The 71,222-nt window shown below is 44.3% G+C and overlaps 3 protein-coding genes across 4 annotated transcripts in view; 1 reads left to right on the forward strand and 2 right to left on the reverse strand.

Moving 5' to 3' along the window:
• The window catches only part of LOC131922225 (rho GTPase-activating protein 20-like), a 36,353-nt gene extending 19,722 nt beyond the window's left edge, over positions 1-16,631 (forward strand). Inside the window, exons 8-14 of the mRNA XM_059276994.1 lie at positions 2,640-2,840; positions 5,586-5,758; positions 7,609-7,770; positions 12,551-12,660; positions 13,544-13,733; positions 15,128-15,374; positions 16,080-16,631. Of these exons, the coding sequence (XP_059132977.1) occupies positions 2,640-2,840; positions 5,586-5,758; positions 7,609-7,770; positions 12,551-12,660; positions 13,544-13,733; positions 15,128-15,374; positions 16,080-16,201 (1,205 nt within the window). The 3' untranslated portion in view covers positions 16,202-16,631. The remainder of the gene's footprint in view (positions 1-2,639; positions 2,841-5,585; positions 5,759-7,608; positions 7,771-12,550; positions 12,661-13,543; positions 13,734-15,127; positions 15,375-16,079) is intronic.
• A 12,278-nt stretch (positions 16,632-28,909) lies between these two features.
• Parl (presenilin associated rhomboid like) lies at positions 28,910-58,312 on the reverse strand. Of its 2 annotated transcripts, XM_059277075.1 has the most exons (10): positions 58,130-58,312; positions 51,652-51,847; positions 51,119-51,259; positions 46,228-46,276; positions 39,816-39,911; positions 38,531-38,680; positions 37,431-37,501; positions 33,508-33,609; positions 33,290-33,387; positions 28,910-29,172 (listed from the first exon to the last, which is right to left on the reverse strand). In XM_059277075.1, the coding sequence occupies exons 1-10, from the start codon at positions 58,246-58,248 to the stop codon at positions 29,061-29,063; spliced, it is 1,134 nt and encodes a 377-aa protein (XP_059133058.1). In that variant the 5' UTR covers positions 58,249-58,312; the 3' UTR covers positions 28,910-29,060. The 2 variants fall into 2 exon arrangements, with proteins under 2 accessions (XP_059133058.1, XP_059133059.1); XM_059277076.1 differs by lacking the exons at positions 51,119-51,259; positions 51,652-51,847; positions 58,130-58,312 and having other exon boundaries at positions 46,172-46,273.
• A 6,033-nt stretch (positions 58,313-64,345) lies between these two features.
• LOC131922486 (cytochrome P450 2J5-like) overlaps positions 64,346-71,222 on the reverse strand; it is a 15,191-nt gene continuing 8,314 nt past the window's right edge. Inside the window, exons 3-9 of the mRNA XM_059277292.1 lie at positions 71,147-71,222; positions 70,187-70,347; positions 69,528-69,701; positions 68,992-69,133; positions 68,231-68,418; positions 65,613-65,754; positions 64,346-65,514 (exon numbers count right to left, since the gene is read on the reverse strand). The exon at positions 71,147-71,222 is cut by the window's right edge and continues 74 nt beyond it. Coding sequence (XP_059133275.1) covers positions 65,303-65,514; positions 65,613-65,754; positions 68,231-68,418; positions 68,992-69,133; positions 69,528-69,701; positions 70,187-70,347; positions 71,147-71,222 — 1,095 coding nt within the window. The 3' untranslated portion in view covers positions 64,346-65,302. The remainder of the gene's footprint in view (positions 65,515-65,612; positions 65,755-68,230; positions 68,419-68,991; positions 69,134-69,527; positions 69,702-70,186; positions 70,348-71,146) is intronic.

Below are 71,222 nucleotides of genomic sequence, written 5' to 3' on the forward strand. Positions count from 1 at the left end.
AGAATTTTATATGAGTAATGGATTTATGTCATTTTCAGTCCCTCTCTCTGGCTCCTCAGACTTCTGCCATGTCCACTTCATTCCCCATCAGAAACTCTAACTTTTCTTCTTTAATTATTCTCGCTATATGTATAAGCATACAAACCTCTTTAAGCCTATTTAGTGTTGCTCACATGTGTGTCCAGTCCACTTGAGATGGGATGGCCTCTCAGGAGCTCATCCCTGAAGAACACCGAGTCTCTCTCCCTCTGCAAGCATTCATTGCCTACGGCTCTTCCTCTTAAGTGTGAGGCCTGGATATTCCCCCACACATTGGCCTGTCAGGTGGTCTTTTCATTCTTTCAAGTCCCATTTCGGTGATCAAGTTGTTGAGATCTTGTGGGTTCAGCTCCCCTCACATACAGAAGACACAATCTCCCATCACCATCCTGCTCCTTGACTCTTAGAGTCTTTCCTTCTCCTCCAAGGAAGTTTGCTGAGCTTTAGGTGGAGAAGTCGCACTGCGCATGTACCAGGTGGGGTGGGCACTCCACAGTCGTGCCTTCTCTGACCAGTTGTGGATGTCTGTGTATGATAAATCTCTTCATGTACAACGTCTGGTTACTTACAGAGAAAATGTGAAGTTTTTGCATTACAATAAAAAAAAAGCACTCAGAGATTTTCTGTTCTTCTGGATGGAAAAACAAAAAAAGAAACTGTTAAGAAATTCACTTTCCACAATTAGTGTTCATGTTCTCATTATTGTTACATTTGCTTCTCAGAAGCTAAAATCCAGCCATGGCCGTGAGTCTGTGATGGATCTTCATTGTACATCTGTTCCTATCAGGGCTTTTGCTCATCACAAAAATGAAATGAGATAATATTCACACCCTTCAAGTATTTTCCGAATGAGAAACATGTCCTTTATTTTACTGTATTTTGCAAAATATGTTCTTGGTCAAATGTTGTAAAATAACTATCAGAATAATTTAGCTACAACAAAGACTGGCTTATGAATTAACTTCACTGTGATTGACTTTACTTCAAGACACTGGAACGGTGGTAGGTGCAGTGAGGGCGTCTGTGGGAATCTGTCTTCTCTTAGGTTCGCGTTGCTTGATTTGATCTCAACCTGAGATAAAACATAATTACAACATTTCTACCTTCCCTTCCCCACCTCCAAACCCTCCCGTACACCACTCCTTGTTCTTTTATATTCATGGCTTCATTTTTGTTGTTCTATTGTTAATTGTTGTTACTTGTGGGTAGATAGATAGATAGATAGATAGATAGATAGATAGATAGATAGATAGATAGATAGATCCTGCTTCTATTTTGTCCCTGAAACACATCTTTGCAGACATTGTAATACAATTTAGAAAGTTGTTATATGAAGTGATACTAGATAATAGGATAAATAGAAAATAAGTGTTTGTTGTCCCTCTTAGATACAAGCGGTACCCGGGACAACACGAAGGCAGACTGCACCGCTCAGTTCATAGCATTTTTGGATTTTGTTTTGGACAAGATGTTGCTCTGTTTTTTAGGGTGGCCTTCACACTTTTCCACTCTCTACCTCAGGATCCTGTGTTCTGGAAGTACAGGCATTAGCCAACAACTTGGCTGTTGTTGGTCTTTGTACTGTTGACACAATTGTAAGTCTAGTCAAAGGAGAATATGTGCAGAGAAAGCAAACACAGACGACAATCATATTGATTAAATAGTATGCATTAATTTGTTAAGATCTTAACTTGATATTAAATCTTGTAGCAGCTTCATACACCACAGCTATCCAGAGATATTCTAAGAACTTTTTATTCACGGTGGCTCCTTAGCAGCCATTTTTAGCTACATTTCCCAAACACCCTCAGTTCTCCAGTATGCATCAACGTCGGATTGACCTGGAGCCCAGGCTTCTGTCACTATGTTCATTCTACGGCTTCCTGTGCCCTAAACACTGAGTGCTGCTGCACTATTTGGCTAAATGCAGCATTGCATCTGTGCCAGATGGAAGGAAATGCAAGCGCTCACTGTGACAGCAGGGATGAAGGAGAAATGGGTGAAAGAGAGTTTCACTCAATTCCTAAAAAAAGGCAATCTCTATTTTTAGTACAGCATCTTGGAGAACTCTTTGTACAGGGAGGAATAACAAGTGAAAATGAACAAGCCAAATACTGTAAAGTGGGGTGTGGGAAAAATATTAGCCAATACAAAACCAACATGTTTCCTCTTTTTGTGAGTAATCACTGAGATGGGAAGGAGGAGTGTTTAAAAGGATTAGCACAGAGGGAGGAGATGTAAGTGATGCTCCTTAGGAGTAAAATTCCAGTGGATGTCGGGAAACTAGAACACCATAAAGAGTTTAAAGGATGATCATACAAAAACCCTGCTGTATGGTGCTCTAATGGTCTGTGCACTCCAAGCAAGCCAACGTGTTCAGATTTTTTTCCTCTATGTTTTAAAGCTCTGTGTTTAGACACCTGCTTCCCTAGAGTCTCCTCAGTGAGGGCAGCAGATTCATTAGGAACAACAGCCTTCTTACTCCAGGAGCCTGGGGAGAACTGTAGCTCACCCCCAGTGTGTGCACACACTCACAAGCAGATAGGTGTGATTACTCAGCACGGTTTGCATCATCTAAGTTGAGAATTTTCTCTGTATAGGACATGAGAATCCATATGCTATCAAGATGAGTGAACTTGGAAATGATGCATTTATGGCCCTGGGTCCAAGCAAATACACCGCTTATCTCAACATCCAAAAGGTGGTGCAGGAGCTGCAGGCCCATCACGTGCCAGGAAGATTCATCCTAAAGCCCAAGGAGACACCCAGAGGCCATCAGCAGAGCAGTGCGTCTCTTCCCTGTAAGTGTTCAGGTTCTCTGGCTTTTAAATCCTTCTGTTGCCTTTTTCCTGCAATTATTACAACGAACCCCAACTGACATTACTTTTCCAATAAAAGATGGTAACAGTTTGGGAAATATTTTCACAAGAACAGAAATTCTCCTTAATATATTTTTGTCGTGACCATTATGTGTAAAGCAATGCTAATTTAGATTTTTCATTCTTCATCTCTCAGTTTGCACAGTAGGAAATCAATAAATTTTTCTAGGATTATTTAATCACCCAATGTTTCCAGACGCAGTAGCACATGTTTCATTGGTCACAGGGATCTTAATGATCACCTCACCTAAAACCTGTTCTGTCAGCCTGACGACTGGAGGTGTATTTCAGGAAGCACCAGTTGAGTGTTGTTCCTGTCTTTCTTAGTTGAGGACTAAGTATTTGGGTTAAAATCAAGGGACAGAGCCTTCCTCTGAACACAATTAAAGCTAAGGATTAAAATACACTTAGGTAGATTAAAAATAATAAAATCAGGTTAAGAAGAAAGATGAACATTGCTTAAAAGTATTCAAACTGTCCTTGCCCATATCTAGTTATCAAACATCTGTACCTGTCAGCATGGAGGAAATTCTCTAGGATGTGAGGGTGGCTGTGTTTTCTCCTTTCACGTTGGTGGGATGTGAAGGCCAGTAGAATGATAGCCTGGCTTCAGGCCTATGCACCTTCTAGAGGCTGCTGTCCCAAATGGAGAATAGCAAAGTGTTCTGTTCTATCCAGTTTCCCTAAACCCATCTATGTTAGGGTTGACATTATTAGGGCTGACACAGAGTTCTGTGATGAACATTATTATTACAAAGAGTTCTGTGTCCATGCATTGAGCTGAGCAGTGCTTTTGGTGAACTGTATAAATAGTATACCATTTTATTAATTCTTTGGTATTTTCATATAGTGTGTTTTATCACATTTAAACTATTCCAAGATCAACTCCTCCTCTATCAACACACTCAACTGTTTTCCTCTTCTTTCCCCCCTTAAAACAGTGGTTCTCAACCTGCCTAATGCTATGACCCTTTAATACATACAGTTCCTCATGTTGTTGTGAGTCCAACCATAAAGTTATTTAGTTGCTATTTCATAACTGTAAATTTGCTACTGTTATGAATCATAATATAAACATCTGAAATGTGACCCCAAGGGCGTCTTGACCCAAAGATTGAGAACCACTGCCTTAAAACATAACAATATCAAATCCAATCTGTGTTGTCCATGTGCCCTTTGGTAGGGGTCATCCCCTGGGGTATGCTCTACCTCTACTATAGGCCACACCCTTAAGGAAAATAGAATCTCAACATTGTAGCAGCTGTCAATTGCCTACACTGCCTCAGGTAGGCATGGGCCTCTCTACATACCTCCCTCTTTGATGGGAAAGGTCCTTGGACGTACTATAACAGCTGTTCAGAGTTCACAGCTGCAACTGATGTACTGAGTATTGAAAAGATTTTGTTGACTCCATAACAAAACTGTTAATGGCTTTGACCATCTTTCTGCCCTCTTTTTGTGCTGATACTTGAGCTTTGATAGGAGGGAATATAATATAGACACCATATTTAGGGATCTGCCTTCCAAAGAGACTTATTTTCAGCACATTGGCCAGTTGTGGAAATCTGTGTTGATCACCATCACTTCTCTGACAGGGGTTGTGTGGTGCACTGATCTACGAGTATAAAATCACACAATTAGGAGTCACTGTAATACTGTTCACATTTAGCATCTTAATACTACTAGTATTTCCACTATGGCCTCTGATCCATGTACCAAAACTGGTGCCAGGTACGGGGTCCATCTTGCCCACTGAATCTGAAATCCACTCAGAACGTGGTTGGCGGGTCCCATGCCAGTTGTACCACTGTTGCCCCGCTGGCTGTATCTATCTGCCAGGCATCACGCTACTGTAGTTCCCAGGGTTACAGCTGGGTATTTCTGTTGAGTACTTCCCTCTTCCAGTACTGTGCCTATATAGCACAGTAGAGATCAGATAAAGCATCAGGTCAGTTTCAAATTGATGTATTTGTTTCTGGGAGCCCATCAATAGAGTCTATGTATTTCCATAGCACATCATCAAAGCATGTTTAGGATTAATTATCCTTCCTCGTCTGCACTCTTCTATCCTGCATTCCCATTCTTACTCTATTCAAGCTTTGTGTTACATTATTACCTTTTCTCCATGTGTTCAATATCCCCAGTTTCAAAATTCCCTGTCATGGTCCTTACTTGCTTCTTGACTTCTGTATCAATTCCAAATAATCTACAATTTTTTTTTTTTTTTGGTTTTTTCAAGACAGGGTTTCTCTGTGTAGTTTTGGTGCCTGTCCTGGATCTCACTCTGTAGACCAGGCTGGCCTCGAACTCACAGAGATCCCCCTGGCTCTGCCCCCCAAGTGCTGGAATTAAAGGTGTGCGCCACCACGGCCCGGCGATCTACAGTTTTGAGTAGCCAACTTACTGTGAGGTTCCAGAGCCAGGATCAGCTACACTCCTGTGTAGTGCCATGTACAGGGAGCTGAGTTTATTTAAAGAGTAAACTCCCCAAAAGCCAAGTGAACAGGTAAATAAAGGTATTTGGTGGAATTCCAACTGTCTTCTACATGACATGTCTGTTCAGGTTTAACTCCTTAACATATGTAACCTGTTTATGCACGTGTTATGGTGCATAAATAGTCTGAGAGACCATCAGACTATTGAAGTGATGATCTCCATTCTCCTCAGACTCAGAGAAAAGAGTTAGAAGACGCTCTCTCCTAAGTCGGATATTTCAATGGGGCACGCCCACCTGCTGTGACCATGTGCTTCCCAAGACTCCAGCCTCAACTACTGGTGGCCTCTTCTGTAATTCTCTCGGGGCTATTTGCAAGGATGGTAATCTGCCGTCTTCAATTCTGGTGAGCATTATTTTTTTCTTGTGGCCATCTGAGCAGGAACGTCTATGGATGGTAAAACATCCTCTTTAGGTCATTTCTCTAAGTGGAGGATTATTAGACAAACCATTACTTAGCTGAGGGAGCTACTCTACATCTTTTTAGGAAAAACATCCCAATATTGTTCTGATGAAACACAGAAAGCAAACAGAAAAACACATTCTAGCTCCTTCCACTGCTCAGCAATGATCACCCTGACTTTCTGTAGGCCTATAATGTGCTCTACAGATGCAATGTTCTCCAACAACTCTGCCCCACATCCAGTTTCTTCCTTCAGCTCCACACTGGCCCCAGATATAATTTCATGGCCATTTCATCACAGTCTCATCATTCTGATAATCTATATACCTGGCATGTTTTGATTTACATTTCAAGTGCTTAAATATTAAAAAAAAAAAAAAAACTTTCCCTTTTCGAAGTATCGATCCTATAATCCTGACAAACGATGTCAAAGAATGACTCAGATTTTGGCCTGTGTCATTACAAGTAAGTGACCAAACTGTCAGTAGAAACACCGAGTGTCCAACATCTTCACCGTGGTGATGCTTGCACTGCATACGGAACCAGTCTATCAATCAGATCAGGTTCACTTTGATGGTGTTTGCACTGCATACGAAACCAGTCTATCAGATCAGGTTCACTGTGGTGATGTTTGCACTGCATATGGAACCAGTCTATCAGATCAGGTTCACTGTGGTGATATTTGCACTGCATACGGAACCAGTCTATCAGATCGGGTTCACTGTGGTGATGTTTGCACTGCATACGGAACCAGTCTATCAGATCAGGTTCAGGAATGACAGAAGAGTAAATCTTAAATAAGTCATAAAAGCTGGCAGTAGCCACGACTCTCATACCCGGCCTCTGCCAATTCAATAACTAAAAGCCCCAGTTGGATTGTATATGGTACCCGAGCTTCCATGGTAAATCACAGGCAGGTGAGGTTGTGGGTCCCTTGGCTTCATCCTATACTGAAAACTGAAAATACGAAGACAGAGCAGAAGGAAATGAAAGGCCGATTCAAAAGAATACAATTAGAAAAGGGACCGTGTAAATAACGATTTAAGCCTCATTATAGAGAGCCAGGGACATAATGGAAGTGGGAATAGGGTCCTAATCAGAGAAGAATCCAATAGGAAACGGGATGACATACTGGGGAAAGGCATTCACAGGGAGGACAAGAGAGTGCCAGGGACAGTGTCCAGGCCTAGAGACAGATTGATTTTAGAGCATCAATCACCGTAGAGGAAAGTCTTCTTCAAACCTGTTCCCAGTTCTCAGCATGAAATGATAGAGTGGTTTGGGGAGTAGAACACGTGTAGAATCCTCAGATTCAGTCAACCTGTGTTCCCTTCACACAGCTCTCTAAGCACTTGTACCTGTCTTAGTCACCGGTCTATTACTGGGGAGGGTCACCATGCTCACGACAACCCTTATAAAGGAAAACTCTTAACTGGGTTGCCTTACACTACAGAGGTTTAGTCCTTTATCATCATGGGTGCGTGCAGGCAGACATGATGCTGAAGAAGGAGCTGAGATCCTTCATCTAGATCCACAGGCAGCAGGAAGAGAGAGAGACTGGGCCTGACATGGGCTTTTGATACCTCCAATCCCAACCCCAGTGACACATTATTTCCAACAAGCCACACCTCCTAAGCCTTTCAAATAGTGCCACTCCTGGTGAGTAAGCATTGGAACCATGGGGACCATTCTCTTTCAAATCCCACACCCCGTTGCTCTGGTTCTGAGGAAGACTCACACTGAGCTCTGCAAGTGTGGCTTTATAATGGCAGGTGTTTGTCTTTTCCCCTCAGGATATGCTGTCCCTTCTGAATGAAAACGGACCTGATGTGGAAGGAATATTTAGAAAGTCAGCCAATGCAGCCTCCTGCCAAACACTGAAGGAGAAGCTGGATTTGGGAAAGGATGTAAATCTAAGGGAGGAATCCACCCTCGTTGTGGCGTCTGTTTTAAAGGTAGAGGATGTTCTGGCATCATCCACGATCATCATTTCTCTGAAGCTGCGCGTGAACCATTTAATTACGATTACCCGAGAGTGATAACAGGATGGCATTGTTTACTTTTGCATTGCTGGGATGAGGCACCAGGACCAAGGCAAATTACAAAAGAAAGAGTTTACTTTGGCTCACAGTTCAGAGGGGTGAGTGTCCATCACAGAAGGGAGGAACGGCCGCTGGAGCAGGAAGCTTGGAAACAACATCTGTAGCCTCAACCTCGAAGCAGAGTCAGGACACTGGAAGTCGGGGGAGGCTGTGGACTTTCAGTGACATATCCCTCCAGCAAGGTTGCACCCCCTCTACAAACAGTGCCACTAACTAGGAACAAGTGTTCAAGTGCCTGAGCCTACATATTAATTCAAAGCACCACATTTGGCCATCTAGGCGCCACGGCCTTTGTCCACACGGTAATGCAAACAGTCCAACAGCCTTGTCACCACCATCATTTACAGTTTATTCCTTCAAAAGTCAGAGATTCTCTTAAGACTCGGACATCTTTTAATTTTAGACTCCTTTAAAATCAAGAGACAAATCACATGCATCAAACATGCAATGTCACAGAATACCATTCCAACAGGGAGCGTGAGGACGTAGTGAGAAAGTACTGGACTAAAGAAAGACCAAACTCTGGCAGGGAAAGAGAGAAGTCCGGTAGCACTGTGTCGCCTCATGTCTGGTACTCCAGCTTCACTGGGCTGAGGCAGCTCCACCCTCCAGCTTTTCTGCCTGAAACCTGCCTCTGTCTCTCCTGTGACCCCACTCCCCGTACGTAGCTCTCCTTGGCAGAGGTCACCTGGCTCTACATCCCCAGCTGAGATCTCCACTCAACACAGGTTTCACTTCCACAGCCTCCGCAAGTCCCCTCCCCTCCCCTCCCCTCCCTCCCCTCCCCTCCCCTCTCCTCTCTCTCCCCTCTCTCTCCCCTCTCCTCCTCTCTCCTCTCCTCTCCTCTCCCCTCCCCTCTCCTCCCTCCCCTCCCCTTCCCTCCCCTCCTCTCTCCTCTCCCCTCCCCTCTCCTCCCCTCCCCTCCCCTCCCCTCCCCTCTCTCTCCCCTCTCTCTCCCCTCTTCTCTCTCCTCTCCTCTCCTCTCCCCTCCCCTCTCCTCCCCTCCTCCTCCCCTCCCTCCCCTCCCCTCCCCTCCCTTCCTCCCCTCCCCTTCCCTCCCCTCCCCTCCCTCTCTCTCCCCTCTCTCTCCCCTCTCCTCTCTCCTCTCCTCTCCTCTCCCCTCCCCTCTCCTCCCCTCCCCTCTCCTCCCCTCCCCTCCCCTCCCCTCCCCTCCCCTTCCCTCCCCTCCCCTCCCCTCTCCTCTCCTCTCCTCTCTCCTCTCCCCTCTCTTCTCTCTCACAGCCCCTTGCCCTCTCAGGACCTTCACACAGGAACTCCTCTGCCACACACAATGGCATCAGCTGTCTGAAATATCATGGGCAGATAATATTTCAGACACAAGTCCTCACTGTTGAATCCTTCACGCCCCTAAAGGTAGCGCCACCTGGTGGTCATTGCCATGGCCTGCTGCCAGTTTGGGACGGACGGACTCAACAAGGCCCTTGAACCCCAGCAGCAGGGGAGCTTTTTTTTCAGATCCTGGAAGGGGATCCTGGAAGGGGGATGCTGGAAGGGGGGGGATGCTGGAGGCACAGTGGGGGGCCCTAGCTGTTACAGAACTTTCCCTATTGTCCCATGCCAAGCAGGAGGCCTCTCCTTAACAGGGGAATATCCCTGACCATTGGGGCTATGACAAGTAAGCTCCCCACCCGCTTTTCTCTCCAGCCGTGTGTTTCATACCATCTTCTCCTGCTTTCTCTTCATCATTACAGACCCCCTTAAGCATTATTACCAAAAACCACGTTGCAGATTCAGTAATATTCTGTCTGTCATATTTCCTCCACCAAAAAAAAAAAAAAAAAAAAATGGGTGCGTTAATTTTTAATTGCCCTCAGGCAAGTTAGGAGGACAAGGACAGAAGGCAGCCAGATTCTTCTACAGAATGTCACACGCATGTCCTCTAACCCAGTAGCTGTTATTTTTCCCACTGGTACCTTGAGTGAGGCCTTCATCATCCTTATCCTCTCGTAGTTCCAAGCATCTAGCAGAATCACCCCTTAGGTTCAGCTAGCGTTCTGTGGCTTTTGTAGCTTAAGGTCCAAAGACTTCCATATTCTTCTGAAAAACAACATAATCAGGTTTGAGAGCAACACCCCACTGTCTGGTACCTACTACCCAGTTAGTTACTTTTTGTCAATGAGATAAACATCATGTACAGTTTATTCTGGCTTCAGTTCCAGAGGATAAGGGTCCATCCTGGCAGGGGGACATGGCTGGTGACAGGAGCAGGAAGCAGAGACAGGGACGTGGAGTGGGGCAATGCCATGGACCCTCAGAGTGACCCCAGGCATATTTGCTCCAGGAATAGCCACACCACCTTCCCAGACAGTGCCAGCACCGAGGACCAAGTGTTCAAAGGTCTAAGCCTCTGAGTGCACCACAGGTACAGCACGTAAACTGAGAGGTGACATTATAGGAGTCACCCACCGAGGCTCAGAGCACCATATGCCAGACCTCTTTTACTTTGCAATCTCATAGCACCCTTTCAATTTCACTCTGGAACAACTCAGTCATAATAATACCAAAATTTGTAACAGTAAGTATTTTGTAAAGTATAGACTTATTTTGCTGAATTCCTAACAAACTAGGCATTCTGACTTTGAGTTCAACACTGTCTTTCTCATGAAGACAAAATTTCCAACACTATAAAATTTAAATTTAGAAAATAGCTACAATCAATGAAATCTGCTCGAGGGAGCATGAAGAGTTTGCTGCTTTGCATCCTTTCCATCCCATCTCGAACACTTTTACTTTAAACTGGCCCTCCTTCTCGGCACGACCCTGTTCTCTGTCACCTTCACAGCCTCTGGAGTCCTGTGCTGCTGTCTGACATTCCAAACGCACCCACAGGGTCCTGACACACAAGGAGGATCTTCATTTTCAAACCTGTTTTTAATGAGTCCAAATTCTAACCTGCATGAAATAGGCAATAGATTTAGGAATTCTGACATTTTAATTGATTTCTACAAAACAAAAAATAACGATTTTAAAAAGATAAACTGAAATCACAGATTTCTATGTAAAATTAGAGAAGGGGAAATTTTAGAGCAGAAAAGGAATCAACCCATCCTGGTGATTTTTAACAACTCCAACATATGTGATAATGTGGTAATGACTTCAAAAAGATCTATGAAATTAAGGATCTCGGTTACATATCATTTAGCTTCATGATGTATACTGGATGTTCAGAAATGGATAGCCACAGAAAAGTATCCTATGTTAGGTATTCAAAGAAGTGGGATGCTGCTCTCTTTGAGGTACACACAGGAACTTGATTTATTTTATAGCAAGACTTCAGTTGCCTACCATCATGTTTTCTAACCAAGGCCTTCATAACAGCATGCCCAATGCTAAAGAATTTGCATAAATTACAAATGAGTATTCAGTCAGGAGCACACTGAACTTGCCACCGAGATGTTTATAAGCAGTGGCCCAATGGTACATTCCATGGAATAATTTTCTTGGATCAAGTTATAAATCATTTCCTGTCTCATCAGTGGACTCTGGTGTCATTGCCCTAAGAAGCCAGAGAAGGGATCTATGATTTCAGAGCATTTATGTGTGTCACATGATGCAAAATTACAACTGATGCCTCCAAAACTCTCAGAAGGTGCCATGGCTACAGTGTAGTCTGGCTCCAGACACTGGGACCTCCGATGCGAAAAAAAGTGGTATAACCATAACTTCCACAGTGGGTTTTGTGTGCCCATGTCATATTAATTGTAAATGAAGTCTGGTTGTGTTCATTTAACCTTCCATCTTTACATACCATCAGCTCAAAATTACTATTACGAATGAGCATTTACTAAATTACATAATCATGGCAATTAACGCGAGGGCATTGCTTGAGCTACTAAGTACTAAGTATTTTGGCAATATTTAGAAGGACCAGCATAAACAGGGTATCTGTAACAAAGCTAACAACCCACCAGGAAATCATCTTGTCATTGAAGATACAAATTAAGGTTAAAGCTTCTCTCATTATTTTCCTTTTTTTTTTTTTTTCCTCTGTGGAAGTCAGGCTGGCTTCTAAGTTGAGCTCATCCTGCCTCAGCTTCCTGAGTTCTGGAATTACAGGTGCATGCTGCCAAGCTTGCCCCAGCTACATAGATCTTAGGAGACAGATTTGCTAATTTATGATGTAATCATCACTTTTACAAAGTGACACTTTTCCTCTCTCTCAATGAAGCAGCCCTCACTCCATGTGTGTTCAAGACAGTGTTCAGAGCGCTTGCTCCAGAACCTTTCTGACTAGGGGTGAAAACAGCATTCAAAAGGAATAAACAGAGTGTACGTGTTTCTTTCATTGAAAATAATCGATTTTGAACTAGTACACCAGCATGTCTCACTTTGTACTTGACTGTGTGAACATCAGGAAGTCTGACCTGAGAAGAGCTCCATCTTCATCCCCACCCCCACCAGACTCCGCCCTTAGCGCTCCAGTTTCAGTCCAGTAAATCCAAACCCCCTCTGCTGTGCCACTCAGCAGGTTACAAAGTTCTGTGTGGGGTGCAGGCTTGGGGAGCTTTGGAGGGATTGAGGTCTAAGCTGAATTCTTCAACTGAGGATTTTATCAGTAATTTTCCAGTATACATTTTCTATAAGATTAATAGTTATTATTATTCTCTGTAAGGATTTCCTGCGAAATATCCCAGGAGGTGTATTCCCATCCAGCCTCTATGATAAATGGCTGGCTGTCACTGATCAAGAGAATGAGAAGGAAAGAATCTCCACCATCCAGAGGTAACGATGCACTACTTGATTTGGAACAACAAAAATGCAGACAATATATTCTGATGAATGTGACTAAAATCATGCCAAGCACCAAAGGATTCTTTAGTCCACACACACAGAGCATCCTTTTAAAGGAGAGCTATGTCGAAGAACGTCACGGTAGTGATGCCTGTAATCTCACGATGTGACAGGCTAGGGTGGAGATCATCGTCGGTAGTGGGCCACAGTCAGGTTACTCAGTGATTCTAGGACAGCTGTGGCTACAGTGTAGGACAGTCTCAGAAAACAAAGGCAATATCTTACTACTACGGTGTATTATTTTTCTCCTAATACAATTATTAGGGAATGTATAGCAATACACAAACACTGAACACATGACACAGATAGAGGAAATTCACTGCCTTATGGGACATTTTGGTCATCCAGTCTATCAGTGAGATGGTTTCAACAGTCTTAAATGGTTAACTAACAGAGAAGTCCATATCCAGACACGAATTGAATTCTATGAAACATTTCTGTGTCCATGAATTCCTCGAATGAACTCTCAGATACCAGGTAGGCTCTGGGTTCTAATACCCACACAGAAATGCTTGTTACCTTAAAAATAAGGGTTTATTAAATTTTCATTCTTTCATTTATTAGTGTTTGTTTTAGTAAGTTTTGTGGTGTTGTGAGTTTTCAATATGTTTATATAAATTATATATTAATAAATTTTGCTCAAATTATACTGCAGAACCTTGGGTAAAACAATTAAAGCAATGTTTTTAGAACACATTATTCTCTTTTAACCTCAATTAACTATATATGATATACAACTTTTTCTTTCCCTTTCTCCATGTTTAGAACTTCATAAGTAAAATTTCCTGTTTCAAAAGAATTTATCTCTGTTCAGTCTTTTAGAGCAACTGCCAACACCGAACCTCATCCTCTTGAGACAGCTGTTTCAGGTCTTACACAGCATTGAGAGACATTCATCAACTAACTATATGACATCTTATAACTTATCCGTGTGTATAGCACCAAGTATTGTGAGCCTGCCTAGCTCCCACAAGTTGGGACTAGGAAATGAAGTCTCAAAACAGGTAATGAGATGTATGTTTCTATGCTTTGGTTTGGTACAACGTTCTGCCCAGGTGTCATGCAAGGAGGTTTCTCTCATCCAGTTATTTCCATTTGGAGAAATAGTTGAGTAACCATTTCTGATTCAGGCACCTTCCTCATTCTACAACACAATGGATGAAGAAACTACTATGTCTAGCGATGAAATACTCATCTTCACCTGTTCCTGGAATTTCTAACTTGTCATTGATTGGTCCCATTTCTTTTCAACCTATGAGAAGCACATTTTAATAGAGTGCCTGGTAAAACAAAATTGTTTATTTTTGTGAGGAATCAGGGAAAGAATAAAGAAAGGCTAGAAGCCTATCACCTCCCACAGAGGCACCTTAAACATCATATTATCCACCACTAGTCCTTGCCTCTATAAGCAGACCTCCAAATTAATCCTGGGGAACAAGTCTTCAACATATGAGCCTCCTGGGGAATATCAAATACTAAACTAGGGCACATTTCATCTTTGATAATGGAAGCCAAGTAAAAATTCTAGAATTTCCTAATGGAAGTAAAAAATGGCTAATAAATCAATACAAGCTCCACTGAATAGGCAGGCTGCGGGACATCATGCACGGAGGCAATGATCTTGACTCCCAGGCATGCTCTCTCCAGATGCCTTCTTCCTACACAGAAGACCCAGAGGAGCTCAGCTGCCCACAGTTTAGATGCTTTGTGTAAAACCTGAAGTTCTTTTATTTTTATTTTTTTATTTTGGTGGTTTGTAAATCTGAATGACAAACTCTGTCTCTTAACCCCATACATTTAATGTATGTTTATTAGTTCCTTTTCTCACTGTAATGATAAAAACATCTGGCAAAGACAACTCCAGGAATGAGATTGTTTTAGCTCACAGTTTGAAGTGATGCAGTCCATCACATGTGAAGCACAGAGTCGGGGACGTGAACTATCTGTGCAGTTGCAGTCAGGAAGTAGAGAGCAAAGGAAACAGTGCTCACCTGGCTTCTTCATTCATTCCCCTTCTATTCATTCTGACTTCACGTTCAAAGGTTGTACATCCTCATTCAGGATTCGTCTTCTGTCCTTAATTACTCCTCTGTAGACACACCCTCACAGACATTCCTGGAGCTGTGCCTTCTGGGTGATTGCAAAGCCATTCAAGTTTAATGAACCTTAGTCATCATATTGAAGACCTTGAACAGTAACCGATGGTACTTCCTTGACTGTATTTTAAGATCTGTTCCTGAATATTATTGTAACTTTCACAGTTCTTTAAAAAAAAAAATTATAGCAATTTTTATCAGAAGTTTGTATTTCAAATTTTCCTAGCTCTGTCTTCTATGCCAAATGCAATTCATAACTATATCAAATGACAACATGTCATTTTTGTCCTCTGTTGTTACAGATTTCTCTTGTGCAGTTTTTTATTGAGAATTTTCAAAAGATATTTGAAGACAACACCAGTACACTTTCAGGTGAAAGCTCAGTGATAACTAGTAACAGGGAGGAGATTTCGGATACCTTCAATTACTTCATTGATTTAAGTGCTGCCCAGGATGAGGAGAAAAGCTGTGTTAATGAAAGGACCCATTCCAAGGGTGATGCTGTGCCACAACATCTGTCTGCTGCTCCTCACGAGGGAGGTTTCCCAGGTGAGAGAAGGTTTTTTACACTCTGAGAAGGAAAAGCAGGGTAAGAGAATATCCACATATTCAGATAGTTGCTAATTCAATCCGAGCAACATCAGGGCATACTATGTCATTACAGGATTGACAAATTCCTCAAATAAAACTGTATGTGGAAGCTCATACTTGTACCTGATTGATATGCCCAAAAAAACCCATGTGGGGTGCCCATTTTACACATGCTGTACTTATCTTCACTCTTCCGACTGGTCCATGAGACCACATAGATTGCTAGTGCTCTTTGAAATAATTTGAAAGAGCCATGATCTTTGGGGAAAAATTACTTCAGTTAACACCAAACAAACGTTCTAGAGAACAAAGCGTTGTGTCGCACCTTATGACCTGTGTTGTTAATTGTCAAAGTATTCTCTCAGCCCTTCTGATTCTATCTCAAATACAGAAAAATACGGTTATCAGGAAGATTAAATATAATTTATTGCATTAAGTTTGTTCACTATTGTCTGGAAGCCAGCAAAGTTTCCCCTGAATCAGCAGTTAGCCTCCTGCAAGGGCAGCTTTTAAAGTGGCTAGCGGCATTTCACTGTCCAGAGTGGAGATGAAAGTCAGATTTGGGACAATATTTACAAAACTCATTACAATCAGAATGGAGGTTAGTCTAGTGTCAGGAAGGATGTGTATACCAAGATGACATGTCTATGTTTCATTCAACAGTGAGCATGGAACAACCTCTGGATCCTAGACTATTAAATGTCACAGTGTTCTACAGAAGGAACAACTGCAGCATGACATCTGTGGCCCCATCTGGATCCGCCCACCTGGACACCTGCCTGTGATGTCCTCACTGGAGACTACAGTCTCCTCCGCCACACTTCGCTTATTTCTTTAGTGCTACATTATTGTACTCTGAATTATTTTTTACCAACACTTCCAAGATTTGTTAGAACATGATTTAAATCCTGTTCCGTCCAGAAATAACTGATTCTTCAACAAAAGAATGGACAGACACCAAAAACTAAGCAGCTGAAAGATGCTCTTAAACTTCTTGGACCTGAGACCTGAATCAGCACCACTCGGGTACCAGCTCATTTCACGTGACTGTTCCTTTTCCTCCTTCATTGTTCATATAGACAAGACTTTTCTTGAAATCTCCCTGATTATATATTACTATGTTTATTGTATCATATGGATTCTATTTAGCATTTGTATTTGTTTTGTTGTATTAAATATATTCTTTATTGTTATAGTAAATATTCTAGAATCTGATTGCTTAGACAATGTTTTGTTCATGACTTCCATGAACTCTTTAGAAGAGGCTCAAAAGGGTCTTATGTCTGTTCTCAGCTGTAATGAAGACTGCAGTCATCTGGGACCTTAACTGTGAGGTTCCTGTACATTCTGTCATCTGGAGCTGGCTTGTTACCTGGCCTTTGTCTATGACAATTTAGTCCAGACTTTAGATGTTGCAGAGCAAGAGTGAACCAGCAAAGGAGGTCACTGATTTTCAAGACACCACTCCCTTCAAGTTTATTAATATCTCATTGGTCAAGGTCAAGTTTACTAATATCTCACTAGACAAGGTCTATGATGAGAGAGTTAAGCCCAAAGTCCATGATGGTGCTCATGAGAGGCAGTAGAAGGCCAGCTACCAGGAATGAGAAATGAGGCCTTTATTGTCATGGGAGGCTCTTATTTGCAACATGTCCAACTGCTGAATCAAACTCAATGTAACTTCACTACAACACAACATCATTTCTTCAGCTTTAGGCATTCAATGAATGCATTGGAAACACATTCCAAAGGAACTGAGGCACATCTTACCCTTGGGGATTAAGTTAAACAAAAGCTTAAACAAAATTGGTGTGCTGTACTCTCCTGTGTTTAACAATCAAAATACAAAATTGTGTATAAATCTTGTTATTAGGTCATCAGCAGAAACAGCAGATCTTGCTGACATATGCATAATGAAACCTGAGAATGCTCAAATCATGAAATATGTGCTATGCATGTATAAAACACAAAAGAAGAAAGTGTAGTGTCATATTGTGTACCCTAATAAACTTGCCTAAGATTAGAGGACAGAGCCAGCCACTAGACTGGACACAGAGGTCAGGCAGTGGTGGCACACACCTTTAATCCTATCACTCAGGAGGCAGAGATCCATCTGGATCTCTGTGAGTTCAAGGCCACACTGGGCTACATGAGATTGATCCAGTATAGAAGAGAAACAGAGCCAGGCAGTGGTGGCACACACCTTAATTCCAGCACTTGAGATCTCATGTCTTTGCTTGGGAAGCATACACGCCTTTAATCCCAGGAAGTAATATGGCAGGGCAGAGAAAACGGTATATAAGGCATGAGGAAACAGGAACTCCTTCTCTTTAGGCTGAGGATTTCGTAGAGGTGAGAAGTACTGGCTGTCTGTTCTGATTCTCTGATCTTTCAGCTTTCACTCTGATATCTGGCTCTGGGTTTGTTTGTTTTTTTAATTAAAAGATCATCTAAGATTCGACCAATAAGAAAAGCATCATTCTGTGTGTGTATCCAGTTATGGTGAAACTCTCCTCTTCCACTATTTGAAGAAAAGGTCACTAAGTAAAAGATTGAGAAACTATGATTAGAGTAAATTTTACCTCAGAATGAGCAATAGAAACCATTTCCATTTTAAAGTTGTAAGAATTGATAAGCCTGCACATTACATCCTACAGGCAGAATAATACAGTAGAGTAAGGTTTCATAAGGGAGCATCCTCTCAGCGTGAGGTGATAATATTGATTAGTGAACCACTTCTTAAAATTATTAACTAAAATTAAATATTAAGCGTTTGACAAAATTCATAAAATTGTGATTGCTCTGTTTTGGGTGATCAATCTTTTTGTTTGTTTGTTTTGTTTTGTTTTGTTTTCCAAGACAAGGTTTCTCTGAGTAGCTGTATTTGTTCTAGAACTCGCTCTGTAGACCAGGCTGGCCTCAAACTCGGAGATCTGTGTGCCTCTGCCTCTTGAGTGCTGGGATTAAAGACTTGTGCCACTACTGCCGGGCTTGAATGATCAATCGTATTTGTTCAGATAGGGTTTGTTTGTTTGTTTATTTTTATCTTTGAAGAATTTCAGCCAGTGGAGAAAACATAAGTTTCCAAAGAAATTGGTGCTACTAGAAAGGGTGGTGGGCTTTTATTTTGGTCTGATGTGTTCCGTCAATGACTTGACTCTTATCTCGACTTTCAGGCTATTATTGTGACTACTGTGGATATCAGCCCTTCATCAGCTGTGTGGCTGATAAAAATCTTTTCCCATTCTGTAGCCTGTTGCTTTGTCAGTTTCATGAGATCCTGTTTATTAATTGTTGTTCTTATTGCCTGTGCTATTGATGATTTGTTTAGGAAGATTTTTCCTGTACCAACAAGTTCAAAACTATCCCTCTGCCTTCTTTTCTATCAGATGAAGTGTATCTGGCCTTATATTGAGGTATTTGACCCACTTGGAGTTGTTCTTTGCAAGGTGATAAGTATGTATCTATTTACATTCTTCTACATGCAGCCATTCAGTTTGATAAGGAACGTTGTGGAAGATGTTGTCATTATTCCAGTGTGTATTTCTGACTTCGTTATCAATAAAGTTGTCCATAGATGTGTGAACTTATGTCTGGGTCTTCAATTCTATCCCAATGATCACGTCTGTTTTATACTAATACTTTGCTGTCTTTATTATAAACTAGAGCTCTGTGGTACAGTTTGAGATCAGAGATTGCAATACCCTCCGCAGTTCTTGTCTTATTGAATATAATTGTAGCCATCCTGTTTTGCGTGTGTGTTGTGTGTGTATTTCCTTATGAAACTGAAAATTGTCCTTTCAAATCCTGTGAAGAATTGTGTTGGGATTTTCATGGGGATTTCATTGAATGTATAGATTGCTTTTTGGTAGGATGTCCATTTTGGCTATATTAATCCTACTGATTCATGAGCATAGGAGATCTTTAAATCTTCTGATATCTTCTTCATTTTCTTTCTTCAAAGACTTGAAGTTTTTATCATAAAAACTTTTCACTTGCTTTGTTAGCATTCCCTCAAGATATTAAAATTTTTGAGGTTTTTGTGAAAGGTGTTGTTTTCCCAATTTCTTTTTCAGTCATTTGTATATAGGAGACTACTTACTGATTTTTGTGAGTTAATTTTGTGTGTCATCACTTTGCTGAAAGTGTGAATCAGCTGCAGGAGTTTCCTGGTAGAATTTTCGGGTCACTTACATATAAAATCCTACCATTTGCAAATAAAGATGCTTTGACTTCTTCCTCTCCTATGTGTAATGTAATATGGATCGCCTCCAGTTGTCGTACGCTCTAGCTAAGACTTCAGGTACTATATTGAGTAGATACAGAGAGAGTATACATCCTCATTTTCTCCTTGATTCTAGTGGAAAGGCTTTGAATTTCTCCCCATTTAAGTTGATGGTAGTTATGGACTACTTTTAATATGTTGAGGTATGTCCCTTGTATCCTGATCTATCCAAGACTTTTATCATGAAAGAATATTAAATTTCATCAAATTACTAGATGTAAAGCAAAGGATAACCAGACTACAACCCACAGCTCCAAAGAAGCTAGCTAACAAGGAGGACCCAAAGACGGACAAATGGATCACCCTGGGAAGGGGAAATAGATGAGATCTCCATGAGTAAACTGGGGATGGGGGAGGGCAATGGAGAGTAGAGGATGGGGGATAAGAACATAAGGGAACTGGATGGTCAAGCTGGAACAGGGATGGAGTGGGAGAGCAATGAAAGAGATACCATGATAGAGAGAGACATCATGGGGTAAGGGAGAAACCAGGTACTAGGGAAATTCCCAGGAATCCTCAAGGATGACCCCAGCTTAGACTACTAGCAATAGTGGAGAGGGTGCCTGAACTGGGCTTATCCTAGTAATCAGATCAGTGAATACCCTAACTGTCATCATAGAGCCTTTCTCCAGTAACTGATGGAAGCAGATGCACAGATCTCAAAGGATGATAAATGGCTCTGGTGGCGGCGCTGGTTAGGTCACGATCACGACAGAACCCAGTGTTAGTTTTCAGAGCTTTATTAGGAGAAAAAAAGATGGGGGGGGTGGGGGGGAGGAGAGAGGAAAGCCAGGTCTGGAGAGAGAGAAAGATGGTGAGAGGGGGGAGAGGGGAGCAGAGTGAAGAGAGAGAGGGTAGGGTCTGCGTCTGGCTTTTAAGGTGCGTACGTAGTCCAGTGCACAGTGATGATGTAAGATGCAAGACCCCGAGCTGTGCATGTGCCAGAGTGAGGGCAGGATCCTAACAAGATCCACTGCCAAATACCAGGCTGAGTTCCAGGAGTCCATTCAGAGAGAGAGAAGAGGTATTCTATGAGCAAGGGGCATCAAGATCATGATGGGAAAATCTAGAGACAACCAAACCAAACTAGTGGGAACTCATGAAATTTAGACCAACACCTGTGGAGCCTTCATGGGACTGGGCCAGGCCCTCTGCATAAATGAGACAGTCATGTAGCTTGATCTGCTTAAGGGGCCCCCTGGCAGTAGGATCAGGATCCATCCCTGGTGCATGAGCTGGCTTTTTGGAGCCCACTACCTATGGTGGGACACCTCACACAGCTTTGATGTGGGGGGGAGGGGCTTGGACCTGCCTCTACTGAATGGACCAGGCCCTGCTGACTCCCCACGGGAGGCCTTACCTTCTTGTAGGAGGGAATGGGGGGGTTGGCTGCGGGGGGGGGGGGGGGAGGAGCTGGAGGGGTGGGAAGAGGGAAGAGCGGGATCTGTGATTGGAATGTAAAATGAATAAAAGTTTCTTAATAAAAAAGTTTCATCAAATAGTTTTTCTGCATATAATGACATGATCATATTTGTCTGTTTACATAGTGGATTAAATTTATCAATGTAGGACGAATCTTAAAAGGTCTTATTAATAAAAACAAATGGGGAGCCAAGTATTGGGGTGAAAGCTGAAAGATCAGAGAGACAGAATAAGCCACAGATAACCTCACCTCAACAATTCCTCAGCTGATCTCATTTCCTCAGACTGGAAGCCTCTGAGTCCTCATCCAAATGAATCTCAGCTGAACTGCTGCTAAATGCCTAAAAGCTTAACCAGCTCTAGTTCCTGGTTTTCATGTCTTATATACCTTTTTGCTCCCTGCCATCACTTCCTGGGATTAAAGGTGTGTGTCACCATGCCTGGCTGTTTCCAGTGTGGCTTTGAACTCAGATCCAGATGGATCTCTGCCTCCAGAATGCTAGGATTAAAGGTGTGTGTGCCACCATTTTCTGGCCTCTATATCTAGTGGCTGTTCTGTTCTCTGACCCCAGATAAGTTTATTAGGGTTCACAATATATTGGGGAACACAATATATCACCACATATCAATTTATATATGTTTAATCATCCCTCAGCTCTGGGCTGAAGTCTGCTTGATTATGGTGGATAATCTTTTTGATGCGTTCTTGTATTTGGTTTATAAGTATTTTATTGAGAATTTTTGCATCTATATTGATGATGGAAATAGGCCTGTAATTCTCTTTCTTTGTTGGGTCTTTGTGTGTGGTTTATGTATCAGCCCTCATAAAAAGATTTATGCAATGTTCCTTCTGTTTCAAATTTATGGAATAATTTAGGGACTATTGGCGTTAATCCTTCTTTGAAAGTCTGGTAGAATTCTGTGCTAAAACTATCTGTCCCTGGGCTTTTTTGGTTTGGAAAATTTGAGTGACTGCTTCTATTTCACCAGGAGTTTTAGGTCTATTTATATTGCTTATCTGATCTTGACTTAACTTTTTATAAGTGGTATGTACTGAGAAAGTTATCCATTTCTTTTAGATTTTCCAATTTGGTGGAGTACAGGTTTTTAAGTATATTTTTATGATTCTCTGCGTTTCCTCAGTGTCTGTTGTTGTATCCCCCTTTTCATTTCTAATTTTGCTAATTTGGATCTTCTGTTTCTGCCTTTTAGTTAATTTGGATAAGGGCTTGTCAGTCTTATTGTCTCAAAAAAAAATTCCTTATTTCATTGATTTTTTTTAAAAAGATTTGTTGTTGTTGTTGTTATTGTTGTTTGTTTCTATTTTATTGATCTGAGCCATAAGTTTGATGATTTCTTTCTGTCTACTCCTTTTGGGTGTGATTCTTTTCGTTCTAGATCTTTCAGGTGTGAAGTTAAGTTGGTAGTATGAGATCTCTCCATTTTTTTTTTTTTCTTTTTAACGTAGGCACTTAGAGCTATTTGCCTCTTAGAACTACCTTCATTGTGTCCCGTAAGTTTGGGGATGTTGTTTTCATTTTCATTCAACTCCAGAAAGTTTTAAATTTCTTTCCTAATATCTGCTTTGACCCATTTTTCACTCATAGTATTGACCTGTTTCCATGAGTTTGTTGGCTCTCTGTGGTTTCTGTTTGATACTTTAATCCATGGTGTCAGCAAGGCTGCAGAATGTTGTTTGAATTTTCTTCTATCTGTTGAGACTTGCTTTGTGACAAGAATGTGGTCAATTTTGGAGAAAGTTCTATGAGGTGCAGAGACATGGGTATATTCTTTCTCATTTTGGTGAAATGTTCTGTAGATGCTTAATGATGTCATTTAGCTCCAGCATTTCTTTTAGTTTTGTCTGTATGGCCTATGTCTTGTTGAGAGTGTGGGATACTGAAGTTGTAATTAGGGTTTCCATTGCTGTGAAGAGACACCACGACCATGTCCATTCTCATCATGACAGGATATGGAGGCATGCAGACAGACATGTACTAGAGAAGGTGTTCAAAGTCCTACTTCTTGATCCACAGGCAACAGGAAGTGATCTGTCTCACTGTGTGTATGTTGAGCATAGGAGACCTTAAACTCGCCCCCACAGTGACACATTTCCTGCAAGAAGGCCACACCTACTCCTACACGGCCACTCCCCCTAATAGTGCCACTCCCTTTGGGGGCTATTTGTTCAAACCACTATAGCTACCATTAAGCTCTGGTAGTGTTTCCCTTATGAACTTGGGTGCCCTTGTGTTTGGTGCACAGATGTTTAGAATTGCACTGTCTTCTTGGTGGTTTTTTTTTTTCTTTCATGAGTATATCTTGTCCTTCGCTATCCCTTCTTAGTTTTAGTTTGTGTTCTATTTTGTCAGATATCAATATGGCTGTAGTGTGGTGATATTTTATTTGTGCTCTAACAAATAAAGCTTGCCTGGGGTCAGAGGACAAAGCCAGCCACTATATTAAACAGAGTGGTAGCACATGCCTTTAATCCTAGCATTCAGGAGACAGAGATTCATCTGGATCTCTATGAGTTCAAGGCCATACTGGGAACAGAGTGGTGGCACATGCCTTTAATCCCAGCACTAGTTAACTATCGAGGTCTGGGGGTCTGTACAGACTGGAAGTGATAGAGCTTGTAAGAAAGAGGAAGTGATGTAGCTGGGCAGAGAGAGGAAGTAAGATGGCAGGACACAGAAAGGTATACAGGCATGAGTATACAGGAAGTAGCTCTCTCTGGAGGCTGAGGAGTGGGTAAGGTGAGGTTGGCTGTGGCTTGTTTTATTCCTCTGATCTCTCAGCTTTCACCCCAATATCTGGCTCTGGTTTTTTTTTTTTTTTTAATTAGTAAGACCTTTTAAGATTCATCTTACATTGCAGCAGCTTGCTTTCTATGTCCATTTGCTTAGACTATCTTTTTCCATCCTTTATCCTGAAATAATGTCTACACATGATGTTATGGTGTGCTTCATAGATGCAGCTGACAAATGGATCCTGTTTTCAAAACCATTCTGTTACCTGTGTCTTTTTACTGGGGAATTGAGACCATTAATATTGAGAGTTATCAATGAGCACTATTTGTTGATTCCTAGTATTTTGTCCTTGTGGCGTGAGTTACTTTTCCCTTCTTTGGATTTGCTGTTCTGAAGTTTTCCTGGAGATGGTGACAGAGAGGAAGGGGAGGGCGCAGCAGGTGGTCTGATACAGAGCTGGGGATGAAACTGGGGGACTGGATTCAGACAAGGGGAGGGAGAGTGAAGGTATGAATGATAAAACTAAAGATCTGCATTCTAAAGAAAGAACCAACATGCTAGAAACTGCTTTCAAACAGTAGTTATCATGCTGATCCTATGGCTGCTGAATAGGATTTCTCTGGTTCAAAATGCCTTTTAGTGTTCAAAATGTCATTTATGTTTTTACTCATGAGACACACACACACACCTCTGAGGGGGTTGCCCTTGTCTATCATAAGCATGCATTAAATTCCCAGGAGCTGAAGTTATAGGCAGTCATGGGTTACCTGGGTGTGGGTGTTGAGACTAATGTGGTCCTCCAGGAAGAGGCGTATTGCTCTTCACCACTGACTGAGCAATCTTTCCAGCTCTGTCCTGCCTACTCTCAGCTTGGGAACATCAAGATATATTTGTTTTTAAAAAACAAACTAAAAGGCATCAGAATATTACCTCAAGATATCCAATGGCATTGCTGAATGCAAGGGGGGGGGCACTGGGAAAATTGGAACCATTCATTACAAAACACAGTATTTCAAGCATTATTAATTACAGAGTCGATGTAACCTTGCCATTGAGTGTTAGCATTTGACATATTACCCATGTTTTGTATGTTTCCTGTTGAAATAATTAAACTTGTTTATAAACACAAGACACCAGCCGTTCTAACTGGCAGTGCTCCACGATTCGCGGGACTGCAGCTTTCTGACCACGGTCCTCGGACGTCCCCACCACACTGCCTTTTGTGTCACGAGGCACCTAACTGCGTAACTGCATTATGGTGTGGAATCAAGATTACCTGCAAGCACAAGTTGTAACCCCATCATATTAACTGCTTTTGCTCATAATATTACAGTTACCAATTTGTAATGGTCACAATTTAAATGAGTTATTTTTAACTAAAATATATCATAATTCCCTTTCCTTTTCCTCCCTGGAACCCCTCTTGTATACCCTTCCTTTTCATTTCCATGTCTTCTGGATTCTATACTTTGTTGTTACATGCATACATATATATTATATTATACTATATTGATATCTATGTTGCACATTCATCCATGCAGGCCAACACTCATACACTAAATAAAAACAAATATATCTTGATGTTCACAAGCTGAGAGTAGGCAGGACAGAGCTGGAAAGATTGCTCAGTCAGTGGTGAAGAGCAATACGCCTCTTCCTGGAGGACCACATGAGTCTCAACACCCACACCCAGGTAACCCATGACTGCCTATAACTTCAGCTCCTGGGAATTTAATGCATGTGTATGATAGACAAGGGCAACCCCCTCAGAGGTGTGTGTGTGTGTGTGTGTGTGTGTGTGTGTGTGTGTCTCATGAGTAAAAACATGAATGACATTTTGAAGAACTGTAGGTGTGGTAGTTGAGAAATCTCAGTGTGGAGTGGAAAGTGGCACACTGTCTCGTGGCACCAGAAATGTCCTCTTTTCCCGCAATGCAGTGTAATATTTGCTATGTTCTTACCATACAGACCTATCTTAACGTCCGACAAAACTGACTTCAAACGAAAATTAGTAAGAAGAGATAAAGAAGGACACTCCAGTCTGTTCAACAATTAACCAAGAACATTTTATAATCCCAGATACAGTCACCAAGCACAGGTGCACTCATTTTCATGACAAGTGTAATACAGGACTTCAGGAAACAGATGAGGGCCAGGCAGTGGTGGCGCACCTTTAATCTCAGCACTCAGGAGGCAGCGGCAGGTGGATCTCTGTGAGTTCCAGGAAGCATGGTCCCCAGAGTGGGTTCAAGCACAGCCAGGACTACACAGAGAAACCCTGTCTCAAAACCAAAGACAAAAACAAAGAACCAGATGAACCCAACTCCTTAATAGTACGTGATTTCAGCACCCCATTTTCTCCAACAGATAGGTAATCTGGACAAAAAAATGGAGAAACATCACAACTAAATGAGATCATCCATCAAACAGACTAACAGATATACAGACAACACACAAACACCAGAGTACGTGTTCTACTCAGCAGCTTAAGTTTATTCATAATACTGCACAAACTGGGATACAAAGCAAATCTCACCAAATACAGAACTGAGATAACCCTGTGTGTTCTGTCTTCCACAGTGTAGCAGAGCTTAAAATTAGCAGAGTGATATGTAGTAACTGCAGGAACTCACACAGACTTAGCAACACACAATGGAACAGTACGTGGGCCAAAGACCTCAAGAAAAAATTTCAATGATCAGGAATTAAATTAAATGGATACACAAGGCCTACAAGGAAAAAAAATATATATATCTTTAAGCACACACATAAAAAGCACTGATAAATGATATAAAACAAGACACAAGAGTTTGAAAAGACAAGAACACAGCAAACCAAAAGCCAGCAGATGGGGAGATATAAAAAAGAAGAAAAAAAATCAAAGCAGAAATTAATGAAACAAAACAACAGTAGCAGTAGGAACAATGTAGTTAATCTTTTTAGCTACTATTATCAACATGTAAGTATGGGAACCAGGAAAGATTGAGAAAGCTTATAAAGTATGAAGAAAGGATATATAGGAGGGTGAGATATGAGATGCAGGACACAAGACTATTGTAGGTGTTGAAATGTAATGAAATATTTTGTAGGCAAAGAAGGAAAAGGAAGTGTCATAAAAGATCTTCTGGCAGGACACAATTAAAACAAAGTTAACAAAGTATAGAGCTATCAAAACTAATAAGCATAAAATTTATGAAATATAAACACTAACTAGAACAAAAGGATAATATAGCCCCACACCCGGAGCACCACTCAGGAATTCTGACAAGCTGTCGGTGTGTCCTAGATGGAATCCCACGAGAATGCTCTGCTCTGAGTACAGCCCCACCCCCATCCCCACCTGCTCCGCAAGTCACAGTCCTGTCACTATTGAATTAGGGATAATAATTTCTTTATAGATGGTGTTGTAGGATTCAGGCACTGAAGGGGTCTGAAAGGCCCTTCCTGCTGGACATCTACCTGTGTGTGCCATCGGAGTGCTTGGCTAGATTCCAAAGCATACTTCCAGAGATCCTATGTAGCTTGCCCCAGGTATGGGAATGAGGGTGTGTCATTTTCTCTGGCTGGATGGTGTCAGAGACAAAATCCCTGGTCCTCCGCCTGCCACTCCATCTGGTGCTAACTCTGCTCCAGCCAGCTAGCTAACTTTTTACCTGACTCCCACAGTAAAAAGAGGTGGCACCTTCTGGGAGTGTTCAAGGGAGACACTCTAATTGTTGGCCTCAGTTCTCATTTGTGGATTCTTCAGGTCCCTTTTTGGGCGCCAGAATAACACAGTCCATGGGAAGGCCAGCTTCCCTGAACTGTTCCAGGATTGTGAATAGAAGACCTCAGAGTAGTGAAGGAAAAAATTCTTTTCTATCTAGAGGCTAGACTTTTTCTTTTTTTCTTTTTTTTTTTTTTTTAAAGATTTATTTATCTATTATGTATACAGCATGTTTGCCTGCAGGCCAGAAAAGGGTGCCAGATCTCATTACAGGTGGTTGTGAGCCACCATGTGGTTGCTGGGAATTGAACTCAAGACCTCTGGAAGAGCAGTCAGTGCTCTTAACTGCTGAGCCATCTCTCCAGCCCCCTAGACTTTTTCTATCTGAGGGGTAAAATAAGGAAACACACACACTTTCTGCTGGTAACCGAAGAAGAAAAGAACAAGCACATGCTTTCCTGATGGCAACCTTCTCTTTTACTTCAACTTAAATAATCTCTCTTGACAATCTATCTTTACACAGCTACATTCTTTACATACATACATCTTTTCACATGGCTATACATCTTTTTTACATACATTTCTCTTCTACATCTCTTTTCTATACAGCTTCATTTTCCTTGCCTCCATGCAGTTACAAATCTCCACACAGCCACAGCTAAACATCTCATTTACATAGCTCTCACCATACACTTTACACAGCTCCTCCATGTAGCAGCAACCCTCTCACACAGCTCTCTTACTCACACACACTTATTCTACATTATTCACTCTTTACTCCTCACCCCTCACACTTCTCTCTCAGGACACGCACACACTTCACTCACATTCTGCAGCTGCTCTCACATGTCCACCACCTGCCATGTCTGGTCCACGACACTGGTATGCCAGGTGTGTACCACAGCAGGCTGTCTGTGGTGCTGGGATCCAAACTCAGCTCTAGCTCTCGTGGCAGGCTCTCCTGACTGAGCCGCCTGCCCAGCCCCTCCTCTCCTCATACCTAGAAAAGAAATCCTAAAAAATGTTCCTGGATGTGGCGCTCACTGCCAGAAATGTCATCTAGGGAAATATTTGGAAGTGCTAAGGCTGTTATTTCAGACTTTTTCAGAGAGAAGGTGCCCTCAACTTTCTATTGTTGGCCAGTCCAGGAAAGGAAGTCAGTACCAATGCTAAGTAGATGCCAGGTCAGGGATAAGACCAAGGCTCCTCCAAGGTCCCATCAGATCCACTGAGGGTTCCTCACCAGGTTCCAGGCTTGAAGAATGCCATATTTAACCAAAAAAGCAAACTGCTGGAGAGTTCCAGAACTCCCAAGGAGCAAACACCATTTACAAACTAGAGATATAAACATTTATTCCACAACTTTCCCATAATTTTCTAAGGAGACATGTACTGGGGACATTTGAAACACTGGGGCCGCTGGATGCTGAGTCTTCAAGGAAGCCAGGAGCAGATGCACCACATCGGCCAGCTCTGCTTCACTTAGGGCCGCCTCCTTTCTTGGGACCATTAGTCCTTATTTCATGCCAGATTTTCACTAGAGGCTCCCTGTTCTTCCAAATGAGTTCATGACCATAAGTGATGTACCATCTGGAGAAAGATAAATGGTCCAATGTTCAAATGGTGTGACAAGGAAACACAACCACCATCACAGCACTAAGTGACACCAGTTTTTCTTTCCTTTCTGTATTTGTTTTCACTAAAAAGAGTATTTGCTTCAGGCGAGTCGTTGTTTTGTCTGCATGAATTTCTGTGTACCGTGGATGTGCAGTGGCACTGGAGGCAAGAGGACACTGCATCCTCAGGAACTGGAGTTACATACAGCTGTGAGCTGCCATGTGGGTGCTGGGAACTCAGGTCCTCTGCAAGAACAGTCAGTGCTCTTAAGTTCTGAGCCAGGTGTTCAGCCACAAGTTGACACTTTAAATAAAATGCCAAGGCCACTCCACAAAACTGAGTAAGACAGGTAATTTGATATAAAGCTTTAACATTTATGATGTATAGAGGATAAAAGCAGGATGGGCTTCACTGGCTGTTTGGAACTATGTGGCAGCTTTACATGGTTACTTAAGCATTTTTCTTTACATTTTATTTGTCTTGGGGGAGGAGGCATGAATGCCACAGTGTATGTGTAGAGGTCTGAGGACATCATGCAGGTCCCAGGGATGGGACTAGGTTTGTGAGGCTTTGTGGAAATGCCTTTACCCACAGAACCACCTCTAAGGCCCTGCACTGTAACTTTTTTATTCAATGCAAGTTAGCCATCATGTTTCCTTGTTTGTTTACTTATTTATTTTTGAGACAAGTTCTCACAATGTAGCCCAAGTTGGCTGGATACTCAGGACAATTCTGCCTCCCAAAAGCTAGGAATAGAGGCATAAACAACCATATGTACAGTTGTTTTTCTCATTACAGACCAGAGGAGAACAAGTATACAAGAAAATAATTCGTTCAACATGCAAACAGCTTTGTGTGTCAACTAAGGTCTGATCAAAGGTACGCTGACCCTTTTTTTCTATGAATAAGAAGAAGAAATGTCAGGTGTGGGATTTGCTAACATGTACTATAATGGTATATACACCTCCTGCCATTTCTACTAGCTACACACAGTGGATGGCCTGTCAATCCAAATCCTGCCTAAGGCAATGAGCAGTGAAGGAGAAAGGTGTAACGCCTTAATTTGCTCACCCTCTGACTAGGAACCTGAGATCCTGGGCTCCAGCACTGCACACAACAGCATGAAGGACGTCTCCACGTGCTGAGTGATTCTGCCAACTGGCTTGGCATGCCGTAACCACCTGAGCACAGGCTGTGGGGTTCATTTAGGGCAGCTTCACCTCTCCTGGGAAAGGACATAACCTCCAGGAGACATGGACTGATGGGAGACTGGCAGTCTAGAAAAGTACCTACCCTCGAAATCCTGACTTACATACTCATTCCTCCAAGCAGACTTCAAATTCCAAGGGGTAGATTCCAAATTTCATTGACCTCATTTTTACTAGATATCTGATTTTATTATTTAAGGGAATGGGCAGGATGGCCATGCTCTTAATCCTGACAAAGGCACAGAGGCAAGAGGCCAGAGGTACAGTAGAGGCAGAGGCAGGTAAATCTCTGTGAGTTTGTTACCAGCCTGTCTACATATCAAGATCCAGGCCTTCCACGTTTACATAGGGAGACCTTGTTTCAAAAAGAATAAAGGAATAAAAGATTTAAGGGGTGGAGGGATTTAAGGGCTCAGAGGATAAAAGCACTTGGTGCTCTTTAAGAACCGGGTTCACGGCCGGGCGGTGGTGGCGCACACCTTTAATCCCAGCACTCGGGAGGCAGAGCCAGGCGGATCTCTGTGAGTTCGAGGCCACCCTGGGCTACCACGTGAGTTCCAGGAAAGGCGCAAAGCTACACAGAGAAACCCTGTCTCGAAAAAACAAAAACAAAACAAAACAAAACAAAACAAAACAAAACAAAAAAGAACCGGGTTCACCTCCCAGCATCAACATGGTGGTTCCCAACTATGTGAAACTCAAGTTCCAGGGGATCTGCTGCCCTCCTCTGTGGGCACCAGCCATGAATGTGGTACACAGACATACATGTTGGCAAAACATTGATACACATAAAAATAAATACACCTCTAACTGATTTACATTGGAACCAATACAACAACATAAAGTTTTAACATGTCAAAAATACCTGAATATGCATTTTTATTGTAAAGGGCTTGACTTATACCAGAATTTTAATTCCTTCTTATGAAAGCTAGACACAAGAGTACACATCTGTAATCCTAGCCCCCAGGAAGCTAAGAGGAGAACTGCCATAAGTTCAAGGTCAGCCAGGGTGGGCTGGATACTGAATAAGAGGTCAGACAGGAGCTACATAGTAACAAAATTCTCTGAAGCTAAACAAGATTCTCTCATGAATGCAGAAGAGAAAAAGGACTGCCCCTTCGAATGTAAACCCTTAGAAGTGAGTCACTTCCCAAGGACTCTCCACGAACCAAGGATCTTTCCAAATCTTTTGAGTCTTCTAACTTCATGCAGAACCGAACACTTCAGTCTGACAGGCAACGACTCCATTATACTCATGAATACAAATGAACCTGTGAGCTGGCTCAGCCCAAGTTAGGAAGACGACACTGTTTTGCTTCAGGGGTTGAGTTCAGAACCTGCACATTCATTTGGCTGTGTCACCACCGACCACACAGTGGTTAGTGTCCCCTCTCCTGATGCTGCAGGGAAACAAGCAAGTGCCCTGCAATTACTGCCTGGGAGACCTTAGCCAATTACCCATTCCTTCTTTTTTGGTAAAGGGGGATGTGGTGTGTGTTTGAAACAGGTCTCTCTATGAACCCCTCTTTGGCCTCAAACGCATAGAGATCTACCTCATCTGTCTCCTGAGGTCTGAGATTAAAAGTGCAATGCCACAACTGCCTCAAACTACCCATTCTTTATGCAGTTTTCTTGTCTGAAGAACAGAATGTCTCAGAGGGTTTTAAGAAGTCAAATTAACCCTTGGATCATAGAGTTCTGTGAGAATCAGCTGTCACACAGCCGGGCTCTGTAGCTCTGTTGTAATTCCATGGTACAGTGTGAGGGTGTGCACGCATGTGGGTATACACATGTGTGTGCATGGGTGTGTGTGTGTGTGTGTGTGTGTACATGTGGGGGGTGTGCATGTGTGTTTATGCACCTGTGTGGGTGCATGTACACATATGTGGGTATGTGTATTCAAGTGTGTGGGTGCATGCACGTGTGTGGCTATGTGCATGCATGTGTGTGGGTCAAAGGATAACTTGCAGGAGTCAGTTCTCGCCTTCCACCACATGTATGCTGGAGATTACATGTGGGTCATTAAGCTTGGCAGCAAGCACCCTTACTCACTGAGCCTTCTCGATAGCCCAAGTTTCTGAATCCTTTCTAACCACAAAAAAGATGAGTCCTGGACATGAATGAGATCCAGTACGTGTAAAGAGTTGAAATTAGAACAGTGAGGAGAAAGGATGCCTTTGCTTCTCAGATCCAGGACTGTAAAGTATATTTGACCAATTATTTTCAGAATAAAAGAAAGGTAATGTTTAGAACAATAAAAACCCGCCAGGGGAAGAGATGCTCTGAGAACACACGGAAAGTACAGATGAATTTAGAGTTCACAAAGCAGAGCTAATTTCCTAAGTCTCTGTGTCTCAGACTGTCTGTAATGTGCTGTGATCATTAGAGCTAGAACGCGCGTGTGCCATGCTTTAACCACCATGGACATCATAAACGGCACAGCAGCGCTCAGCTCCACCTAGGGCAGCACCGCTTCACTTAGACAGGCTCTATTCTGTCTAAATTCAGGCAAACCCAATTTCCTCAAGTTCAACAGTGCGTGTGAGCACACACTCAGTGTGCTCAGTGGCTGTGCTGCAAACAGAAGCTGAGGGTTTGGATTGACGTCTCCGCTCTACTCAAAGCCATCAGTTACTCCTGGGACTCAGTTTCCTTCATTAAACAGGAACCAAGGTAATGAGCTTGGTACTTACATGCAGCAGGCGTCGGGTACCATCGTCCCTGGAACACGGTCCACACCAGCCCCTACCTAGACATACGGTGCTCTCCCACACGCGCAGTGCAGGGAGAACAATGGCTGCACCAGCTCTGTACACCAGGAACACGGGAGGGGGCGGGGGGCAGCAAACAGCTCAGCACCTGATTATGCTCAAACTTACATTCCAAAGAGAGCTCCCCCAAGATGTGCTGCATGATCAAAAAATTTCCATCCCAGGATCATCCCAGCGGTATCCATGGCAATGATGGCTTTTAAGGCCTAGAAGCCAGGGAGAGAAAAGAGAAACGGTACAATTTTGATGCCCATTTCCAATTTAAGGGCAAGAGTTCAGTCACTGTTGAACACTGCTCCGGCCAGACTTCTTCCACAGGTACTTACATTGCCTGCTGTGAAGGTGAAGACCGGGAGGAAGATGATGGCGAGCCTCCCGTCTGGGATCTTGGTGCAGACTGCTGCAAGCACAGTCATGATTGCTCCTGACTGCAAGGTAATACACACGGCGGTGAGGACAGCAGACCGGGGGGCACGGGCTGCCCAGGCTCTGTGATGCCCAGGCTCTGTGATGCCCAGGCTCTGTGCAGGCCGATGCACTCCCCGTCTGGAGGGCTCAGATCTTACCACTTTCCACTGTGAATGTGCACAGTGTCAGGGGAAGGGATGTGCCAGGCTGTCACACAAGGCTGCAAATAATCCCAGGTAACAGACTGCACTACCACCATGGAGAACTTAACGGTATCACAATAAGCACATGAATGCGCTCCAAGGAGAGCATTACATACGCCACGCACCTAAGCGAGGCTGTCTAACAGCTCTCTAACTGGCTGGAATGAGCTATGGGCAATTTTTTCTTACAATTTAAATTTATAATGGCTGTGAGGTGTTTTTCTGGAATACACCAATTTATCAAACCTTTTAACGCTATCACAATCCTAATTCTTCTGAATGGTGGAACATCTCAAGAACACGATCACAATTCCTTGTTTATATTAACTCTCATGACACACATTCATTCAACTATCTGACTCCAACACAGTAGACATGCTATTACATACTAGAGACACAGAGGTGAACAGACAGGCCACACCTTCATGGACCTTACCCCGTGGTAGGAAAGACAACTAAGAAAAATGAGTAATTCTGAGATGGGAAGGGAGGTACTGTGTGCCATGGCAGCACATGGAAACCCAGGCTCAGGGCAATGAGGGGACACAGGAAGAGCGTCCTGCAGAGCAGCACAGCAGAACCAAGGCTGGACGTGAACTGCACAGCCTGGCAGAGGACTGCAAAGCATCCAAGTGTGAGGTGCAGAGGAGAAACAGGAGAAAACACAGCATGGCAACCTAGTCTTTTTCTAACAAAGGTCACAGCTGAGACAAAACTGTCTGTGAAAGGAATAATTTATTGAGAACAAATCTTAGTTATCTCCATGAGGGAAACTCTACAAAGTGCTTCCCGGTCATTCATCTCAAGTACTAGGTCAGGAAGATACATTGTGACAGACTTCAGGAATCTTCAGTGTAACATTCCAGCACACAAAAAGGACCGCACGGAAACCACCAACTCTGGCCAAGTGTGCTATGTCAGTGCTGATCCCAGTGTGGTAAGGGAGGTGTGCTTACAGAAGACACTAGCTATGAGGATATGCATGTTACCTTTGCATAAGAATACAGTGAAAACCAACTCCAGCTAAAACAACAGAGTCTACACCCAGTGGAACGCATGCCAGGGGAGGTTGATGGACATGGTATTTACACAGTCTAAAACGTCTTCTCACATCTTACACATTAATTTTAAAAGAAAGCTGTAGTATAGAAACTACACAACAGCTAAGACGTTCACCACAGAAAGGGACAAACAGACACCATGTCCCTGTGGTCCTAGTACCTGAGGACACCACTGATCTATCTATCTAACACTCCCACCCAGCCACACAAGCTGACTGAGTCTTGAGGAAAAAGACAAATCCACAACAGCCACCCTGTACTGTCTGAAAAATAAAGATGACCTGTGGAAAGGAGGCAGCTTTTAGAAGCCCAGAAAATCAGAACTAAATGCAACACGTGAGTTTCGGGGAAACATTACTGGAACAACTTCCATACCTGGATTTTATATGGATTATAAAGTTTAATGTAGCTATTTAAAAGCGGCGCTGTGGGATATGTAAAGATATTTGTGTTTCTAGGAAATATATGCTGAAGTATCTAGGAAGAAAGAGACACAATATAAGACAGCTGGTCTTGAGGATGGTAGCTCAACACATAGAAAGCATTTGACACCAAACCTGATGCCTGAATCTAGTCCCCAGAACCCAAAGCAGGAGAGAGCCAAGCCCAAAAGTCGTCCTTTGACCTGCATATGTACACCACAGCGCGTGTGTGCACACCACAGCACGTGTGTGCACTGGTGCACTGTGTCTGTCTGTGTCTCTCTTTTGTATATACACACAAGAAAAGACAGAAAACAAAAGAAACCTGCTCAAATGATTCTGAAAAAATAAGTGTAGTCAGAGAGGAAATGATATATGGCAAAGTGTTAAGAGCTAGTGGATCTGTGCTAAAATTCTAACATTGTTTTTAAGATTTATTTATTTATTTATGTTTATTTATTACGTATACAGTGTTCTGCCTGTGTGTTTGCCTGCAGGCCAGAAGAGGGCACCAGATCTCATTACAGATGGTTGTGAGCCACCACGTGGGTGCTGGGAATTGAACTCAGGACCTCTGGAAGAGCAGCCAGTGCTCTTAATCTCTGAGCCATCTCTCCAGCCCTGCACTAAGATTTAAAATGGTTTAAAATGAAACATAGAATTAAATAAATAAAGCAAATCATAGGGGTAAAATCTTTGTGATTCGGTCAGACAAAACTTTCCTCACTGCAACATCAAAAGTGAGCTCTAATGACATTAAAGTTGGTGCAAATTAAAAGCATACTCTTTGAAAGAAATTGTTCCAAGAAATGACAAATAAACAAATGTTTGCTGGTTAAAATTCTGATAAAAGCCAGGCAAGGTGGCACATGCCTACAATCCCAGCACTTGGGCAGTACAGGGAGTGGGATGAGGAGCTCAAGGTCAGCCTTAGCTACCTGAGTATGTTTCAAACAACAACCTAACAAAGCACCTGCTTCCAAAATATATCAAGAATATTTGACAAGTTCAATAAAGATGTTAATGAGCAAGGATAATTCAAAGATGATGCACAAGGAACAAACACGAGATCATCAACATCACTAGCTGTTGGGAAAAACAAAAGTCCCAACCAGGCCACAGCCGTGAGCGGGTGAAGCCGTGGAGACGGGGACTCTCACGTTCTGCTGGCAGGAAAGGACAGAACACTGCTGGTCGATGTGCTACAGTCTGTAGTTCTTAAACAGTAACATCTGTACCATATGATCTGGTCATTTGACACTAAGAATGAAAGCACATGTCCACACAAGGGGCTGTACACAAAATGTCCACAGCATCTGTTGGTTTGTTTTGTTGCTTGAGACAGGGTCTCAGCATGTAGCCCTTGCTGACCTGGAACTCTCTATGTAGACCAGGTTGGCCTGGAACCCACAGAGATCCATGTCCTCTGCAACCTGAGTGCTGGTCTTAAAGGCATGTGCCACCATGTCTGGCCCAGTGACTGTATCTAGGTAGTGTCTGCCCAGTGAACACTCTAACATAGTAGCAGACTTAAATGTGTAATGAGAATTATCTAATCCTAGAGGGGGCTCTCATTATTCTCACATACTCTTCCCAATATGTACTATATTCCAGCAAGTACATGCAAACGACCAATATTTGAAACCTACAGAGACAGGCCACGTACGGCAGCGCCCACCTTTAATCCCAGCACTCAGGAGACAGAGGCAGGCGGATCTCTTGAGTTCCAGGCCAGCCAGGGACATACAGTCAGACCATCTCAAAAAGACAAACAAAACAAAAAAAGAAGGAAAGAACTGGTCCACCAAGCTGTACTCTGTCCTCCACACACAAGTCCCAAAGCACCCACGCAGCACACACAACCAACAAGTATAAGGTAGAAAATCTGCAGTCTGAAAACTTCAGTTTTACAAATGTGTGCATTCTAAGTTTGACAAAGATGTGTCAAAGGAATTGTTTCCATGTCAATTTACTTGTTTTTACTGTTACACTGAGTCTGTAAGACGTAAGGCAAACGCAGGCTGAGAGTATATGGAAGCTGTATTCATTTGCAACTTTCTTATAAACATAATCACTCCTCAGTGAAATTTAAAATTAGATCAGAAAACATTTATATTAGATATACTTTAAAAAAGAAAGAAAAAGAAATACTTACTGCACCAAGTGAAGGTCCATATCTTCCTGTGGCAACTTTACACACATAACTGACAAAATTGGAAATAACACCTATGAAATAAGGCACATGTCAACAGTTTCAGTACAAAAGGTGCTGTTTTTCCCTTCAGATGTACTGGTGACTGAGCCAGGGCCCTCTGCACACCAGGCCAGCCCTCTAGCACGGCCCTCTGCACACCAGGCCAGCCCTCTAGCACGGCCCTCTGCACACCAGGCCAGCCCTCTAGCACGGCCCTCTGCACACCAGGCCAGCCCTCTAGCACGGCCCTCTGCACACCAGGCCAGCCCTCTACCACGGCCCTCTGCACACCAGGCCAGCCCTCTACCACGGCCCTCTGCACACCAGGCCAGCCCTCTAGCACGGCCCTCCGCTCCCAGCCCTTCGTGTCTGTATTGTCGTCTCCACTCCACAGTTTTAGTGACTGGTTCGCCTCTCTTCTTTAGATGGTATACTGCTTTGTAGTCCAGGGTGGCCTCAAACCTGCTATCCTCCTGTCTCAGCCTCCTGAGTGTTGGGCTTACATGCTATGCTCAGCAATAGTGTAAGGTTTCTATCTGGATCAATCTAAGGTCGTCATATGAACCTCACCCTACTATCACTTCAGCTAATTTATAGGGCAATGTCCTGAATGCGGTGTCCTTTCCAAGACCCCATACACAACTTACTGAGTGACATATGGTGTCCACTTTACCTCTCAGTTCTCATTTTCCCACTACAACAAACGAGACAGATGGCTAAGATAGCTGGGAGGTCTGGAGACCATCATCTAGAAGATGGCTGATCTGAACTACAAAACCAGGGCCCAGGGAGATAAAAATGTGATGTTTAAGCAGTACTCTCTTCCTGAATGTCTGCTCGCTAATTTAAACCAAGCATCCCCAAGTAATAATTGGGAACTATCAGATGAGAAGCAGGGAAGGAACAATTCCATTTGTCTGTGATGCCCTTCTCTACACACAACTTGATAAACAAATCCATCCTGAGTATCTGCTGTGTCCAGAATATCACTATAATCATTCCTCTGTCCCTTCTGCAGAGAAGTGAGGCTTATAATCCAACGTTCTCAGAGTGAGCATTACCTGCAGACAGGTACACTGCCACAAACTGCTCTTGACCCAGAATGTTCACGATACTGGATGAGAAGCTCCACAAAACATACATGTTTGCTGCCATGTGGAATAGGGAGAAATGACTGAACGTTGACAGCAACATTGGAGAACAAAGAACCTCTGCAAGAGAACAAAGAATCTGGTAACATGCAAGCTAGGGCACTAAGGTTTTCACTTTAAGCTTGTCTCATTATTGTTATTAAGCCAAACCTAAGAATCCAAAACAATCGGTTAAAAGTTTAAATAAGACTGTTTAACAGAGCATTTTTAAAAAGATTTATTTATTTATTATGTATGCAGTGTTCTGTCTGCATGTATGCCTGCAGGCCACAATAGGGAGCCAGATCTTATTATAGATGGTTATGAGCCACCACGTGGTTGCTGGGAATTGAACTCAGGACCTCTGGAAGGGCAGCCAGTGCTCTTAATCTGAGCCATCTCTCCAGCCCTTAACAGAGCATTTTCAAAGGATAAAAACTACCTTAACAAATGTTTCTCCTTAGTAAGCAGCCAGTGAACATTCAAAGCAATTTGTCTTTATCACTAAAGTATGAGAAAATTATTTCAATTACAAACACAAAATTACATATAATATTTTCCTCAAAGAATAAGCCTGCAGTGATTTTAGATCTTAATTTAAAATTTTTATTTTTATTTTGTTTTTTTAATTTAACTGTATGGGTACTTTGCTTGCCTGCCTGTATATCTGTGTGTCTGGTGCCCAAGGTGGCCACAAGAGGGCAATGAATACCCTGGAATTGAGGTTACAGGCAGCTAGGAGACATCATGTGGGTGCTGGGAATCAAACCTGCGTCCTCTGGGAAAGCAGCCAGTGCTCTCGACTGCTGGGCCATCTCTCCAGCCCCAGATCGAATTTCTTTTTTTTGGACACTTTTTTCTTCTCACTATGTAGCCCTGGATTTCCCAGAACTCTCTATGTAGACCAGGCTGGCCTCAAACTCAGAGATCCCCTTGCCTCTGCTTTCTGAGTGCTGAGATTAAGGGTTGTTCCATCATGCCTGGTCCAGATCTTAAAAAAGAAAAGCACCTACTATGTGTAAAGTACCTTTCAGGCCTCTGGGGATTACAGCAAAGGGGAGACAAAGTTCTTGTCCTCAAGGAGCTTACGGGCTTTACCTCTGTATTTGTGTATAATTACTGACAAATAACTCATTCTTGTAACATTCTGATGAATATAAAGCCTATTTTCCATATTACTTCTATCTCAACATAAATTCACACAAGTTAGACTTACTTGATGCTGGGTTGGATGTAAAATATCTGATCATGGTTCGATGCAGCGATGGCACCCTCCATAGGCAGAATACTAGAGCATTTGCAGCTATGATGCCTACAACACAGAATTGAAGGACATTAAAATAAGAGCCGAGAAAGTCCGATCCCGTCCACCTGATGTTCCCCTGCCACAGGTGCATGAGTGGACTGTGTATTTGGTAAGGGATGGTAGACTGAGGAACACAAACCATGCCAATGCCTTCAAAGTGTCAAAAGGGTAAATCAGAGGTTTTGTGGAAAGCTGCAAATGCTCTAAGAACTGGCTACCTTTTTTAAAGGTCTTATTTACGGTAGGCTGACACACACAACTTTCGGGGTCGCTCTTGCCTTCCTTGCCGCCCCAGGATTGCTATCGCTTCTGCGGTGGTGTTGGGAATCCGGGCTGGCTGACCAGCCAGCTTCAGGAGCTTACCTGTCTCCAGCCCCACCTTGTGGAGTGCAGACACACCCAGCCTCTCACACATTTTCCCTGGTCCTGAGGACCGACTCAGGTTGTCAGGTTCAGGGGGGCTAACTGGGAGGTTAGCGTCCCCCATTTTCTCAGACAAGGTTTCTCTGTGTAGCCCTGATTGATCTGGAACTCACTCTGTAGACCAGGCTGGCCTCCACTCACAGAGATCCTCCTGCCTCTGCCTCCTGAGTGCTGGGATTACAGGTGCGCCCCACCACACCCAGCTGAGGCTATCATCTTTACACAGTCATTTCCCCAGCCCAGGAACTTTCTTCACCCAGATCAATATTGTTCTCCTTCAGAACAGTTTACTCTGCTCAATAAATAATCAGATTCGTAATTATTGTTTGATAATGGCCAACCCAGAAACAGAGGCAGGAGAATCACAAACTACTGGGGGACAAACACAAAATAGGGAGGCAATGCCCACCCCAAGGGACCACTTCCTCTAGCCATGCCCCACCTCTGAAAGGTTCCCTAACCTCCCTATAGCACAACCGCCTGCTTGGGACCAAACACATGAACCCATGAATGACATTTCACACTCAAACCACACCTAGTGAAAGCCTAACAGGAGCCCCTGAAAGCTGGAGAGGAGAAGTACTCTTCTTGGGGTTGTGGTGCAGAATATTTGTGTACACTGTAAAGATGTGTCTCTGCCTAAGGTGCTTTCTGATTGGTTTAACAAAGAGCTGAATGGCCAGTGGCTAGGCAGGAAAGGATAGGCAGGATTTCCAGGGAGAGAGAGGAAGAGGGGGAGGAACCTAGGTGGGTGCATTTCATCAGAGACTCTGAAGAAGTTGGACATAAGGCACAAACCAGAGGTAACTGAGTCATGTGGTAGAATATAATTAATAGAGACAGGTTAATTTAAGTTATAAGAACTACTTGGATAAAAGCATAAGCTAAGGCCAAGTTTCCATAATTAATATTAAGTCTCCATGTTGTTTGTTATTGGGGAACTGGAGGTCCCACAAAAGAAAGTCTGATGACATTTTAAAAAGCTTGTTACAATTAGCATACAATGTGGGGCACGTAAATCCATACAGGGCCTGAAAAAGCTGAGGAAAAAAAAAAATAGTGAGCAGGCTCAGTGCTTGTGGCTTACAGAGACTCTTTTAAGAGACTCTGATACCGAGCATCTGAATGGGGTTTATGAGTAGCTGACAGTCGCCACTTGGTGGAAGGAGACTAGGCAGAAACGCCTACCACAGCATGGACCCAGAAACTTCCCAGCCCTGGGGCAGATGGACTAGCTCCAGGCCAGGGCTCACAGACATGAGGCTCCATGATTCACAGACTCAAAGTAGGCAGAGGCAGACCATCCGCCTGGCATTTTAAGGTTCGGCTCACACGGTCAGAACATTGTACTAGTGTGCAGCTGCAGGTGCTTAAAAAGTTAGGTGCAGATTGAGAAAACCTCTGAACAGACATAGTATGCTTATAAATGTACTTAGATGCTAAAGAAAAAAAATGAGTATAAACAGTCATAAAAAAAAGTTTAAAAATAATAAACTCTTTAAAGAGAGAGTAAAGTAATATAAAAGGAAAAAGCCACAACATGATGGAAAATACATAGGGTGTCTGGATCCTGTCTGGTGCTTTGTTGACTTTAAATTTTTGAAATGCTGATAAACAAAAAAACTATAGTTGCTGAGAAACACTGGATTATGGAAACTGCTCAAAATGCTATTTTGAGAATTGTAGATGAATTTCTAAACAGTCTTATTAAATAAGAAACACAGAGCCAAATAAAGGGGTAATAGCTGAAGAGATCAGAGAAATAGCAAATAGCCACCGACTAACCTTAGCTTACCACATCACTGTAGCTTCCCAAGAGAGATTCTTCCTGTCTAACCTATGCCTTTATTGCCTTCCTGTTCTGCCTTCTCATTGGCTCTAAGCCCAGCCACACCACTTCCTTGTCACTGCTTGTCTATACAGACCTCCAGGTCTCTATGGTTGGTACTGGGATTAAAGGCATGTGTCACCAGCTTGACTGTGTCCTTGACCACACAGAGACTGCCTGCCATGTGATCAGATTAAGAGAGTGCAACCACCACCTGACTTCTGTTTATGGCTCACTATGACCTCTGATCTCCAGGCAAACTTTATTAACACACAAGTAAAATATGTCATTTCAGCACAAATAAAATATCACCAGAGAATGTCTTAACTTCAGAATGGAAGTCAGAAAATACATTGCATTGGGGGAAAAGGTTTGCTTTGTTTCAACAGGAAACAAAAAGCTATGGATTTCGTCAAAATTAAGACCAGATTTGATCAGGAGACCTTCTGAAAATCTTGGCTACAGACATGAAAAATAAAACAAGAAAAACTACAAAACAGGTGATATATAAGCTGATGCCTTGACATGGGAACAGCTCTGAGACTGGATGAGACATGATCAATCTTGCTGACTACAGAGTCCTCATGACTTTTATTGCAAGCCATCCTTTTATATGACATGGATAGAGGTTTGGTTATACAGTCCAAAGAAACTTATAAAGTTAACAGATGCCTTTTCCCTGTTCAAACATAAAACAAACAAATAAACAAAAATCATCGTTAGCTGACTTGTGCACACTGCACATTCCATACTTATGTTACTACAGATATATCTGTTAGCTTTAAAAGTTTGTGGGTTTAGCCGGGCGGTGGTGGCGCACGCCTTTAATCCCAGCACTCGGGAGGCAGAGCCAGGCGGATCTCTGTGAGTTCGAGGCCAGCCTGGACTACCAAGTGAGTCCCAGAAAAGGCGCAAAGCTACACAGAGAAACCCTGTCTCGAAAAACCAAAAAAAAAAAAAAAAAGTTTGTGGGTTTAAAGAACAAAAGGACCAGACACCAATGAAGACAAGTAGCCCAGGTGATCCAGCCTCAAAATGCCTCTGTTGCAGTTTCTTCAAAATTCTACAACCAGACCAGGTGGTGGTGGCACACGCTATTAATCCCAGCACTCGGGAGGCAAAGCCAGGCGGATCTCTGTGAGTTCAAGGACAGGCACCAAAACTACACAGAGAAACCATGTCTCGAAAAACAAAAAAAACAAAACAACAACAAAAAAATCTACAACCAGAACAACTTCAAAGCTCCTAGCTGAGATGGTCTAGCCTCACAGACTATTCAGCTAGGACTTCAGATAAGCTCTACACCTTCCCATTATAGAGACTAAACAAAAAAAATAATAATACAGCTAGCTCTCCCAGGACTTGACCATTATCCCCATTTTCTCAGGGTTCTCTGGAGATGCCATCACCCCCCGACAACAGGAAGCAGTCTAGAAAACATGACACCCACATTCCCAACAGGTGGGGAAGGTAGTTTGGATTATGGGTGTTTATCATAGTTTAGGGGGGTTGGTTTCAAGTTATTGTTGGTCATGGTCAGGAAAAAAGCTGAACAAAGGAGATTAGATGCAGGGATCTCTTTCTGAAGGAAAAAGGGGGTTTAGTATAAAATGGTGAATTATTAAATCTACTTTTGAACTAAAAAACCACCACTTGTCTCAAATATTTTACACTGGTATTGATACAAATTTAAGGTTATTTTTGTTATACTGTAATTGTTTCTATTCTTGTTTAAGGCACTGTACCCATGCAGCTCATTTAAAAATGTAAAGTTTTAGTTCTTGAAAGCTATTTAGAATAATAAAGAAAGACAAGTTAGTAGTTAGTCATCTATAGCAATCAAACTTTTAGTCATGTTAGGTATGTTTTCTGGGTGAAACAGTGCAGAGGGCTGTGGGAGTATACAGCAGGTGACAACTAGTATTTAACAGGTCGACCCACTGGATGAATAACTCCCTGATGGGGAGCACCACTTGGCGAAGCCATGGGGTTACTGACTGTAAATGACTGGCTGCTTCTGTCAGTAATTTTTCTCATGGGCCAAACTCAGTCTCACTATATGGACCAGCCTGACCTTGAATTCAGAGATCTGCCTGTAAAGGTGTAGACCTCCATGCCCAGCTGAAAAAAGTTTTAACATTTGAGCCTGGGCCTTTTCTTACACTAAATGGGAGAAAACCTGATCGTGCCCAGACCCACAGCATGGCAAGCACCTGTGAACTGCAATGAGGAGCCGAAGGAGGGCGGATGAGACGGCTCTGTGCTGTGAAAGCTGACAGCCTGAGTTCCCGCCCTGGTCACACACAGTTCAGTGACTCCTGACAGGTGTCCTCTGACCTCCACAAACGCACTCACATACACACAAACAGATGTCATTTCGAAGAAGAAAAAAATACTGCAGGTCTTTTAATTGTCATTGCTTTTTGAAAACAAGCAAACAAAACACATAAATCTCAGTGGAAACAGATGTCTTTCTATAGAGCTTCTTTGAATTAACTATTTATTAAGACCATACTGCTGAAATCAGTTCTACAACCCTGGCTATGGCAACTTGAAGTCTTCCTCCACTGGTTGTTCGACAGACCAGCTGCTGCTGCTGTGTACACAGTCCATGCTCCTCTCACTGCTGGCCTCAGGATGCTGACATTTACCTTCAAGGTAGCTGGTGTTATTTCTCAGAAAATGTCGATGAATTCAGAAAAACAAAAGTGCTTTCTAAAGAAAGCATGTCAATCACAAGCTTCAAGAATACATCAGGTTCCAATAAAGTGAGGAAAAATTAACTTTCATATAGAAGAAACAGTCTAAATTAAGAAATATAAACACCCTTCTATCTACCAAGAAATTAAGGGAAACAGAGTACCAATAAATATAACCCTGTTTGAGAGTAATTAGTATCAGGCTACTCTCCAGAAATCATGTTTACTATGTATGTAACTGTACAGAACTTACAAATCCATTTCCTTGAGTTTTTCAAGTCCATAAACTATTAGCTTTGAAAAATTAAGTGTGTCTTTCCATAGAAATGTAGAGAAGAAGCAAGTGTGTGGTGGTGTACACCTATAATCCCAGTCCTCAGGAGGCAGAGGCAGGCAGATCTCTGGGTTCCAGGCCAGCCTGGTCTGCAGATTCTGTCTCTCACCCCTCCACTCGGGGGAGAAAAGCAGCACAAAATAAATCACCATGGTGGCATGGACGACATGACCACACACTCACGTTATAGGGAGCCTTCTGAACATGGTTTAGTAGGCAGGGAGATGGACTGGGGTTAAAACTCACCTCTATTTTACTAGTAGTTTGACTTCAAAAAGGTCTTTTCATACATTTTATACATGAACAAAATTCTCAAACAATTAAAAGGTAGAGAAAAGTTCTTTCTCTAGAAGCCAGCCTCCATCTACAAAATAGAAACAACTTCCTTGCAGCCAGCTTGGAAAGTACAGAGACCCCTGTGACCTGAGCAATGTCTCCCTTGGCTTGTTTTCTATATTCCAAGCTGGCCTCAAACTTGTTACGCACCCTTACACTTCTGATCCTCCTGCCTCTACCTCCCAAGTGCTAGGATTACAAGCATGTACCACTTTTCTGGGTCTGTGCAGTGCTGTGGCTGAACCCAGGGCCTTGCTAGGCAAGCACTCTACCAACTATGCTATATCCCAGCATTTCTTCATCTTCCTTAATGGGGGAAATAACAATTACCCATGAACTATTTACAAGCAGTATTGTTTATTTGGTCAATATCATGTTATATACAAACTAGGAAAGTGATCCAGAACATCTTGAAAACATTTATGCCAGACTTTTTTTGTTGGTATTGGCAAGACCTTTTGGTAATACCTTGCTATATAACACAGACTGGCCTTGAACTCTTTGTCCTTCTATTACAGACATGGGCTGTCATGCCCAGCTCCACATTATTTTATACTATTACATAGGTGTGTAGGTACAGAGACTTCCTGTCTCCTAATCCACCAGTGAGCACGGTATGAAAGCCATTGCCTGTGACATACTGTACCTTTTGTTCTGATTTCTCTTCCCTTGAATGGCTAAAACGTGTAAGCTAACACAAACCTGTCACAGTCCGCTGGCCATCACTTAGGCTATTCCACCACTTGTTAATCTAAAACAGAAGGAAAATGCACATAACTCTAGGTGAAACACTTCGACTAAGGGGAAAGGTGGGTGCTTTCTCTCAGGACTGAAACTATTTAATAAAAAGAATTCTCTACCAAACAAAACATTTTTCTCATATTACATCATCTTCAGAATTCTTTAAAGTAATTGTGGATGTGACCAAAAAAACCTATCAACCCAAATTTATCGACTGCCATGATGCCTTTGGTCACAACCCTGTTTCACAATTTTAATTTAGAGGACCGGAAACTTCTTTAACAGTATTAATTTCATGTCTCCTAAGTATCATGATCCTTTATAATTTTTAGAGAAACAGTTTACTGTCCTTGATAAGTAACTAATTTCATCCAATTTCAGTATCTCCCTTGTTGTTCCCACACAATTTTCATTTTAACATTCCTCCTACCGAAAAAGTCTTTTAACAATTCCCTAATTATAGGTATAAATATAAATAAGTAATTACAGGGAAAAAAGAGCTAAATACTGAAAAAGACCTGAAATGAGAACATACTATTAAACATAAAACTGAGAATTTAATGATAGAATGTGTTGCAAGGCATGAGACTACAAAAAATGAGTTGGGGGTCAAATCAAGCTTCTCCTGTCTGCCATCTTAAGACAGCAGCTGCTTCTGTGCTGTGCTCAGGAGGAAAAGGCTCGTCTGCACTGGCGTCTCTTGTCCTCTCGAAATCCCCTACTCAGACTCTCCACAGAACCACTGCTCAGACAGTTTTCTCTGAACAGAACGAGATAATAAAGGTGAGCTAGCAGTGCTGTCATGAGGCCGACCAAGAGAGTGAAGAACAGGGTCACACTGTAAGATGGAGGAGGTAAGGTCCTATTAAAACTGTTACCTAAGACTTGGCTGTGCTGGCAAAAGGCTTTAATGCTAGCATGTGGGAAGCAGAGGCAGGCAGATCTCTGAGAATTTCAGGTCAGCCTGGCCTACATAGTGAGTTTCAGGACAGCCTGAACTACACAATGACACTCTATCTAAAACAAAACAAACTTTATACTAAAAAAAAAAAAAAAATTCTAACTAAGGGAGCTGGAGAAACACTTACTTCAAAATTATGAGGACTGAAGTTCATTTTCCCAGCACTTTTATAAAAAGTTCCAAGAGATCCAATACCCACTGCTGGCCTCTGCCACTTCCCACAACAGACAGACAGACAGACAGACAGACAGACAGACAGACAGACACACACACACACACACACACACACACACACACACACACGAGCTCTTGAGCATACACTCACATACTCTCTTCATGTGTGCTTTTATACACACACAAGACATATATCTTAAAACAAAACAAAAAAAACCTAAGAAAAAAGTTACAACAGATACTAGGCATGGTATCATGGGCCTGAAGTCCTAGTTTTTCAAGAGGTTGAGGAAAAGAAATGCTTGAGCCCAGGAGTTGGTGGTAAGCCTGAGCAACAGGGCAAAACCATGTCAAAACAGAAAGAAGGGGCTGGAGGACTGCTCAGTGCTTAAGAGCATCAGCTGCTCTTAAAAAGGACCTGGGTTTGATTCCCAGCACCCACTTGGTGGCTCACAACCACCTGTAACTCGGGTTCCAGGGGATCCAGTGTCTTCTTCTGAGTTCTGTGGTTACCAGACATGCACATGGTGCACACACATACAGGCAGGCAAGGCATTCATACACATAAATCTTCAGAAAATGAAATTCGAACTATATTTTTCACTAAAATTGCCACTTTTTTTTTGAAAGAGTCATTCTCATGTTGAGGCCTGACTGCCCTGACACTCAGAGATCCCCTGCCTCTGCCACCGCACCTGGGGCCACGTTTTTAGGGACCAAATATGCTGATGGCTTCTTTCCAATAATCTAGTAAGGGAAGGGAAAGGATACGAAAAATGAAACTGGCCACGTGCTGGGAACTACTGTTTGTACAATAACAGGCTTCTTTATGCTATTCTCTCTACTTCTCAATCTGAAATGTTTCCATGATTAAAATGTTTAAGTAAAAACTATTCTAGGGCTATGATGTGCCTGGCATGCACAGTCCTGGGCTCCATCCCAGCACACAGAAAACACTGTGCTAGTTCACACCTATCAGCCCAGCTCTTGGGAAGTGGAGGCAGGAGGATTAGAAATTCAAGGTCATCTTTGTGCACATAACAAAGTCAAGGCCAGCCTAAGCTCATATTTGAGATCTTGTCTCAAAAACAATTCTAATTATGAATCTGAACCAGACTTTCACACGGAAAGAAACTCAAGACTAAAAAGGAATGACACATTAGGATGTATGTGATCCCATCTCTGTAACTAACTGTGAGTCCCCAGAGCTGCATGGACAGTGGTGTGAACCATTTTCTAAGAATCTGCTTTCTAACTAAGAGCTTGCTCTGTCGTTGAGGCTTTCCTCAAATTCCCCAACTCAGAAATTTTCAGGTACCAGGGACAAAGGCCCGTGCTACTATGCCAGGCTAGGACTTCCTCTTCCATATTGTACTCATAATTGTTTCAATTTTCTTTAATGAACATAGATTTTAAATACCATAACCTGATAAGATAAAAAGAGAGATTATTGAATCTACTTTTAAAAAGGAACTACTTGTTTTAAATAGGATACGTAACGAAAATTTTTTGTCTAAATCTGTCAAATGGTAATGGACTAGACATTGTTAATGCAATTCTTGACTGTATATATTGTATATACTTATTGGATATAGTTTTTCTTGTATTAGTTATAAGCTTTTTTAAATCTAGACAAAAAAAGGGAAATGTGGTGATATTGTGTCCGCCAATATACTGTGCACCTTAATAAACTTGTCTGGGGTCAGAGAACAGAACAGCTGCTAGATAGACATAGAGGCCAGACAGTGGTGGCACACACACCTTTAATCCTAGCATTTCGGGGTTGGGGATTTAGCTCAGTGGTTCGGTCCTCAGCCCTGGGGGGGAAAAAAATCCTAGCATTTCGAAGGCAGAGATCTGTCTGGATCTCTGTGAGTTCAAAGCCACACTGGAAACAGCCAGGCATGGTGACACACGCCTTTAACCCCAGGAAGTGATGGCAGGAAGCAGAAAGGTATATAAGGCATGAGGACCAGGAACTAGAGCCTGGTTAAGCTTTTAGGCTTCTGAGCAGCAGTTCAGCTGAGACCCATTTGGATGAGGACACAGAGGCTTCCAGTTTGAGGAAACAGGATCAGCAGAGGAATTGGCGAGGCAAGGTTAGCTATGGCTTGTTCTGCTTCTCTGATCTTTCAGCATTCACCCCAATACCTGGCTCTGGGTTTGCTTTTATTAATAAGACCTTTTAAGATCTGCGTTACAATAACCTACTATTTGCTTAGCTATTATTAAATGAATGCTATTTTTGGATTAAGGCTTTATATACACATCCCATATCGTTTCCCACATTTCAAAGCATCACAGAGCTGGCCAGCAGTTGAGCACACTTGCTAGACCTGAGCTCAGTTCTAAGAACTCCTGTCAGGTGCAGCTCCAGCCCCAGAGGATCCACTGCCTCCTCCAGCCTCCGTGGGCACCTGCAAGTATGTGGCATGCACATACACAAATAAAAATAAACCCTATGGCTCAGCAGTTAGGAGCACTGCTCTTTCAGGACCACTGTTCAATTCCCAGCACCCATATGGTGGGTCACAACCATGTGCAACTCCAGTTCCATGGGAATCCAGAACCATCCTTTTTCTGGCCTCTGAGGGCGCTGAACGCACATGCTGCACAGAAACACATGCAGCCCAAACCACAAGACACAGAGGCCGACAAACAAGCAAAACCAGATGCTTTGCTGAGCCTGTACAAGGCCCTGAGTTCAGCTCCTAACACTGGTGAGAGGTGTGAGTGGTGCTTGAAAACAAACGGATGTGGAATCAAGTGTGCTACCCACGGCCTCAGTACCCAGTATGTACTGACAAGTAAAATACTGTATCTAGAAACTTTAAGAGCTTGGTTAAGAGGAAAGACAACCATCAGTTTCATATACAAAGTAACACAGCTCTACAAGCTCTGAATTTGCACCTCCTTCTGGTATTCCCTCCCGAAGCCAGTCAGAACATAAAGCAATGGGAATTTACCAGTCCATAAGCACTATGTCAGAGCAGTGTTTTACAATCCACGTGATGGCTGTCTATAAGGCCCACAGGCCCACAGGCACATGCCTCTGTGTGTGTGTGTGTGTGTATATACATATATACTTTTCAGCCCTGTAGTCCTGTTACAAACTAATTTAGCAGGGTGAAGAAAGTGAACACTGGCTGCTATAGCAGGGTTAGAAAAGCGCCCCCACCCTTTTTTAACTCTCTGTGGTAACTCTTGAAGGACAAACTCGTAATGAAGTCAACTGCAACACTGCCAGACATGCACCAGTAAATGCCCACTATGGTTAAAGGACACAGAAGAGGAATGGTATGTCTTCAACTTCACATCTGTGGATGGAACGCTGCCACTAAGTAAGGACACTTGCTAGAGTCAGGCCTCAGGAGGGAAGACACTTGCTATACAAGTCAGACAACTTGAGTTTGAGCCCCAGAACCCATTATAAAAACCTGGGCATGGTAGCACATGCCTTTATTCACAGCATTTTGGGAAGCAGAGGTGGGTGGATCTCTGACTCCCAGGCCAGCCAGGACTATAGAGTAAGACTTGGTATCTAAAAAAAAAAAATTCTGTGACCTCCATTTGAATACCACAGCACTTACTCACCCCCACCTTTCTCCAACACACACAATAATAAAAGTTAAAAATAAATAAAAAAGAATGCTTTCTAAATAGTCAGACTTTAAATTTGCAGTTAGGTGGAATAAAGAAAGCAACGTTTACTCTTACCTGCTTTCTGAAGTCTCCTTCCTTTTGTGGTCGAATGTGATCCAACCAGTCAGCTTTTACACCATCAAAATAACTCTGGACCCTGGATTTCAGTGATTCATATTGCCAAATGGCAGCTGATCCAAATGCACAGCCTGTGAACTAGAGAAAATATTTAAATAGTCTGAAAATGAAATATATTTCCCAGATAATATTTCACCTAGCATAGTAAAACCCAGCATGTTGTTTTATAGTCAAGAGTCCAGAGGCCTGTTTCCAGCAACAACTCTCCAGATAAAATAAAAATACTAACTTAGCGCCACTTGAAATGCTATATGAAATAGGAAGCCCATAAATGTCTTCCTTAAAGCTCATACAATGGGACCAAATTCTGAAAGCAATTATTGGATTCATTCTTTAATCTGAATTCACCTGGCCAGCTTCCCAGTCCCACTGAACCCCACCCCTGTGTTCTTACAGGAAGCCGCCCAGGGTAGTACTTGAACACAGAGCTAGCAGGAAGCTAGGAAAACACCAGCGGTGTGAGCTCTTACCCCAACAGTGAAGAAGAAGGGCTTCACAAGAGTTCTTACAGGGCAGGGGGAAGGATAAAAAACTGTCTCTTCCAGAGGCGGGATCAAGGCACTTCTCTTGTACGCTTCACCACCCGACCCTTTGTCTGACCTCCGCGGTTCAACCTTCCTTGGGGCTTTTCTAAAGTCACATTTTTGCTGAAGAAATAAGTTAAACCTGTGGAGGGTGGGTAGGGATCTGATTAGAAACAGTGCATCTCACAAACGGTAATCCCTAGGAACCTCCCCTTGGCCTGAGTTATATTCATCTCACTTTATTTATAATAATCCAACAAGAGGCAAGACGCCTAATCTCTAGTAGGCATCTTTTTTTCCAACGTAATAATTTTATTGAGTTTCACATAACACACCCTGATCACATTCACTCCCCATTTTCCCATGTCCACATTCCTCCCTTGTCACCTACCCCAAAGAAAAGGAAAGAAAGGAGGAAAGAAAAGAAAACGCACCAAGTCCAATGCGTGCTGTCCATATACCCACTGGAACGTGGTCAAACTCCCAGCACCTTAAAGAAAACTGAGTCCTTGCCCACCCAACCCCCTGCCAGAAGCCATCAACTGTGAAGAGCTACGTCAAGGAGGTATCCTTAATCCTCCCAGGAAAAATAAACACAAACTGTAGGTTAGAAAGTACACCACTGGGCTATTACTTTATACCAATCAGAAAAATAACGCCTATGTAGTTATGTCTTCCTATGAGTCTCCCTATGAGTCCTATTGTCTGAGAAAAAAACTACAGACATTGTGAACTGTTTCTTTTTGTTTCTATTTTATTTTTTGTGTGTGTGTACTCATACCCACACCCCAAGGTTAGAGGTCTTTTCTACCCAGTGGAGCCATAAACTGCCGGCCTCAATAGGCATAAAATAACTTTGTATTGTTTGAATTCTGGTCAGTTTCCAAAAGAAACATTTAAGTGTGTTATCCTTTCAATTTTTCATTTGATGAGTGTTGATCATTATGAAGTGATGGACTCCTCCCACCTCTCCCCTTAACTCACTGTTTTAGGGACACCAACCAAACACATTCAAAAAGGATCTTCTTGTTTAAGTCCTTATAACTTGGCTTCTCAAAACATCTGACACTACCAATCACAGCCCCCAGTCCCAGCTTCTGTTCAGTCTGTGCTCTACTCTCCAAATTGACCTTTCACACTGATGGTTCTATTCCGGAACTCCTTAGGAGCAGACGTGCACTCAAAGGCTCTACTCTACGTTCCTTCATCTACGCAGACTCAATCCATGCAAGTTCCTGAAGTACATTTTCCTTTTGCTGCCATTCCCATCACACCCTAAACAGGAGGCTAAGGAAGAAGAGTGAGCTCCTGACTACCCCAGGCTACACCTGACTGAAGGTCCTAGTTTTTTGTTTTGTTTTTAAAAAAAGAAGGGCTGGAGAGATGGCTCAGAGGTTAAGAGCACTGACTGTTCTTCCAGAGGTCCTGAGTTCAATTCCCAGCACCCACGTGGTGGCTCACAACCACCTGTAATGAGATATGGTGCCCTCTTCTGGCCTACAGGAATATGTGCAGGCAGAACACTGTACACATAATAAATAAATCTTTAAAAAAAAAAAAAAGAAAGAAAGAAAGAAAGAAAAAGGTCACCTTCTTTTCCACATGCTATGTGCTACAATATGCCAAAAAAAAAAAAAAAAAAAAAAAAAAGAAGAAGAAGAAGGAAGGAAGAAAGAAAGGAAAATAAGGTGAGGGAACCAACATGGAAATCAGTACACCACTTGACTTACATGCATGCCTGCCTGGGCTCAATCCCCACCCACAACAGTACATTCCAGGGATGGTAGCACACACCTGTAATCCCAGCACTCAAGAGATGGAGGGAGGCAGGACTGCTACATACGGAGTTTGAGGTCACTCTGAGCTATATAAGACTATGTCTCAAAATAAAGAAACAAAGCTTTTTGTTCCTAGTCTAGTCTCCTCCTTCATGCCTGGATTACATTTAACAATTTGATTTCAGAAGATTATCCATTTATTCAACTAATGCTAAGGCTGCCCTAAACAGCTCTGAACTCCCTTCACTGATCTGAACTCTCTTCAATGACAGTTATCAGTCTGATAAGCAAACACCATTGAACAGCCAACCCCCTCCCTTCATTTTTCCAGCCTTCAGTATGCTGTGTCATATCATCTGGAATTTTGGCTAAACGAAATTTAAATACATATCACTAGTTTCTGTCTGTCTGTGACACACACACACACCCTTCTCCTTCTGGCTTGAATATGGATCTAATACCTAAAACTAGAGTAGTTATCTTTAAAGCCAAGAGAAAAGTCAAGGTATTTACACTTACACCTTAACATTTTTTGAACTACAGAGCCAAGACAGCAGCTACTTCCTTCCCTCAAAACACCTTAGGTAAGTAACTACCATTTATCTAAACTGCCATCAGTTTTATAGTCAAATACATCTCTAAGTGATTTTTTGAAAACTTTATTTTTATTTTAAATTTAATTGTGTGGATGAGTGTTTTGTCTGCATGTATGTCTGTGCAATTCATGTGTACCTGGTGCCTGTGGAAGCCAGAAGAGGGTAACAGATTTCTAGGACTAGCATTATAGGCAACCATGTGGGTGCTGGGAATTGAATCTGGGTCCTCTAGAAGAATGTCCAGTGCTCTTAACCACTGAGCCATCTCTCTAGTCCCAAAGCTTTATTTTTATGTGTATGAGTTTTGCCTGTATGTATGTTTGTGTACCACATGCATGCCTGGTGCCAACAGAGGCCTGAAGAGGGTGCTGTATCCCCTGGAACTGGAATTCCAGACAGTGTGAGCCACCATGTGGGTACTGGAAATCAAACCCAGGTCCTCTGCAAGAGCAGTGAGTGCTCTTGACTGCTGGGCCATCTCTCTCAAACCCAATGACTTTAAAGAGCAAAAGAAGATCTAATAAATAAAGTGATAAGTAATTAAGACAAGTAACGTCACTTTGGACCAAACCAAAGGATCATTACCAGAGTGCATTCATTATACAGACCTAAAGTTGTAGTCCAGTAAGTACTATTGATTTCTCTTACTGGATCAGGAACTAGAAAGGATATGAATCCAACAGTTTAAATGTATCATCCATTCTTTCTCCTTTTAAGATAGGGTCTCACTGTGGCTTAGGGTGGTGGCCCTTTAATTCTTGGCCCTGGAGTCTCAGACTCCGAGTACTGGATTACAGACTTGTACCACTATGCCCAGAAAAACCAGCCAATTCAAATAAAAGATTACTTCTACATCTCATCAATCATTTAAAATTCTGAAGTTTGAAAATTACACTGAAACTCTCGAGTCAAAGCCAAGACATTTAGTTTTATTCATTCAGATGAACACAAAAGGTGGAAAATTATTTACCTAAAGAGGAAATTATTTACCTAAACTGGTAACAAAGAAGTTGTTTGTTTTTTGTTTTGTTTTGTTTTGAATGTTTTTGTATATGTGTATGAGTGTTTTACCTAAATGTGTATCTATGTACCATGTGCATGTCTGGTGCCTGAAGAACCCAGAGGTGTCAGATCCCCCTGGAATTGGAGTTATACACAGTTGTGGGCTGCCATGTGAATGTTGGGAATTGAACCAGGGTCCTCTAGAAGAGCAGCCAGTGCTCTTACACATAAACCATCTCTCAAGCCCCAAGGCTATAACTTTAAATAGAAAACTCATATCCATGTATTGTTGGCTAAATGATGAGGTTACAAGTAATTTTAATATAAACTGTTTTCAAGCCTGTGAGTATAAACACAACTTAAACATATATACAGGTTGGTACTGTTATGATTAACAAAGTTGAGGAGCAATAACCTCGTACTCAAAAGGAGAGACGAGTCTAGACATGGTTGATAAGAATCATTCCACTTAAAAACAAGTTTTGGAGGGTTGGGAGGAATTCTTCGTACTTTGTTTTTGAGACAAGAGTCTTGCTATGTAGCTTTGCCTGGTGAGGAACTTGCTTTATAGACATAGCAAGCCTTGAATTTGCAGGGATCTCTTCCTGAGGGCTGGAAACACTGTCATGAGCCACCAGGCCTGGCTCTTTATCAACTCTTAAATGCCAAGATTATTTTCTTGAAACATATCTTGAGTTAACAGAGAGTGAAAAAGAATGAGCCTGACTTACTACTTTATTGAGTATCTTACCTAATTTTTTTTTTTTAAAGATTTATTTATTTATTATGTATACATCTGTCTGCACGTATCCCTGCAGGCCAGAAGAGGGCACCAGATCTCATTACAGATGGTTGGGAGCCACTATGTGGTTCCTGGGATTGAACTCAGGACCTTTGGAAGAATAAGCAGCGCTCTTAACCTCTGAGCCATCTCTCCAGCCCACCTAATTTTTTTTTAAAGGCTGTCATTTAAACCTAACAAAACTAGCCCCCCACAGAAGTGCCAAAATCAACTATTTGCTTCCTTTGGATTTCATTCAACTGGAAAATTATGCAGGTTTCTACTTTCAAACTTGTTAAGTGCCTAAATGATTTTTTGTTTCCTGAGAAAGACTAAATAATAAATACTTGTGGACTACTGAAATCTTCTGTCATAAAATATCATAAAATCTTACAATCCTATAAATATGGAAACAATTTTTGGCAGGTGCCTTGAGACTTTGTATTTTTCTAGGCCTTTGTATCATCACACAGTGTTTGTAAAATGCAAATTCCTAGGTCCTCTTTAGAGCCACATGGCTCAGGTCATTCTGCATGCTAATTTTAGAACCACAGCAACTCAAAACAGACTAATGATCACAAAGAACTCCTATTCCTTACTAAGTCTGTACTTCAGGAGACAGGAGAAAAGCCAGTACTTCAGGCTCACTCACAATCAGGCAATGATGTGATTGTCATTTTCAAAGTTTCCATATAAATCATTAATGCCACATATATTGGGGGAGGGGACGTTGAGACAGGGTAGGGTCTCAAGCAATCTTACAGTCCAGATTCTACAATCTCCACCTCCCGGGGGCTGGATTACAGGCCTGAGCCATCATAGTGGACTATATTAAGGAGGTCTATATGTGTGTGGCCTTACTAGAGATTGTGTGTGCTAGACAAGCACTCTACCAATCCCCCGGCCTTTACTAGAGGCTCCTCACTAATGAAGCTCTCTTTGCGCCTTTTCCCAAAACTACTACAGCCAATCAACAAGATCACTGAAATCTTTAGTCACCTCCAATTAACCGCCCCAGCTCCATCTGTTTTTGTTTTGTTTTTTCTTTTTTCTTTTATTAATAACATGATCTTATGCTGCACAGGCTGGCCTCAAACTCCTGATCATCCTTACAAGCATGTCAGACCACACCAGGCTGTTTTGTTTAAGATTAATGCCTGAAGAACGACCACGTTACCCTGTATCGGGAAACTTCACTGTAGGCTACATTGTATGCAACTTTTCCCGCAAATGCTGATAAACTTCACTCCAGGGAGCTTACAAAAGAAAAAGGAAAAAAAAAAAAAAAAAGCCAGGTTCTTTCACTTTTATCATCTTCCTGATTCTGATTTTGGGTAGCACCTGGGAAATGACAGCGTCTACAAACAGTCCGGGTGACTCTTGTTTTTAATGCAGGTCTTCCCCATCCTCCTACTCCAGACTAGTGAGAGCTGAGAGTGCAGGTCTGTGCCCACCTCAGGTGAATTTTAAGATCGAGTGATAGCTTCACCATACCGAATCTTAATTATTTGCCACTAGCTGGCCCACACATTGATAAGATTTCAGGCGTACCATCAAATTGGGCAGAAATCGCAAAGTTGAAATCTTTGGTTGAAATTTCAAAGTCAAACTTAGTTCTTCAACTGCAGAATTCCTCTTAATTACACTTAATGTAAAATCGGCCGACCTGAAAGGCCATGCGCGTCCCACGCCAGTATAAGGATGACTTTCTTTCCAAAGCCATCAACTCTTCAAAGAAAAGGCCTCTCGGGCAAGTATGTATTCTCCCAACTCCGTGCTTTCTTTAATTCTTCTGAGCGCTAAGAAGGCGCGCTGTGGTGCAACACCGGCTTTACCAGCCACAGGAAATGAAATCAGACTTCAGCTACCCTACCAGCTCTGCAACTACTTCACTAAAAAGCGAGCTCAGTATTTTTTCCTCTCAAGAAAATGAACCGGACAAGCGCGATGAGCCCTCAGAAGTTAGTTCCCCTTGCCACCACGTCCCTCGCAGAGCCTAGGAAGGACACCGCGGGCTTGGAGACCCGGGCTGGGCTCGGCCAGCCACCGCGCACGGCCCGAGCGACACCCTCAGAAGCGAGAAGGGAACGAAGGACCAAGGAAAAGCGTGGCGGAGAAGGGGCAGCTCTGGGGAAGACCTCGTGAACAATGGAGAGCCGGAGCCCCGGGGCCCCGGGCCGCCGAAGCCGCCGCCGCCGCCGCCGCCCGAGGATGCGCGCGACCCCGGCTCACGGGAAAACCGGGCAGCCGGAAGCGGCAGCCATTACCTGCGTCCGAGCAGCCGTGGGGCCTGGGCCGCAGAGAGCTCCGGGCAGCCGCCGCCCACTGGAGGCGCCCACGCCTGACCGCAGCTCCAGCCTCGCTGTGCCCAACCTCGCAACGCCATCTTCCCAACCTCGGCCCCACCATGGCCCGACCTTACCGACCCCAGCCCCGGAACCACTTCCGGGGCAAAGGAAGGCCACAGAGCGCGGAGGCGCAGCCTAGAGCGCCACCTGGAGGCGGGGCCAGTTCCGGCTGGCCTCCTCTCCGAAGAGCACCTCCCGGGAACCCCTGGTGAAGAGTGGCTGGGGAAAATTTGAGCATTTGGGTAACGCTGTGTATCAGACACCCTCCGATGATCACATTTAATCACAAGACACCGTTTCACAGTGCTTCCGAGGCTCCGAGAGATGAAATGGCTTGCGTACCTAGAGCTTGTCAACTTGTCCTGCATCTTACCACTTCATGTTATTCTGATATCCGCATGCGTAAGAGAACAGAGCTCATATCTTTAACCCGAACTGGAATTTTAGCCTGTGGGTCAGTTCTGTTTCCTGCCACTGCATCCGCCATGCCTTAGCTGCAGCCATATCCAGCCATGGGTCGTTTTTCAAAGGCACTGATATCGGAATTGTTAGGGAATTGTTAGGTTGCCTGTACACTGGCAACCCTAGCAAGCGAGGCTTGGCCACCTGTCTTCAATACGCCGACTAAACAGTCAAACAGATAGTAAAAAGCAGGAAAAGATTTATTCAATGGGGCCACACTGGGAAGAACGTAGAGGTCCAGTGACTCCCCAGCTCATCTTCCAGGTCTAACATGAGGGTAAGGCTTAAATAGAAGACAAGAATGCAGTAAGGAAATTGTGTTCCCTCACCCCTCACCATTGTCTGAGCTCCATTCTACAGGATGGCCCACTTGACAAGTTGCAAATCTTGGATGTAGGAGACAAGCAAGTGCCGCCTTCTCCAAGAGCAGAAAAACACACTTCAAAATGAGAAGAGATTTTAAAAAATTAACTTCATGCTGTTGATGAAAACAATTCTTCAAGAAGACATTACAGTTGTATTAATTTATTGTTATTTTGGAGACAGGCTCTTAATGTGTAGCCCTGGCTGGCCTCCTTACAGAGATCTGTCTGCCTCTGCCTCCTAAGTGCTAGAAGTAAAGGCAGTTCACAGGCTTCCTTCCTCTAAATAGGTCTTTGCACCCTGCCAGGGGTTGAGGTGGAGCTCCCACCCAAACATTCCAGACTCTTTGGGTATAGGGACACGGGTTCAAGTCTGACTACATCCTGCGGGCATGGGGCAATGTGGGGAAGAGGAGTCGGGAATTGGTGAGCTCACATTTGGCAGGAGGTGTGAATGGAGGAGCATCCGGTTAATTATCACTCTGGAGACCTCAGGCATCTGTTTCTTGAGGAAGCAAAGAAGGCAAGTTTCTAGGAAAAAAACAGATCATTAACATCTGCCCTAGTTGTACTGTAAAGATGAATGCACAGAGCAGAAGAGCAGATAGGCCCATTGTTGGGACATCTTGGAAAACCAGAGGGTGGAGGGTCCCAGCTGCTGGACAGACCATGTATCCTGAATGGGTGCCTGCTTGAGCCTGGAGAGATGTCCAGCATGGATGTCCCAGGAGCTTGGCAGCTGAGGGGGTGGTGAGGATCACAGTATGAATGGAGAAGGGATCTCAGAAGAGAGAGGTAGGGGAAGCACCCGGCCAGTGGGGGAGTTTGGGTTGGGAGGTGGTGATTAAGGAAGAAGGGCCTTCCATAAAGGAGCTCAAAAGGGCTCAAACCTGTAGGAGAGCGTGGGGTGGTCCAGAGACGGGTAAGGGCAATGGGAAGAAGGGAGGGCCAAGATAACCTGAGTTCAATGGAGAACTTGGTGAGCTGTTGTTTGATGAGTCCTTTGGCCTTCTCAACCTTTCCTGAGGATAAAGGTGTCAACCATAGTTAAGAGGTAATGGAGTTCTTTAGGTATGGTCATGTGAGTGAAGTCCACCTGCCAATCCTCACCTGGTTGGTGTCCTCGAAGCTGGTGCAAAGGCTGACATATCTGGAGGGCCCCTATAAATGGACCCGTGAAATACTCAGGACACTATGGGGGCCAAGGTGAGTGTGGTCCCAAAAAGTCTGAGAACATTTCAACCAAGCAGAGGTGCAGGACAAGCAGGTATGACCAGAAAAAGAGTGTGAGAAGAATCGCCCTGCAAGAATGCAGGGAAGTGTCAGGGTCTTAAGTAGGAAGGAAGGGATCATGATGTCAAAACAGAATAAGTAGCTCCCATGTCCAAAAGCAAGTCAATGGACTTACCCGTTACCTGCAGCATTACCCTAGGCTCAGAGAGGGCAATGGGAGTCAGCAGGTCTAGGCCACGTCAGTTCTCCGCCAGGCTTAGGAGTTCTCAGTTGCCAGTGTTGGTGAGGCTGGACCTCCATGGCATGGCATGGAGGACAAGTCTGCACAGGGGCATTCCGATTTCCAGTGCCCAGGCTGTCAGCAGACAGGGCATGGCCTCCTGGGCGGCTGAGGGTCAGGGCAACACCGTGACCAGTGGCCCTGCTTGCTGCATTTGAAGCAAGTTTTTGGCAGAGTTGACCTGGGCTGAGCTCCGGTGGGATGGAGCCTCCTGGCCTACTACCCTGGTGGCCCCAGAGCAGCTGCTAAGGCTTGGCTTGGAGCAGATTCTGTTGTAGTCCTGTCTGTCGGGTTGACTCGGCTGTCATTCTCCAGCATTAAAAACTTTAAAAGCCATTTTTGCCAATTCCTGTAGGGGAGTTTGAGGATACTCCTCAGCCTTTTTAATTTTTTTCTAATATCTGGCACTGACTGAGAAATGAAATGGGTGGGGAGGCAGGAGTCTGGCAAGACTGAGTATAAGAAGAAACTGGGGAAGATTTGGAGGCGTTAGGCCAGTGTGTAGGTTGAGGCATTGGGAGATGGAGGGCAGTGGGAGGAGGGGAGGACAGGAAGGAGGGTAAGGAGGAGGAATTTGGTCTTAGATTTGTGGCTCTGGAGGAGGGGGTTGGGCAGGTAGAGTTTGGGGGAGGTGGGGGAGAGGTCAGTGTCTCCACCAGTGAGTGGAACATGTGGCCCCATAGGAGGGGGTTGAGCAGGTAGAGTGCAGGGGAAGTGGGGGAGGGGCCAATGTCCCTGGCAGCATGGTCAGAGTGAAATTTTTAGGATCCCAGTTCCCAGATAGGCGGGAATCTGGAGGCGCCGTGACCCTAGCCAACAAGACCGGTGCTGTGAGACATTGGCCCCTGTAGGGAGGGTGAGAACGCAGAACCCAAAAACTGTGGACCTAGGGCAGTTCTGTCCAATTACACAGATAGCCCCAATTTGAATGTATTTTGTGAAAGGCCCCACGGGGGCATTTGAGCATCAGGCTTTTGAATGGCAAGTGCTGTTTCTCAAGTCTATGCCGAGGACCTGAAGCTAGCACAAGGCGTCTGCTGTGGTAAGTCTTGGGTCAAAAACGGGGGGGGGGGGGGTCCCTTCACCAGAACATTTTCTGGAGAAGGGGTCCCATGGAACAAAGGCAGCCCTCTGCACAGAAAGGGTCGGGTGGAGCAGAGGCAGCCTTTTGCTCCAGAATGGGTTGGGGGCCTGGTGGACACCCTTGCCTTCCTAGGCAAGGACTTGGAAAGGAAACTTACCCAGCTGGGAGCTGATCTCAGTCTGGCAGAGAGCAGGTGTGCGGGAGAGGGGTGTTTTTCCACCTTGCGACCTTGCGGCCCTGGACCAGTGGGGAAAAATCATCACCCCCTCGGTGGAATCCCCAGATGGTAAGTCTTTTCACTCTGAAGGCCTCTCTGCCGACACAACAATCCAAATTAAACTGAATCAGACTGAATTGGAAAAGCCCAGGTTTAATGGGTAAAGCATCATTCCCTGGCCCCTCAGAGAGGAGACTGGGAGGAGAGACCAGAAGAACCAAATGTCTGTTTTGGGGATGCAGCTTGTATACCCTGTGGGAGTGGTCTTGAGCCTCTCTGGGGGAGGAGCTGTGTTTGGTGGGCTTTGAAGGGGCGGGTTTGGGGAAAAAGATGGGGGAGGGGAGTTGAGGTGGCTCTTCCACCAGAACATTCCTGACTCTGGAGATAGGGATGCCAGGGTGCCGGGGGTTGAGGTGGAGCTCCCACCCAAACACTAAACACCTGTTTGTTCTCCGTGCAATAGCAAGGTTTCCCTCCTGCCCCGCTAGTCTCTCGCAGATAGTCCTGGCCATGTCCAGTCTGCTGGGTTTCCCCCCCCCCCCCCCCTGCTCTGGATTCTTCCAGAAGCCTCTGGGTATTCTTTCCCTTACTCACAATAAACACCACCACCACCATGGAGTGGCCATTTCGGTGTTTTTTTGTTTTTTTTTTACTGCTCTGTCACTTACAATGTAAAGCTGGGATCTGATCAACCATGTGCTCAGGTGGACTCCGGAAAGTAGGTACAGGCGCTCTCTTACAGACACTGGTTCTGACAGCAGCACCATACAACAGCAGGAAAATTTTATATTTTTATCTATTTGTTTTGCAGTGCTAAGGATAGAAATGAGAATCTAGCACATGCCAGACCAACATTTTACCACTGAACTACACCCCAACCCTCACATCTTTTAAAGAACATGAAAGAGAAAGGTAAAATACTGCCCCCCCATAATTTTTTAAAAAGATATACACTCTTTGGATGGGTGGTGGCTGCACATGCCTTTAATCCCAGCACTTAGGAGGCAAAGGCAGGTGGATCTCTGTGAGTTAGAGGCCAGCCTGGGCTACAAAGTGAGATCCAGGACAGCCACAGCTACATAGAGAAACCGTCTTGAAAAACAAACAAACAAAAATGTATGCCCTCTGGTCAGAAGGGGGCAGGAGAGGACAGAAAACAGTGTGCTCCTCCCGCACCCCCAGGATACAGTTGTCTGCGTCTTGTCAATACATTTCCATCATCCTAGAAAGTTCCCTCATTTTAAAAAACATTTAATATTTTTATGTTTATTTATTTTATGTATATGTTTTGCCTACATGCTTGTCTGTGCATCATGTGCATGCCTGCTGCCAGAGGTCAGAAAAGGATATCAGAGTCCCTGGAACTGGAGTTACAGATAGTTGTGAGCTACCATGAGGGTGCTGGGAATCAAACCCGGGTCCTCTGGGAAGAGCAGTTGTTATGAGCAGTCTACCAGAGATGACCACTCAGACACAGTTTATAGACAATTGAAAGTCTTTATTCCAGCTGGCTGGGACTTCACTCAGGTATTCAGGGATCCAGGTGTAGCCCTGAGTGTCCAGAGCACAGGCTGTTTGGAGCAAAAACCTCATGAGGGGGAATATGTAGAAGCAAGCAGTTTAACAGAGGCTAAGATAAGCAGTTAGCTGGAGGGGGTTCTGTATAAGCAGGCAGTTATCAGAATAAAGATAAGCTAGCTTGAGCATCTCGACCTCTGGTCTCAGAATAGAGTTGGGTAATTTTCCAGGTCATTGTCCATTGCGAAGATCAAATTCTAGCTAAAGCTGAAATGGCCTCAGCAAGAATACAAGATGGAAGAACCTCTGCACTGTCTCTCTGTCTCACAGAAAGTACTCTTAACCGCTGATTTATCTCCAGCCTCCACTCATGTATTTTTAATGGTCAACCGTATGCCTGACCTTGGCAACCACTTATCTTTTTTTTTTAATTACTCATCTGTTTTACTTTTTAAAAAAGTAGCATAGAAATGGAGTCAAGAATGCACATTCATCCAAGTATGTTTTCAGCTTCACTCGATAAAAATTCTAAGGACTGAGAAGGCCGGGGTTGTGGTTTAATGTTTGTTTTCTTCAAAGAACAGTCACATTCTTTTCCACCACAATTTTACCATTTGACAGTCGCCAGCAGTGTGAGAACACTCTAGCAGTGACCAGCAGTGTGTGTGAGCACTCTAGCAGTGACCAGCAGTGACCAGCAATGTGTGTGAGCACTCCGGCAGTGACCAGCGGTGTGTGTGAGCACTCCGGCAGTGACCAGCGGTGTGTGTGAGCACTCCGGCAGTGACCAGCGGTGTGTGTGAGCACTCCGGCAGTGACCAGCGGTGTGTGTGAGCACTCTGGCAGTGACCAGCTGTGTGTGAGCACTCTGGCAGTCACCAGCGGTGTGTGAGCACTCTGGCAGTGACCAGCTGTGTGTGAGCACTCTGGCAGTCACCAGCGGTGTGTGTGAGCACTCTGGCAGTGACCAGCAGTGTGTGAACACTCTAGCAGTGACCAGCAGTGTGTGAGCACTCCGGCAGTGACCAGCGGTGTGTGAGCACTCTAGCAGTGACCAGCGGTGTGTGAGCACTCTAGCAGTGACCAGCGGTGTGTGAGCACTCTAGCAGTCACCAGCTGTGTGTGAGCACTCTAGCAGTGACCAGCAGTGTGTGAGCACTCTAGCAGTGACCAGCAGTGCTCTTGGGTCTTTGCATTCTAGTTCTTAGGATTGCCAGAGTTTTGTTTTTAGCGATTCTAGCAGATGTGTAGTGGTTTCTCGTTTTTATTTTAATATCTATTGAAAGCAAGTAATTCTCTTTAATAAGATTTGTTTGGAGACACAATATTTCAAAGCAATGGGATTGTTTCAAGAAAAGTAGATCTGGGGTCCCTGATGGAAAATACGATGGGAACAGTTATCTAGACAACATATGTAGCTACTTCTAACCTCGGGTCCAAAGAGAGCAGGAAGAGGACCGAAAATGATGTGTGCTTCCTGGCCCACACACCCTGCCCCAGCCTATCCCACCCCACCAGTTACCACTCCCCAGCATTTGCATGCACTACTGTTTATAGTATTGTGGGAAAGCCTTTCCCTTTGAATCTTCTTAGCTATTACATTGTGACATTTGACTTCCCCCAAATGATCTATGTGAACTGATTCCATGTCAAACCTTATCAAATATTATAAAACCCTCCCCTGCCAAAACATAATTATCCTACTCTAAGAACCAAACCACCCTAACCCAGTTACTATTGCTGGATCCTTGCTAAGTCCATTTTCTGGGATTAAGGTTAGAGCTTGTGTGAGAACTGTGGGCAGCTGAGCTAGGTAAAATCCCACATCTTCCTAGTCTCTGATTTTTAGGGCTGACAGTCTGCAGATCTGTGTGTGTGTCTTTGGGGAGAGGGCAGGGGGTGGGCTGGAGTGGCAGGTCTGCTTACTCCTAGGTGACTACAGGCCCTCCTCTCTAGGGCTGAGGCTGCTCAGGCGAAGCACGGCACGAATCTTCTGGGGTTGAGGCTGTAGTGTCCCCCCAAAGACATATTCCAGCCTGAGGCCCTGGCTCCCTTCTGGTAACTGAAACCGGAAGGTCCTGAGGAGGGTAGCAAACATCAGGAAGAGCTCCATTCGGGCCAGCTGTTCCCCAGGACACACCCGATGCCCTGGAGGCAGAGGGAGAGGTCAGAGAGTAGCCGGGGACTGTGTCTGTCCCAATTACCTTCCCACCTACCACTCCAGGACCCAGCACTGTGCCTGATACCTGCAGAGAAGGGCAGGAAGGCCTCATTGGCCACAAAGTTTCCATCCTTGTCTAGGAAGTGGCCAGGGTTGAACTGTTGAGGGGTCTCCCAGCACTCGGGGTCATACAGCACAGAGGCCAGATTGGGCAAGATGATGGTACCCTGCAGAGAAGAGCTTGGCTTGGGGCCAAAGAAACTGCAGTATATGGGTGGGGGTGGCCAGGGTGCCCAGGACCCAGGCAGATGTAGCAGGCAGACCCTGAGTGGCCCTCCCTCCAGGCACACACCCACTAAGGAGGTGAGTCTCATGCCTCTGGATTCATGGCTGCCCTCCATGGGGGAAGGGAAGAAAAGAATGGGGAGATTGAAAAGGTGTGGGGGAGGGGAAGAGCAAGTGTTGGAAAGACAGAAAATGTAGAGCCGTAGATGGAAACTTGACTGGTTAGTACTGGAGAGAGGAGACCATGGATATGTCCTCACCTTCACCTCCACCGTAGCCCTACTTGTGACCCTTACCCGCCCTGCAGCCCTAACCCCAGTGCCCACTCTGTCTCACAAGTGAAATGGATGTGTGACTGGACAGAGAGTCACCCTGAGCAAGGGGGAGCAGTAAGGGCCAAAGGCTTCGGCCCAAATAACCTACGGTCCTTTCCATGTGGGCCCTGGGCTAAAGGGAAACCCCAGTTGCAGCTAGGGATACAGCTTGGTGGTCTGGCCCTTGCCTAGCATGCACTAGGGCCTGAGTTTAACCCTGGAGTCCCTGGAGCAGAGACAACTTGAAGAGCACCCGTGGGCTAAAGGGAAACCCCAGTTGCAGCTAGGAATAGAGCTTGGTGGTCTGGCCCTTGCCTAGCATGCACTAGGGCCTGAGTTTAACCCTGGAGTCCCAGCACAGGAAGGAAAGGGGGGAGGGGGAATAAGAAGGGAGGCAATAAAAAGGTCCAGGCAAAGAAGAATGGGGGTTAGTTATGGCCCTAGGTCTTCGGATACTCAGCTTCAGGATTCTGGTGAAGGCTTCCTACCCTATGGCTTATTTCTCAATTCCATAGAACTAGGCCAAATATCCCATGGGCACCAGGAGACAGACTGCAGCATTCTTGGTTTTGACAAGGAGAGCTTTAGGTTTAAAATGAAACCAAAACAAAAACGTCTGAAGAATTTGAACTCTGCATCCCAAGCAAACACTGATGGAGACTGCAGAGGGAGCTGACTTTGTCCAGCGGGTGTGCGCTGTTGCTGAGCTTGCTGCACTACCTGGGCTGAAGGACGAGGCCGGGCTGAGGCCATCTGGACCAGCAAGACACCCAGACCTGCTCACTCTGTGACTCCACACAGAGGTGCTGGGGAGGCACGTGTTCCCACTAGTGCCTGAGTCAGCTGCACATTTTCCCTTACAGTGCTGGGAATTTCCCTGGGTCTCTGCTTGAAATTAAATAGCCAGATGCATTGTGATCACAACCCCCCCCCCCCCCCCCGCCCCGTGGTGTTGGGAAATAAACCCAAGGCTTCACTCACATGTACTTTACCTCTAAGCCACACCTCAGCCAAATCATCAATTCTTGTTCGACAGCTGAGTCATCTCTCTTGCCCAACTCAACAGTTCTTAATAATCACCTTCAGATGAAGGGACATTTGCAAAGAGGCTATGATCTCTCATGTATCCCATCCCAAATGGCATCTGGTGCCTTGCAAAGCACGGACAGATCTTGGTTCATGGAGCAGCAGTCAGAACACCCCATATCCACACATAGAAGGCCAACATGCCTTTCCCCCCAGAACCATCTGCCTCCTGGGGCCTCTGTTCCAGCCTGTCCTCGGGAAACGGCAGTTTGAAGCTCACCATCGCTTAGCATGTCGGAGCAGAGACAGCTTGAAGAGCACCCGTGTGCTGGGCCTGCTGCGCTTACTGTCTCTCAGTCGTTGAAACGGCGTGTTGAGTACTATTAACTGTCAACTCAACAAAATCTGGAATGACCTGGGCGGTGGGCCTCCAGCTTGGCTGTGGGGGGATCTTGATTACATTAGTTGAGGTGAATAGACCCAACCACACTGGGTAAAGTAGCACCATTTCCTAGGCAAAGGACCCTGGGCTGTGTAAGGGTAGAAAAAGCGAGCTGGGCACTACTGGGTATTGGTTCATTGCTCTCTGCTCCTGACTGGGTATAATGTACCAGTTCCCTCAGGTTCCCGATGCCTTGACTTTCCCTCAGTGATGACCACGTCCATCTCTTCAGTCCCTAGTTTTGATTTTTGAGACAGGATCTCATGTAGTCTAGCCTGGCCTTGACTATGTAGCTGAAAATGACCTGGAACTCCTGATGTTCCTGCCTCTATTTCCTGAGCTCTGGAATTACAGGTATGTACTACTAACTTTGATTTGTTGGTTTATTTTTGTATTATTGGCTATTAAACCTAGGGCCTTGCACACGGTAGAACTACATAAAATATGTGTGGACGACAAACACTGGAAAGAGGTATCTTAAAATACCCCTGAACCACAGGACACTCTATAAGTGACTACATCCTGCCATAGTCGCCTCCCCAGTGCCACAGGTGACTGAATGATGGCTAACTGTGCTGGGCAGGAGTGCTTTCTGCAGGTGCTGGGTCTGGCATGGGCCCGTTCCAGACTACTTACCTTGGGCACGTAGTAACCGTGCATCCAGGTAGAAGTCACACACTGACGCACAGCACCCACAGCCACAACGCTGCTAAGACGCTGCACCTCGTGGAGGACAGCTCGGGTGTAGGGCAGCCGTTCCCGGTCCTCATAGCAGACGGCCTGCGAAGTGCCCAGGACCTCGTCCAGCTCCTGCTGCACTCTCTCTGTGGATGGCTCAGTAAGGGTCTCGGGGAGATGCCCGTGCCCCACCCCATCCCACTGGACACCTCTATCCAGCTTTCCCCCCAGAGACAGCTGCTGAAGTTCACAGTCTGAGGTCATACCCCCACCCCACCTCCAGCCATTCCGTGGGAGAGGCCCCGGATGTGAGTCTCATCGCCTAGGAACCGTTGTCTTCATTTGACATGTGGGGAAACCAGGCCTCCACCGGGCAGGGACTTTTGCCCTCACAGCTGGTTACAGCCTGGTTTGTTCCTTGGAGAACTCCAGCTACCTTTGTTCCTCACAACTGTGATCTTATTGTTAACCTGGCACTTGGCAGGCGCTGAATCATTACCAAATGAGTGAAGCCACACTTCCCCAGCTGCACCAGTTCTGAGAGACAGAATGATTTCTCAAGGTCATGGAGCAAGTCACAGGCTGGCAACTGAAACCCCTCATGTCTGACTCAAAGCTGTCAATGTCCCTGTGCCATGAGATGAGAACAGGACCCTCCCCCATGGCCACAGAACAGAGTGATGGGGTCTTGGAGCAGGGTATAACTGAGGGCACCCTACCCTGGACGGCTCCGTGATGGACCAGGTGTATGAGTGCCCAGTGCAGTGTGGTAGCCGTGGTATCGGTACCGCCCAGAAACAGGTCAATCACCACTTGGATGAGGTTCTCCTCGTTGAATGTGGAGACAGGGTCAGCCATGGCCTGGTGGGGTGGGGAAAGGAACAAGCAGCCTTGGCTCTAAGGGTTCCTTGTGCACAGCCCTGGTGTCTTCCTAAGATCTGACTTGTCCCAAGACTTAGAGGACCAGAGCTCCTTGAGGGTGAGACCCCTTGGAGGGAGGGCCTGAGTCCTGGGACGGGACTGGCTTCCGTGGGGGGACTGCTGTGGAGTTCCGCCCCCTCCCTCTATGCCCTCTGCTTCACAGCCTACCATCTGTAGAGAAGCCAGCTCTGGCCTGGAGGACCCTTTCTTAACCCAAGTGTCCAGGTGCCCAAAAGTTTGCAGAATGAGTCAAACATGAGAAACAGAGCTCATGGCTGAGAAATGAGGTACACCCCAGGAGTATCGGCTCCCAATCCCTGCGCTCCAGGCTAACCTTGGTGATTTGTGACAGGTAGCAGTTGATGAAATCCTTGGGGGCCTCAGGTGCCCTGAGCTTGTGCCTGATGATTTCATGGCGGATGAAGCCCTTCACAGCCTCATGGTACTGAAATATCTTCTGGTGGGGCCCTGAGAGGTAGCGGAGGGCCCAGGGAAACATGTCGTATAGCTACAGAGAGAATGGTCCACTCAGAGCCTACTCAGGCACCAGTCCCGAGTCAGGACAGCTGAGCACTGTACTAGGGTCTCCAAAATGCGGTAGGCCTCTGACTTAAAAAGCTCAGGGCTGAGCAGAGCGTGGTAGCCCATGCCTTTAATCCCAACACTCAGGAGGCAGAGGCAGGAGGATCTCTGTGAGTTCAAGGCCAGCATGGTCTACAAAGCAAGTTCTAGGACAGCCACGACTCTGTTACACAGAGAAACTCTGTCTCGATAAACAAAACAAACACACCTAAAAAAACTCAGGACTGCCTTTTATGTGGAGAGCCCCAAATTGTCTAAACAGAAATGAGAGCCTGGGGAACCCAGACTCAGACCCAGCCACACCTCCTGCCTGTGTTTACCCTCCCAGCCAGACCCTGGCTGAGGCTCCTGTCTGACTTGGATCCAGATATTCCCATGGTCTGCATACCAGCCTCCCTCAAAGCCAATTACCCGGCGCCAAATAGTGCTGGCAAAGGCTAGGCCTAGGTTGACGGCTTGAATTAGTTCCAGGAAGATGGGCTCCTCCGAGAGGAGGTGATGGCCAAACACCAGGGCCCCGATCACTCTCGTTGTGGATCGAACAATAGGAGCCTGAGGGTCGAAGGGTCTGCCTGTGAGGAGAGGGGCAAGGCTCAGCGGGAGGAGGCACAAAGATCTCTGCCTCAGCATTCATCCAGCCGCCAACACTGCCATTCCTTTACTTAATCCGTTCTCATACCTCACACAGGTGCCTGCCGGCCGCTCCCCAATACCTTCTGTGAGCCATGTTCTGTGACAGACTGAGAGAGGCTGACTAGACACATCACATGCTGCAGGCATGTCACTGCTGGGAAGAAGGTGGGGTGGGATAGGAACTAGCTGTGCCTAGGATTCAGGGAGAACTTTGTTCCCCCCAAGACAGGGTTTCTCTGCGTGGCCCTGGCTGTCCTGGAACTCACTCTGTAGACCAGGCTGTCCTCAAACTCAAGAGATCCACCTGCCTCTGCCTCCCAAGTGCCGGGATTAAAGGTGTGCGCCACCACCACCACCACCCAGATTTCAGGGAGAACTTTTTAAGTCTTTTGTGGCCTGGAAGGGTATCAGTTCCCCACAGAGAAGGAAGTGTTGTGGCCTATGAAAGTCCAGAAGGGAAATCAACATTTGCACAAGGCTGGAAGGATGAAAGGCCATCGGTGTTGACTGAACACATCTGGCTTGCCACTTAGGTATTCTTAGGTCTGTGTCCACTCACCTTGGGGAAACTCAAAGTCAAAACCACTAGTAATATTCTTAGGTTTCAGGGACACAACACACACACACACACACACACCTGCGCGCGTGCACGCACGCGCACACACCTCTACAGGGATATGCATGAGTGCGGAGGGGCGCAGGGTTAGGGCAGGCTTGCCCTGGCCCACTTCCTCTCACCCTGCTCCTGGCGGAACACCTTAACCAGTTCTGCTGCCTCATGCTGCAGCCGCAGTTCCAGCGCCTGCTTGCCAAG

Source organism: Peromyscus eremicus, chromosome 12, assembly GCF_949786415.1.
Source record: "Peromyscus eremicus chromosome 12, PerEre_H2_v1, whole genome shotgun sequence".
NCBI classification, from domain to species: domain Eukaryota; kingdom Metazoa; phylum Chordata; class Mammalia; order Rodentia; family Cricetidae; genus Peromyscus; species Peromyscus eremicus.

Bases quoted from the DNA above. Each gene is read 5' to 3' on its own strand.
- Parl (XM_059277075.1), bottom strand. From the start codon at position 58,248: ATGGCGTTGCGAGGTTGGGCACAGCGAGGCTGGAGCTGCGGTCAGGCG. The intron at 46,277-51,118 runs GTAAGAGTAAAC...CTTCTGTTTTAG, and splicing joins AAGGAGACTTCAGAAAGCAG to ATTAACAAGTGGTGGAATAG. The intron at 33,388-33,507 runs GTAAGTACCTGT...CCTGGCTTCTAG, and splicing joins TCACCTTCACAGCAGGCAAT to GCCTTAAAAGCCATCATTGC.